Source organism: Andrographis paniculata, unplaced genomic scaffold, assembly GCF_009805555.1.
Source record: "Andrographis paniculata isolate CXL003 unplaced genomic scaffold, ASM980555v1 Contig62END, whole genome shotgun sequence".
In the NCBI taxonomy this organism is placed as follows: Eukaryota; Viridiplantae; Streptophyta; class Magnoliopsida; order Lamiales; family Acanthaceae; genus Andrographis; species Andrographis paniculata.
This window is the reverse complement of record NW_026137598.1, coordinates 3,600,257-3,672,345: the sequence shown is the minus strand read 5'-3', so window position 1 is coordinate 3,672,345 and position 72,089 is coordinate 3,600,257. Positions and strand designations below refer to the sequence as shown.

General features: G+C 31.1%; 5 protein-coding genes across 5 annotated transcripts; 2 read left to right on the top strand and 3 right to left on the bottom strand.

The window, feature by feature from the left end:
• Positions 1–5,921: 5,921 nt before the first annotated feature.
• On the bottom strand, positions 5,922–7,390 carry LOC127261153 (galactinol synthase 2-like). Its single transcript, XM_051289373.1, has 3 exons — positions 6,924–7,390; positions 6,509–6,829; positions 5,922–6,423 (listed from the first exon to the last, which is right to left on the bottom strand). The coding sequence occupies exons 1-3, from the start codon at positions 7,257–7,259 to the stop codon at positions 6,091–6,093; spliced, it is 990 nt and encodes a 329-aa protein (XP_051145330.1). The 5' UTR covers positions 7,260–7,390; the 3' UTR covers positions 5,922–6,090.
• Positions 7,391–25,182: 17,792 nt separating this feature from the next.
• On the bottom strand, positions 25,183–26,744 carry LOC127261277 (galactinol synthase 2-like). Its single transcript, XM_051289555.1, has 3 exons — positions 26,244–26,744; positions 25,833–26,153; positions 25,183–25,735 (listed from the first exon to the last, which is right to left on the bottom strand). Exons 1-3 carry the CDS (start codon positions 26,580–26,582, stop codon positions 25,403–25,405), a joined length of 993 nt encoding a protein of 330 aa, XP_051145512.1. The 5' UTR covers positions 26,583–26,744; the 3' UTR covers positions 25,183–25,402.
• A 9,776-nt stretch (positions 26,745–36,520) lies between these two features.
• LOC127260856 (alkaline/neutral invertase A, mitochondrial-like) lies at positions 36,521–49,595 on the top strand. The gene is made up of 6 exons (XM_051288840.1): positions 36,521–37,559; positions 47,688–47,847; positions 47,924–48,135; positions 48,228–48,721; positions 48,816–48,864; positions 48,941–49,595. The coding sequence occupies exons 1-6, from the start codon at positions 36,780–36,782 to the stop codon at positions 49,265–49,267; spliced, it is 2,022 nt and encodes a 673-aa protein (XP_051144797.1). The 5' UTR covers positions 36,521–36,779; the 3' UTR covers positions 49,268–49,595.
• Positions 49,596–51,571: 1,976 nt separating this feature from the next.
• On the bottom strand, positions 51,572–54,203 carry LOC127261357 (uncharacterized). Its single transcript, XM_051289679.1, has 3 exons — positions 53,870–54,203; positions 52,531–52,839; positions 51,572–52,107 (listed from the first exon to the last, which is right to left on the bottom strand). The coding sequence occupies exons 1-3, from the start codon at positions 54,101–54,103 to the stop codon at positions 51,871–51,873; spliced, it is 780 nt and encodes a 259-aa protein (XP_051145636.1). The 5' UTR covers positions 54,104–54,203; the 3' UTR covers positions 51,572–51,870.
• A 6,203-nt stretch (positions 54,204–60,406) lies between these two features.
• LOC127260910 (importin subunit alpha-4-like) lies at positions 60,407–65,303 on the top strand. Its single transcript, XM_051288959.1, has 10 exons — positions 60,407–60,759; positions 61,569–61,665; positions 61,748–61,839; positions 61,924–62,055; positions 62,215–62,400; positions 62,556–62,719; positions 62,899–62,977; positions 63,349–63,477; positions 64,349–64,476; positions 64,593–65,303. The coding sequence occupies exons 1-10, from the start codon at positions 60,526–60,528 to the stop codon at positions 64,969–64,971; spliced, it is 1,620 nt and encodes a 539-aa protein (XP_051144916.1). The 5' UTR covers positions 60,407–60,525; the 3' UTR covers positions 64,972–65,303.
• The last annotated feature ends 6,786 nt before the right edge of the window (positions 65,304–72,089 follow it).

Here is a 72,089-nt window from a genome sequence, read left to right as displayed (position 1 = left end):
ATGACATTTATATAACAACTCCCAAGAGAGATTTAAAGAGATAGAGTTGAACAAATTATTTTTGAATGTTGAGCCTATTTACAGCATTAAAGAACACGATATGGTAATGCAAGAAATTTGAAAAATTGACACACCTTGTGGGATCGAGGTCAAGGCATTCGCGTGATTGATTAAGGTTACCAAACATCATTGGTGTCGAGCCTATTTCCTAGTAAGGACAAAGAGAGATGTTTTGGTTAATAACATGTGTGAGTTGTTCAATCGGTACATAATGGATATGAGATACCGGTATGGTACAGATTATTGAGATGTTTGAGTGGATCTGTCACAAGTTAATGGTACAGATTCAAGTTAAGCGCGCTCGAATCATTAAGTTCGAGGAATGGTGTGTCCGAATATTTTGAAGAAAATTGAGAACCAAATGGTTGAAAGTCGCAATTGTTTTCCATTATGGAGCAGATGGGACAAATTTAAGGTGATGCATTTCACTCGCAATCATATTGTGTGGCTAGATAGTCGTAATTACATATGTGGGATGTTCCAGTTTGTAGGTTATCCATGTTGCCATGTCGTAGCAATGATGACGATGCAACCGGAAAGGCATCACGGCGTGGTTTGACTGGCACTTTCTCAAAGTGCCTGTAACACAGTCACAACAAAATGCATTGAAAGAATGTTATGTTTCCTGTGAATGTATAAAATATCTTTACCTATGGTTAATTGATTGACTTCAAATAAATTACAACATAATTTGTCGTCTAACATGTGACTGAAAGAATAGAAAAATACTAGATCGGCGGACAAAGGCAGAAAAGGACGCCTGACTCGGGTTGAAACATAACAGGTATGAATTCTCTTAGAAGGATCACAAATCGATGCACAACCGCCGAATACTGGGGATCAAGCTCAATCCACAATTGAAATTGGAACTAAACATACTCAGCCTTCTAGCTGCCTAACAACTGCTTCACTCTTAAAAAGTGTGTTCAATTTTTTATAGATCGAATTTACTGCAAAGAAAAAAAAAATCAACACTACATTAAGTCAAGCCCTAATGTACTGCGAAGGAAAAAATTCGACCAAGAACAAATTCGACCTTAATTCATCAGTTCATCCCACGGCATTTTTCGCAAAACAAATTTTTCCATAATTCGAGCAAAACCAATTCTTCGAATGTTCTCTAAGATGAGGTAAAAAATAGAAGCTAAACCTACTCATTTCAGCCATAAAAAGACGAATCCTAACACTTTTACCGAATGTCGAAAAGAACAGGATTTCGAAAAAAAAAAGTTCTTATATTCACACCTCGAAAAGTTCTAAAACATTAGAATTTGTTGCATATAAACCTAGATTACAAATGGGTGCTCCTCGATAGAATCAATTATCACTTTTTCATTTGTCTAAAGTGATTTTTCTATTTGAAGAAAATAAATATATCTCACATAATAAAAAGGTAAAATAAATTTTTTATTTGATTATCTCACACATTGCGTACACTATTAAGTGCTCTGTCTAGTGTAGATGACAACAAATTTACTACAATATTAGACTATCTCCAACTGATTCTTCTATTTTCTCTAAATTTTCCTCCAAAGTTTTGTCTAAATTTTAACTCCACTCCAACCCACTTTTTCTTTTTTTTTACTCTAAAAAGAATATTTCGCATTTATTTTTTATTTTTAAACAATTACATAACATTTATTCAACTTTTATATTTACATATTAACCCAAAATTCTCTTTTCAATAAATTCAAATTATCTTACTGAGATAATTTTTAAATAATAATAATAATATATTAAATTTAATTTTTTTTTATGTGAAAAAATAATAATTTACAAAATTAAATAAAATAAAAAAACTAAGGTGAAATTACAAATATATTAAGAATTAAACTAAAATATTATTCATTACAATCCTCTTGATTAACTTAGTCTTCCCATAAATGATCAATTAGTGCACTCCGCAATGCCACATGTTCATCTTTGTCTCTTATCCATCTATGTCGACTCAGAAATTGCTGAAATCAAGCATCTTCATCGACGACTCTTTCAACCATAGGAAGTGGTGTATTTGGACTGTCTATTATTGGTGCATTAAGATCATGTTCATCTTCGATAATCATATTGTGCATGATAATGCATGCAAACATTATGTTATGTAAACATTTTTATCCCCAAAACGACATGGCCTTGCGACAATTGCAAAATGTGATTGCAAAACTCCGAATGCACACTCTACATTTTTTCTACACGCTTCTTGTTTCATTGCGAAATATTGTTCCTTTCGGCCCCATAGCTCATGAATAGTTTTTATTGGGATTGACCACTTTGGGTATATACCATCAGCTAAATAATATCTCATGTCATACTCTTTACCTTAGATAACATAATTTTCAGGTGGAGTAATACCTTGTGTAAGATTGGAAAATCAATTTGATTAGCTTCTAGGGTGATTGTCGGTTTGCCTGAGTATCCGGTATACTGTCCGGAAAATGTTGTGGACAATTTTTCCACTTCCAATGCATACAATCTAAACTACCCAACATTTCGGGAAATCCACGACTTTTTCCAATATGCAGAAGCTTCGCAACATCATTCGCATTGCGTGAGCTTTGGTAAGTTCCTGCGAAAATTTCAACAACCGAACGGAAAAATCTCTTAAGACTTTTAATTGCAATTGGCTCACCGATTTTTACATATGCGTTTGTTGCATCTACTGGTACACTATATGTCAACATTCGGAAAAAAAAAAAAAAAACGGTTCCTTTTTTAGAGGTGATAATCCAAGCTTTCCTGCTCTATCACGCCGTTGCTTGGAATATCTATCATGAGATTTAACACTCTTAAGAATACTAAAAAAGAGGGATCGTGACATTTGCTACTAACGATGAAACATTTCATCGTCGTATCGTGAATTATTGCTGAAGTAATTTTTGAACAAATTGAAATCTGTAGATTTATGATCATGATTGATTACTCTATGACTGAGAGTAGAGCCACCTAGGGAATGATGGTTGAGCATATAAAGATTATCTTGTAATTTTTTGTTTTTATTTTGAAACATTTGAAGTAATTGTTCTTGTTCCGCTACAAAAAATCATCACCCGAAGAAGATGATGATGAATTATGAAGTGAAGAACCTATATTACTGTAATACATCTTAGATTGAGATGAATGATAATTTCATTCTTCACATATATTTATAGAAGGATTTAAAGAGATAATTTAATTACATTAAATTAAATTAAATGAATTAACTCAATTTAATTTTTCACATTGGATACTATTTAAATGGACCATAAAAAATGACACAATTTTATATTAGATTAAATTAAATGAATGGATTTAATTTAATTTAATTATTCATATTGGATACCATTTTAATGGCCCAAAAAAATAATACAATTTTAAATCAACTAAAAAAGAATGAACACAATTAGATATCTTTATTGGATATCAATATAATGGACCAAAAAATGATACAATTTTAAATCAAATAAAAAAAATAGACACAATTAAATATCTACATTGAATACCAATTTAATGGATAAAAAATGACACAATTTAAAATCAAATAAAATAAAAAATTGAATGGACATAAATGTTCACATTGCATACTAATTTTATGGACAAAATTGAAGATTCCAAAATTGGATACCACACAATATTTTGTCTATATATACTCATATTCCAAATAATTCATCCAACAACACTGTTTTTTAACCTCCCCTCTAAACAAAATTAAAATACTACATTTCTCAGCATTTCTCATTCAAACAAAATGAGTTCTTGAGCTTCTGGTTACATTTCCCATGTATATATTAATTTGTGTAGAGCTTATAAGAGTATTTTTCAAGATCTTGTAGTAGGTGTGTATCAGGTTAGGGAGCAAATTTTGGGTAATAGTTGAAGCAACCTATAGTGATCAAATGAAGTCTGACCGATAGATTCGTAATGTAAAATTATTATAATGTCGATGGCATAACATAGAGAAAGCCGTTTCCAAATTAATAACGTGTGCCCGGAAAATTGAAAATATGAATCCCAGTGGAGCATCAGAGCAAGATATTGTAAGTACATATAAATTATATGTTATAGTAGCAATTTGATATGTTTTAATGTATCTACTGAAATCCAACGTTATTTGCAGTTTGATCAAGCGAAGTTGTTAATTATTGAAGATCAAACGTTTTAAAAAAGTTTCAAGTTCCACCATGGTTGGAATTCACTAAAAAATTTCGAAAATTTTTGTGATAACGTGTCAAATGTGAGGAAAAAATTCTAATCACAAAGAGCCGGCTACGTCTCTTTTCGATCACAGTAATCCTATTCCTACTTCTGAATTTTGTTCTCCAAAGGACTTCCAAGTTTTTCTATCAATTTAAAATGAGGATCTGAATGGATCTTCGAGTTGAAGACCCCCTGGAGTAAAAAATGTGAAACTTAAAAAAAAAAAAAAAAAAAAAAATTGAAGAAGATAGTAATGCAATACAAAAACAAAATCAAGAAATTATTAAGTTGATGAAAACACACAAGAGAAAAGAGCAAATATAACAGCTTTCAAATAATCCCAAAAGGAGGATAAAATCTTAGGTTAGGGATTTAAATACCATAGCAGATTCTGATATTCGAGAGTATTTAAAAAATGGACAAAGACGGATTTAAAAAAAAAAAAAAAGAAAAAAGAACCGCGAAACAATAATAGTCCACGCATCCCTCATGTTCGGATCTGTTTGACTATGATTTTAATAATTTAGGTAGAAGTGGATCCGATCATCCACCATATTAATATGTATCTTTATTTATATTACAGTAATTTAGTTATTGTTGCTTTTAAATTTTAATCTTATATTGTAATATTTATGTGTAATATTATATTGTTTAATATTTATATTGTGTAATATTTATAATATTTATTATATAATGTAATATATTATATATTAGAAAAAGGTACACCAAATATACTTTTTGACCCACCGAATTAAAAGAGAATCTGAATAGACCTTTCGACTTAAAATAATAACAATAAATAAAAATAAAAATAAAAATTTTTAAAAAAAGAAAGAAAGTCCGAACAAACCCTCCTCCCGAATTAAAAGAGAATATGAACAGGCCTTCCGAGTGATAATAATAACGATAAAAAAAAATAACCCATCAAATGTAAAATAATACTTCATCCGTCCGCCAAATTTATTCACTTTCTTTTTAGTCCGTCTGCTAAATTTATCACGTTACTAATTTTGGCAAAGTCAATAAATCAACATTTAATTATTACCCTTAATTCAACACTTATTTATAATAAATACCACTAATTTTATTACATTATCTCTTTTCATTTACTTTCATTTATAACTAAATTTTTAAAAATATCCTCAACTATCTACCACTTTTTCAATAAAATATTTATTTTTCTTAAACTCTGTGTTAAATCTAAATGGACTATTTTTACTTGACCGGGGAGTAATAACAATAACTAATTAAATTAAAAATATTAAATATATAAAATTTAAAATTTTAAGGACCAATCTGCAAAAAAAACATATTCTCCATTTTCTAAGAAATGCTATAGTGTTCTTCAAAAAATTGAAAGAATACTATAGCCGGCTCTAAAATTGGAGCCAAAAATAAAGTCGTTAAATAATTTTTACTCTAGAAATCAATTATTCCAACATATAAGCTTTATGAAAAACAAACAAAAATGAATGTCACAATTTTTAAATAAGCGAATTTCAAACAACATGTTAATTGATAATTTCGCGGATTCTAAACTATATTTCGGTTGTACTTCATATTTACACTGCACAAATGAAATATAAACAAGCAATAGAAAATTATTACCAGTAGTGAATCTCTGCCACCAAATCCAAACAGTTCCCTTCCCAGTCCCTACCCACTTTTTAACCGAGGTACCACAAACCAAATACATTTACTTTTTTCTTTTTTTTATTTTAAGAGAAAAGAGTCATATCATAAAATTACAGGTGCTCACTACTCAAATCGTTATTGGGCTTTCTTTTGCCCTACTTTGGGCCACACTCTATTTAACAATATACAAACAAAAGATGCCCATTACATTTACGCCGGCGAAGCTTAAGCGGCGGACGGTGCGGTCACATAGGGAACCCTCGTCGGCGCCGGCAGTGCAGGCGGATGCGCGGCGGGGATGATGCCCTGATTGTAATTTAGAGTCTCGTCGTTGTAGATCTCCCGCCACCTCTTGACGAGGAGCTTGATGTCTTCCCTGTCCATGTTGGGTTCCTCGCCGGTGTAGCGCCATGGCTTGGAGCCGGCAGCGCAGTAGTGCACCACCTTCACCTCCTCCAAATTGACGTTCTCCGGGTGCCTCCACAGCATCGCCAGCACCAGATTGTAGACGTTGGGGATCGGCTTGTATATGTCGCGGAAGAACATATTCAGGAAATCCTGCACGCACGCGGAGGCAAGTTTAATTTAATTAAATTAAATTAGGGTTTCGATCGAAATTGGGCGTTTGATTTGATTTTATTACCTGCTCGGCGAATGGTGTGGGGGGAGTGATTTTGAGAGTATTGAGAAGATCATGGTAGATGGGGAGGCTGGGCTCGAAGACGAACATCCCTGCGTTGAAGTAGAGAGGGGGCTTGGGGCCGATGGTTCGGGGCCATTGGACACGGTCGGGGCACTGCTGGCAGTAGCCGATCTGGTACTGTGGGGTGTGGCTCCATGTCTTCTCGCAGAAGCAGTCCATCACGGCGTAGAAGTAGCCGTTGGGCAGATCAAAGAGGTGATCGATGTTGTCGAACACCTGGATGTCTCCGTCAAGGTAGATCATCTTGCTGTACTCCACAAACTGATCATACACAAAGTCAGTGAATACCTTCAATTCAATCAAGATATTATTGAGTAACAGAGTTGTGTTGTGTTGTACTACTACCACTACTGACCTCCCATATTCGGAGCTTCGAGTAATTGATGACGTAATACGCCATGGCGAACTGGGTCTGGTTCTCCGGCGGGTACACCGGCTCGATCTCCCGGACTATGCAGCCCTGCTCTACCAGCTGGCGGCGGTGGTCGGCGGGGACGTCAGGCAGCACCGCCACCACTAGAGGGTAGATGGTGCCGACCTTCCTGAGTCCCTTGGCCAGACCCACCACGCCCTTCACGTAGTCTCCATTGCCTGCCAAGAACGTCACATAGGCGCGGCTCGGGAGGCTGCCGGCTTTCGCTAGACCGGACGCCGCCCGGTTCAAGGCTGCGGTCGTGATTTCAGGGGCCATATTTATGTTCGGTAGTATTTTGCTCGACTCGGAAACGAAAGGACAGAAGAATCGCTCTGCTGCTGCTTGCAAATGGCTGACTCTGTAGAAACTGTTAGCTTAAAGAAGAAAGGGTGAGTTGGTGATTCTGGAGCATTCGGTTGTGGGGGTATATATAGAACCAAAGGGTTATAGTAAATTACGAAAATGAAGATTCAAATTTTGTTGGTATTGGTACACTTGTCCCACTCTTCCAGATTCGGACTCGGTGGGTAAATTGATGAGGATGGTGAATGCAAGTTGGAGTGAATCTGGACCGTCCATCACGGATCGGAGGGCTACGTGTTGTGCATGTAGAAAGTTCTGGGAGGACATGGACGGTGCCAAAATTTAATATCGGATGGGGCCCACGTCTATATATGCTGACACCAAGTTTGGGTCCCACAGAAAGTATTTGTTGAAAATGAATATTCTACTCTAAATTTACTATTTAATTAAAATGAAATGATTTCAAGAATACAAGTTTTAAGCATATTGTGTGTTTTGCTTAATCTAAATTTTTTCGAATTTTATTATTTAAATTCGGTAGTTTAAAAAAATTATTTAATTATAAAACATAAATTAAATTTTTTCAAATCAAATAAAAAAAAACACTGTAAATCCTTATCATTTAGATAGTCTTACTTTTATGTAGAACTATTTCACATAAGTAATTATTTTTATTTATAGTTTATATTATTTTTAATTTTTAATTTTATTATTAATTTATTCTACTTCACTTTTTTTTATCAAAATATTATCATATATTATACAACCTCCGTCCGACTTTAAGGATTCCCATTTATTTTTTGCGGGTTGATATTTGAATATTAATTATTATATGAAAATACTATACAAATTAAGAGAAAAAGATAAAAATACTACTATTAATTTCTTATAATACTATTATAATAATATTTGTGCAAAAAATTATATAAATATAAAGATATTTTAATGTTAAATAAATGACGTAAAAGTTAAATGAACCCTTACGGAGGGAATATAAAATTCCAAAAGTATTACTTTATCATTTTTCTAAAATTTTACATAAATTCGTCTACTAATATAATGTTATTATTTTTTAATTTATTATAAATTGTTTTAACTCTAATCAAGTGAGATTGAATTAGTTCATAAGTATTTTAATTTACTTTAATAATAATTATGTATTTTTTTTTTTTTTTTTATGATGAGAAGAATTCGAAGCACTCATTTTGTAGTTCACTGCTAAGAATACCACACTAACTGGCCTATTCCCTATGAGATAATAATAAAAGTAATTTTTTTTGTACTAATAAAGATTAAGAAAGAAATAATTTTAAATTATATTTCCAAAATTTTTCCTCCATTTCAAAACAGATGATGTGTTATTCATTTTAATTGGTTTATATTTTAGTCATAATTATCAATATTATTAAAAATTAAAGTTCATTTCATTTTTGTTTGAATTTCTATTTTTAATTTGAATTTTAATTTAAATATATTTTGATTCAATATTTTATAAGATAAATATTGTAATTTTTCTTATAAATTGTGAACCAACAGTTATTATCATTAGGGTGCACTCTTAATAAACTTTTGACCCATAGAACAAAATATTTAAAATAAAATATTTTACAATAGGATGATGAAGAAAGTAAAAAGAATAAAGGGGCATGAAAAAAAATGATACAAGACTATAGTAATAATAATATTTAGGATAAAATATTTTACTTTTTATATAACATATTTATAAATAAAGTATTATATATTATTATAGATTAAAATAATTTGCATTAAAGTTTATTGATTAAGGTTTGACGAATTATTAAATCTAAATCTAAATTGATGTTAAATTATGTTTATTTATATATTGAATTAATTATTATTTTAAAATATATATACAATATGTTTAAACTATTATATTTTTTATAACTTATTTTTCATCTCCCTGATCAACCTAAGTTATTACTCTTTGTTTTCATTATTTATTTATTTATTTTTTATGGTATTTGTTGTCATTATTTGATAACATTAGATGTGAGGTTTCTATTCACTTTGCAAACTGTAAACAAAAAAGAATATTGAAAAAATCAATATGAGAGCAATAAAGATCTTTATAAATTTCTGGTAAATATTACTACCTCCGTCTCACGTACCGTGTCTGCTACACTGTAGATACGGTATTTTAAGAGAGATATAATTAATAGATAATTAAAAATATATTAGTAAAAATAATTATCCTATAATATAAATAATTATAAATTAAGATTAAGATAACTAATTAATTTAATTAAAATTTTTAAAAAAATAAAATTAAAAATTTTAAAATGAGATTAAAGTGTGTAATCATTTTCCAAAAAAGGAAAGGGATATGGTACGTGAGACGGACAGAAACGGCAACATGGACATGGTATGTGGGACGGATGGAGTAGTTGGTAACTTGCACACTATAAAAAAATAATATATTTGTAACGGAATTCCGTTCCTAAAGTTCACGTAGCTAACGTAATTCAATTCCTATTTCCGTCTCTAATGTCATTAGTAACGGAAAAAGTAGATTTAGAGACAAAAAAATTTTGTTACAAAAATGAATTTTTCTTGTAGTGTTGTTTAAGCCTATTGTGAAGTAGAGGTGTACTTAGAGTTGTTAACGATCCGAGCCGAGCCAAATTTTAAGTGTTTGTTAACATTCGCGCAAACAAGGCTCGTGTTCGTTCGTTAAGCTTTCGAGTTCGTTCGTAGTGTTCGAGCTCGACTCATTAAGAATTTTTGTTGTTTGAGCTCGTGTTCGTGTTCGGCTCGTTTAGGCTCGATTAAGCTCGTTCGAGCTCGTTGGTCTTATTTTTTAAAATTTATATATAAATTATAAAGAAAATTTAAAATTATTTTATTTATATATTTTAAATTAATGTTTTATTTATTTATAAATTATAATTTTATATGTATATATAATCTTTATAATAAATATATTATTTAAACGAACGTTCGCGAACAAAGTTCGGACTCGTTCGTTAATCAAACGAGTCTGTTTATGCTATTCGACTCGGCTCGTTAATGTTCGTGAACGAGTTTTAATCGAACCGAATCGAGCCAAACCAAACTGAGTTCACGAACGGCTCGGTTCGTTTAACAGGTCTAGGTCTAGATGTACTACACTTCGTAAATCAAGAAATGTATGTATGCATATTGTTTTTTTTTCATATATTTTGCAACAATCTGTATATTCCTACCATTATCTATAGGTGAATGTATATACGAAGATTGTAAAGAACCTATCAATTTTTTTATTTTATATTCTCTAGTTTTCTCCGTATATATCTTGAGAGAATTTATATACATCTTTGTAATATTTAAACATACTTTGGTACTATTGACAAATACCCTTATTGTGTTTTCATTATCTATACTCCCTCGTCCAAGAACTATAGTTCTATTTGTATTTGTGTTGAGCACTGTGAGCGTATTAATGTAAAAAGTAGTGGTATTTGTATAATAATAATGAAAAAATATAGTAAATTTTATAGTTATATGAATATTTATAAAAATGAGACTATTATTTTTAGACAAAAAAAAATGATAAACAAGACTATTGTATTTGAACAGAAACGGTATAATTTGTGGATGCATATAATAAGGCCTACAAAAAATCTATCAACTCAATTTCAGTCACATGATACATTGTATTTTCTCTACATTGCCAATCTCAAATCAATCATCCACTTACATATTTTTTCTGTATTAGCAGCCTCAAATCAAACCTCATATTAGTTACTACTTAATATTTTATGCACCATCAAATTACACTTACATTACACCAATAATTTTGTTAGTCTATAAGGGTGTATATATATATAATATAAGTCCCTATAATTTGAATGATTCATATGTCTCTGGCAGCTACGAGTTTTCACCTAAAAAAATAAGAGATGCACAAAAAAAAAAAAAAAAAAATCATAAATTACATAAATTTGATAATTCAATTATAGTACTTCCTTCGTCTTGTATCATGTTATGCTTTCCATCGTATGTCACTTTTTTTTTAGAAAAATATTTTATATTTTAATTATATTTCAAAATTTATAATTTATAAATTTTTTAAAATTTTTATTAGACTAATTAATTATTTTAATCTTAATATATAATTATTTGTATTATATTATAATTAATTTTACTAATATATTTTTAATTATTTACTAATTATATATGTCATAAATTCTCCTCCCGTCTATAATAATTGTGACACTTGTATTAAGTACGGGGGAGTATAACCAAACATCACCAAACAAATTGGATAATATAAAACTCATTCTATACAAACAAGTTGAATTATTTACTAACAAAATTAGTAAAAATAACATAAAGTAAAAAAATTATTTTACAAAAATATCAACATCTACACTATGACAACCGAGACATATAGCCACGTATCAAATATTTGACTATGAAAAATGAGCAAGAAGAACCTAAGAACAATATAAGCTTATGCCAGACCAATAGAAGCATATAATAACAATATTAGGACTTATCCTCTTATCCAATATATAAAATAAAAAATTATTTATAAATAAAAACTCAAATTCAAACTTATTTTGAACGAGAGTATTATTTGATAGAATTTGAGAAAATAATAAAATTGTATTATTGATCATTAAAATAAAAATTTCTATATATAAAAAATATAAAATGGACTTGATACACTCAAATTTAAGTAGTCTAATTCATTAATAAGACAAAATCTAAATATAAATTTATTAAATAAACCAACTTGAGTTTGATAAAAAAAAAAAGTTGAATATAGACGCAAAAAACTCAAATAAAAATAACAGTTGACTCTCTACTGGAGTCGAAAACGACATGACTCTCCACCGGAGCCGAAAACGACATGACTCTCCACCGGAGCCGAAAACGACATGATTCTCTACCGGAGCCCAAACAGATAAATCGCAAATACCAAATAGACCGCACATAGGCAACAGACAAGCAGTAAACAGATGACAAATCGCAAACAAATTTCAGGCAACAGACAAGCAACTGACAAACAACAGACTGCAGACAAATTTCAGATCGCACGCAGGCAACAGACAGACAGTGGACAAATGACAAATAGATATCAGATCGGTGCGAAAGAAGTAGGCTCTTAGTCGGAGTTGAACGCAAGACAAGACTCTGAATGAAATCAGAGTCAAATGCAAACAGATTGCACACAAAACAAATCGCAGACATTGGATAGATTGTAGAACATATCGCAGACACTGGACATAATGCAGAATAGATCGCAAACATCGGACATAGAACATATCGCAGATAGATCACATCGCAAAAATTGAAAAGATCACTGAAAAGATCGCAGAACAAATCAAATAACTCAATCAATAGCAGTTGCAAAAACGAAATTAACTCTGACCACAAAACCAACCACACCACAGCGTAGAGAATTAAAGTAAGAGGCAGTGGGCAGAAACCGGCGGCCTGAGGTAGCCCCACGCGCCCGCACGTGCGGCCGGAAGAGCGACGGCGGAAAAACTCTTCCGCCGCAATTTGCATCGGCGGCGCATGGCGGCTCCACGCGCGGCGGTTGGCGGAGAATTTTCGGTGGCTGGCCGGAGACAACGAGACGCTTCCAATGACAGCGGCAGTGTCAACGGGTGAGTAACGGGTGAAGGCAAACAGTAATGGCAGCGATGAGGGTTTTTGTTTTGGAAAATCGGACTAGCAAAAAGATCTCGGACAAATTTGCAAAGACATGATCTCAAAATCATAAGACTTTCGGGTACAATCCAAGTTGAATGTACCCAATGAAACGCGGGTTGATAAGCTATATTTACGGCATAAGAAAAATAATATATGATACCATGTTAAAATTTGAGAGAAAATAATAAAATTGAATTATTCATCATTCAAACAAAGATAATTAATATAATATATAAATAAGATCAAATTTAAATATAAATCTATTAAATTTAAAATCGAATATCTAATATACGTAACACTAAGAATCAATACTTCTAACTTAAATATCAAAGGATTGAATTTTGCCACTAAACAACTACTTCATTCCCTAAATAAATATAATATTAAATATAAATAAAATTAATACTCATTATAATTTTTTAAAATTTATTTTTGAATTCTAAACAACTAAATATTTAAATAAAATAAGTAAATATTGTCATAAAAACTAAAAAATATTATGTTATTACACATTATTATTATTATTATTATTATTAACTAATTAATTTATAATATGTCAAATAATATGCCAAATAAAAATAGCATGTTTACTTTTAAAGTTTTAATTTTAAAATTTGATTATAAATTAAGTTGGTTGTACAGCTCTCTACATAATTCTGGAATTTTGCCATTTAAACGTTTCCTCCTTAGTCACATTGAATGGGCAGCTCAAGAAGATTTAGCATATGTCTAATATATTAATTGATTAATTAATTTAATTAATTAATAGAATAAGCTAATTTGTTGCCCTACCTATCAAGAAAAGAAAAAATTAATCAAAGTTATCGCAAAAGCAATGCTCACCTAAAAGCTAAAACAACTAACCTTTGCCGACAAATCCCAATCGGCCATGTGCATGTCTACCACGTGTCACTTAGCCATGCGTCACAGTTGGTGAACATGCCGAAGGACCACGAAACGCGCAGGATCTAATTTACGGACGGGATTCAGCCACGTGTCACGATATCAGGTTCCTAGAAGCTACCGTCCGTCACTGTACACCACTTTATTGCAAGAATATTAAAGAAAAAGGATATTCCGGCAGTTATCCGTTAGCCCGCCGTTGTCATCGGCTTTGAACTTTTGACTAGTTTATTTTATTTTTATTTTTAATATTTTTTTTTTTGAGGATAATAACGTGGGTGGAAATTACGGGCAGCGACCGACATTAAAGGATAGAGCGACGTCGTTTGGTCTAATACGTTGTTGCAATGTTTGTTGGACACACTTCTACTTTGCCGTTAATGTATGGTATTCATTAGAAGCATTAATAGTGGGTAGATATCCAGAGAGATCACGGATGTGTTCGAATATGGGGTCGATGATGACTTGAGTTTTTTTTTTTTTTTTTTTTGGAATTTAATTGGGAATTTGATTTCGCTTTTGTATTTAAATAATATTTGATGTTACGATTTTAAAAAGTAAATTAAATTATTCAGTCATTATCAATGTAATCATTTTATTATTTCAATATGTCCAATTCTAATATGTTCGTTTTATTTATTGGTAAAAATATTTATTGTTGTAATAAAAAAATAAGGAAAAAGTCAATAGTAGTCCTAATATAACTCAAATGTATTAGTTTTGATCTTATTATAATATATATATATATATCAATTTTAGTATCATTATACATAATATCAAATAATATGTCTTACCTTTCAAAAACTAATTAAAAGTGCTAACGTAGACGTAGTTTTATTGACGTGGCAACTGACATGTAAATAATACAGTCGTGGATAATTATACACCATTATGTTGTCACATAATCGTATTTAATTTTACATTGCCGTGTATCTTTATGTATTGATTTAAAATTTTATATATTTTTTTGTTATGTGTTTTTTTTTGAAAAAAATATATATTTAATTTATAATAGTTGATATGATCAAAAAATAAATTGTACCAATTTAAAAATATTGAAGTCCAATTCGATTTTGTTGTGTCCATGTAAGTGGTTCGGTCAATCTCGTTATATTTACACTACAAAATAATAGTATATTTGTAACAGAATTTTATCTCTAAAGTTCACGTAGCTAACGTAATTTCATCTCTAATTCCGTCTCTAATGTCATAAGTAACAGAAAAATTGGATTTAGAGACGAAAAAATCTTGTTAAAAAATAATATTTTCTTGTAATGTTACATCAACAATTTTCATTAGTTTTTTAACGGACATAAAAATTAATTAAAATTATTCGTAATGAAACTAAGGGTACGTGGATTAAGTAATTAAATTTGACGGCTTTGCATTTTCCGGAGCCGTTTTCATTGGCTTTATTTTTTTAATTAATTAAATTAATATATAAGACACCTTCGCAAATTTCGAAGCTCATCTTACTGTTTTGGAATAGCTTCTAAATATTCGGAGCTTTTCTAAATTTTTAAATTAATGGATATAAGAAAGCTTCGAAAATTTTGAGATTTTTTTATAATGTCTTGGAATGGCTTCGGAAACTTCTGAGCTTCTCTAATTCATAAAATTAATATATATATATATATATGTACAAGCTTCAAAAATTTTGAAACTTATTAGAAATGGACTTGGAATTTTTCAACGCTGAATTTTTCGTTGATTTCAAACAATATAAGATATATATTATAAATCTTCTGAAATTCTGAAGCCGTTTTCATAACTCATTTCCTACGGCCTCGGAATTTCCGAACTCATAAAATAAAATAATATATGTAAAATTGTCCATAATTTCCCTGTGATTTCGAAACTCGGCGTACACTTTCAATTTTTTAAAAAATTGCATAGCACTCATTTATACTTTAAAAAATATTGCATGAAATCCCTTCTCATCTATATTTTTTAGATGGCGGGGGGAGTTTCATAACGTTTTTTAAAATATAAGATGGTGTCATGCAATTTTTAAACTACAAGGGGGATTTACGGTGAGTTTCGAAATCATAGGGGAATTATGAGCAATTTTACCAATAATATAAAAATAGTAAAATTTCAAAATTTCCGAAGCCCATATTTTAAAAATATTATATATAATATAGATTTGGATATTCCTAGTCACATTGGTGGCTTTTATATATTAAAAATATTATGTATAATATAATATCGAACATTCAGAGACTTATACCAGTGCCCACAGAATGGATTCGGACATTTTGTACTTGTTAATGTAAAAAAATATTATATGTTATATAGACTCTGAATATACGAAACTAATAAAAAAATATAGACTCGTGTCACAATATAGACGTGTATAATTTTACACGATCGTATTGTATCCAAATCAGCTGTCACATCAGCAATTTCCATTAGTTTTTTAAGAGAAGAACTAAAATTGATTGAAATTGTTTATACGAAACTATAATAGATGAATTTTTTATATTGAGACCAAAATTTATACATTTAGTTATATTGGTACTACCATTGATGATTTTTTCCTATAAAAAAAATACTTCTACACTTTACACAATATTACAAACAATATCATTAACAAGTAAATAGATTTAACGGAAAAATTATCTTTTTTTTTAATTGCATTTACCAATATATAAAATAACAATATACTAAAATCTACTTGTAAAAAATAAATAATTATATTTTAGACTGGGTAGAAGAAGTATTTATTTTTTGGGAAAAATTCAAATAGTAAGTTTTAGAGTTAATCTCAAAGAAATAGAATGTATTAAGTATGAAGAAATAAAAATATATTTATTTTTCTTGTTTGGTTGAATCGTACAATTAAAAATTGAAAGTTGGATGAATTTTTATTTTTTAATATTATTTCTCTTTTGTATACAATTAAACAGATAGAACTGAAAATTGAGAATTAAATAAATGCATTCTATAATTAAAAATTGAAAGTTAGATGAATTTTTATTTTCTAATATTATTTCTCTTTTATATACAATTAAATAGATAGAATTGAAATTGAGAATTAAATAAATGCATTCTATAATTTCATTTATCCCTTATACACAGAGAAATATAAAAAAAATTTGAAAATTGATAATTTTTTAATTTATATATGTTTTTTACTATTTAATTGCTACACATTTTATAAATTTTTTTTTTTTTTTTTCGAAAACATAGCATTTAGATCATTATTCAAGTTTAAAAAAAAAAAAAAAAATCAAAACTGCAATTAAATAAAATAAATAAAAATCACCTATCAAATATACCAATATTTATTTGATCAAACCTAAGATTCTTATTTGATTCACATCTTTCTTTTTGTCAATTATTTTCTCATATATCGTCTATGTTATATTTTTTTTTTGGTAAAATTTCTATTTTATCAAATAAAATAATTAATTCAAAATTTTTTGCTATTTTTTTTTTCAATAGTTTCATTCATTCTTATTATTTTTATGCAATTTGATTCCTTTTATCAACTTGATATTAAGAATAGTAAAATTTTGATGTAATATTTTGTGTAAAAATTTAAGTTCTAAATAATATAAAAATAATTATTAAATATAATTTTTTTATAAAAAAAATTATAAATAATGAGAGCTTGAGCCAACCCATCGTCTAAACACAATTAAGGAGCAAAACTGTACGTTTACAAAATTTTATGCCATATCATATACTATACCGAAATATAGATGTGGCAATTTTCATACCAAGACCATATTATATCATTCGGTATACTGAAAACTATAATATACTTTCTTTTTTTTTTTGTATATATTATACCGATTTATTTACATATTATAGTTATTTTTTAATATATCAATATATTGTACCGAAAGTTAATATATTTACGAAATGAATGTCATATCACAAAATTTTGAATACTAAAATATTTATTTTTCTATCTCGGGCCTCTAGGATTGGGATTGTACAATATAAAGTGAATTTATGTTATACCATATTTTGGATCGAAAATATTTATATAAAAAAGGTCATACATATATCGTCCTATACTATTTGGATGTCAAAAATTACTAATACATTTTATACCGGTATTGTATTAATTTTTCAGTATACCGTACTGACTTCTTGGTATATCAAAGGTACCGAACCAAAATTTATTATACCGAAATTAATGGCACACATAAATATTATCAATATATTGAAAATATCAAAATACATAAAAATACAAAAAAAAATGGTCAAAATAAAAACAACAATATAAATAAATTAAATTTTTTATGTATCTTTATTAATTATTTTATTTTATTTGGTATACCTTATATACCATAATATATACCAACATTATATATATCGGTACTACAGTATATACCGAACTTTTCGTATCTACCAATCTCGGTAAGGTAATGTATACCGTTGAACACAATTTTATTATACCGTTGAACACAATTTTATATTATAACCGTAGCAAATTTTACGATACGATATGATAGCGTATCGAAAATTACGGTATATAAAAAATGCGATATATATATATTTTTTTTTTGATAAGATGAAGACTGTATTTTGGTATATTTTTCTATATATATTTTAGTTTTTATTTTATTTATTAAATAATTTTTTGAAAAGAAATTCTTTTTCTTTTTATTAATAACAAATACTTTAAATAGGTTTAATTATAATTGTTAATATACTTAGAATCAATAAATTTTATTAAATATAGAAACATGTCAAGTTAGATATATATGAGAAATTAAAATCGAAAATATGACAAATATTTTTTAGATGAAAGCAATATAATATAAAAATATGCTCCATTTGTTTTTTAAAATTATGTGAATTTTTTTTATCTTTCTCTTATAAATATAATTATTTTCTTATTTAGTAAAATATTAGGCAAATTTGTATGAAATTTACTTATGGTCTCAGATAATTAGGTTAAACACCATATACTTCATAAATTGTACCAAACACTCTCGTAGTTTTAAAAAAAAAAATCTTTCTTGTTAATCTCATTCAATTCGCTTTGATTCGCTTGCATAGAAGATCTTAGAAGTTGGTTCGAAATTCTTCTCTTGGATTGTATAAATTGTTTCGTTCGTCGGTGGGGTAGGTTCGATTTGTCCAGAAATTCTATTTATATCCATTTAATTTTTAGGATAATGGATACGGAAAAATCTAATAGGGTTAAAATTTAACCAGATTTGACATTATTTGTGATTTTTTTTCATATTGTTTGCATTCATTTTTTTTTGGGTATTGTTGGTATTTTTTATGTTTTTCCCATTATTATTTTTAAGAAACTATGTCAAAAGCATTTAAGATTAGATTTTTTTTTTTTTTTTTTTTCAAGTCAAACTAGTTTATTCTTGTAAAATTGGTTAATTGTTCCAAGATATTCATATTTGTAGTACGCACGGTGATTTTCAGGAAATCCCACAATCCACTTTGGTTCTTAAGATTGTATAAACACTCCAATTTTGTATATCATTTGCATCCAAAATAATTTCATTATTTTGATTATGACTGAATGCAATGTCAAGATATTTGAGATGTTTTCATAAGAGCAAAATATTTTAGGACTTTACAACACCATCCAAACATCACCAGACAGGAAATCTTTCTATATGGTATCTTGAATGGTTCCCTCAAAGCACGAGTAGATATGTCAATAGAAGCATACATGAAATCCTTTCAAAATTAGAATTATTAACTTGCATTTTCAATTTTGCGAATGTGCTTCAAACTTTTGGTTTGTCAATTACTAGTTTAATATTATTATTGCAGATGTCCTCTAGTAAAGGCAAGTCTAGGTCAAGAGGCAAAGGAGATTTGGATATAAGGTCAAGTGTCCACGGTGCAAGTATGGGGTAGTAGCGGCAATTCGGTTTGTCGAACCTTTGAAAGAGACCGAAGGTAAATTATTTTGTAATTTTCGAATGAGAGCGTGCAATTTTTCTGTTGGTTGAATCCTTTGAGCAACACTTATGGGGAGTGAAATGAACATATTAACAACATGAACGACTTTGAAGTTAATTCGTCACTATTGACATTCAAGCGTTGAATGAAATTAAAGTCCACAACAAAGAAAGTAGAGATGAAGGAATTGAATCAAAGATTTAAGACATTCGAGTTTGTAGTGTTTGCAGTAGTTGTACTTTCAATTCTAAAATTAATTTGTATGTAGGTGTATCGTGTACTATAGTAGCGAGAAGTAGTTAAATGTATCTGAAGTTATAACTTGCTAATTGTATTATGCACTGATGGATTTATATATCAACATGTTAAATACTATTGCCTTCATGGACTGTAATAGACAAATAATTTTCGAAAGGAAGAAATTTCCAGAGGAATTGTTTTTACACCTTGTGTCCAATAGCATCTGCAAATTTCAACATACAAACAAAAATTGAAATAGAGGGCTTACAAATGCAATTTGTGACATGTTAAACTCTTGATGACCACTTGTTTTCCAATAAAGTCACCTCACACACGTATCTTGTGATCCTATTTTTTATATATGTTTTCCTTTGAATATATTGAAACGTGCAATCTGACTAAAGAACAAGGCAAAACATTGATGATAATAATTGATACTAATTTTCCAAGCCATTACCCACAATTTCCAAATAATTGATTTCACTTCTTATCAATCTCCAACCATCACCCACAATTCCCAAACTCATCTAATTTTCCAAGTCAAGTAACAATTAATCCAAAAGACAACTTTAAATTGTTACTCATAGTAGCTTACAGAATTTTTCAATTAAACAAAATCTAACATATAGTATGCATCCATATTCAAAAAAGAAGTTTCCGAACTTGTGTTTCAACTACTTCAAAAAGGCATAATCACTAGCAAAAACAAACTACGTGCCAAAAAAATATAACCACTTAGAAAAACCAATTACGTTTCGAATTATAATCCCACAAACCAACGAAAAATGCAATAATAATTCACTTCTAGATAGTGATGAAAACTAGAAGCTACCACTGCATGTCATTTATTTCGATGCCCTCCTTTATCTCAACCCCAGCATTAAACAGATGTGAATTGTGCATTACATAGTAGTGACAAGAGAGAGGCCATTCTTTGTGGTGGGACTATGCTTTCGGATGCAATAGTAGATGTCCCTCCTTGGTTAGACAACGCAACATCACGTGTTCCGCAGGCAGGAGTAGGAGCCTAAAAGGAAAAGATACGATTTTATCAACTTAAAATAACCATTCTTAAGCATTTGTATTCTCTAGTTGATGTGCGTAGTTATGAGAACCTTTCAGAGTCTTAATTTGAAATGTAGGGCTATTCATAATACAGGAATCTTGCAGACCGCTGAAATCTTATTTTGCTCATTCTTGATGTAGAGCAAATCCCAACCTCTTTAGACAGTCCAATCCTTAAGAGCTTCCTTAAATTTCTCCCGTTTCATAAATTTTAATCATTCTTTCAAGTCCACTTGTCCTAGATCTATGGAGTCATCCTATTCATTGTAGGATAGACCACGCCTTTCATCTGAATCTGCAGGACTCTATAGTCCTCCTTCCTCTTAATTACAACTATCATTGTTTCAGTCATGAACATTAGTTTCGGTATGGTGACCCTCCAGCATCTCTTCTCCTTTGAACTTCCTCTTGAACATCGACAGACATGTCACAGTATGTGTCATCCACGCTATCAAAATCAAAATCCTTATAGAATTCATCTTTCTCGCTAGTTGTATCGTCTACCAATGCAAAATACAAATATTTTAGTAACAAATCTAGGACAGCAAATTTAGCCATTTCTTATGTCTAAAAAACACACATTTGTTCATTTCTCTAGGGGCCTCAAAATCATTCCCATGAGTGAACACAAAGGCAAAATCAGCCTCATCAGCTACACATTCCTCCTCCATTCGGTCTCCATCAATGCCCGACGTGGCAATACCCTTTTCTTTTCTTTAGGCCATCTTCTCATTAATTCTAACTTCACCTTCCGCATATAAATTAGTATACATTGCATCATGTTGTCTTATAGTCACGTGTGTCCTTGTATCCAATTGCAGGGAACCACACCTATAGAACATAATAATAATAATAATAATAATAATAAAAACTATTAGTTAACACCTAAATTCAAATTTTTTTATGCAGCATATAATTCTAATTTCATCCACATAGTTTACAATAACACACATTGGTATGCTCAGTTCAATGATATATATATTATATAATCAAACTCTGAGGAAGAAAACATATATGATTGAATCCTAAAATCCATGATCAAATTTATATAATCCTTTCACTGCAAAAATATAATCAATTATATTTTCACACTTCCCCTACATCACCAATAAATGGGGACTGATACACCAAAGAGAGAACAATAATAGCAAAACTAGTTTCAAAGCCCAAGTATCCAAAATGTAGAATGTCATATTCCATAGTTCATGTACTACTTCTAATTATATATAAATAAGTAAACAACATAAGTTGGACCATACAATAACCCATCCTAGGTCACTGTCAGTTTAAAAACCGACAACAACTTCGTCAATTTATCTCAATAATAGTGAAAGTTTTGGTCCAAACACTTAATTAGATAATGAATTTTGGTTAAAACACCAAATTGAACAAAATATAGAAAGTTTAAAATCATAGACCGAGAAAAATTAACACTCTACAAAATCAATCCAACACTACTATATTGAATTAAATCTGCAAAATTACTCGGAAATTACAAACCTTACACGATATCTCGGTGGAAAAATTATGATTCTGAATATCCTTTCTTCTTCGTCGAAAATCCCGGCGGGGTCGTGTTCGTCTCTGAAATCGCTCCAACCGTACAATATAACAATTAACAAAACACCTAAAACGACGGGGAGATCTGCTTCTCCTTTTTCAGACGTGTTCATCGTCGGGTGAGTAACGCGAGCGATAAGAGTTTCTAAAATCTTGGATGAAATAAAATATAAAAATAAAATAAAATTTATAGCTTCAGTTAAAACATTCAAGGGCATATTGAAAAATTTATATTTAAAATTGACACTGTTAGGTGCGAATATACAGGTTTTTTGAAACTACAGAAGTATTTGATACAGTTTATGACCTATGGGGTGTTTCGCACAATTACCTGAACCACATGTAAGTTTCATGCATTTTTGCCAAAAAGTCATAATATTTCTGTAATGAATATAGGATCGAAATCGAAAACTGAAAACAAGTAAGAGAACTAAATAAATATTTTTTGTGTTTGTTTGGGGGTTTGGATTTTGAGTTGGAATTTGAATAGTAAAAATTTTAAATTTGAATAGTTGTATGATGTGATATAAATATGTGTTGATGTGATATTTTGAATGTAAAATTAATTTTTAGTATAATATAAAAAATAAAAAATAGGTGTTTGATTTGATATTTTTGGGGGGAAAAAAGGATGAATAGTGGATTGAAAATCCAATCCCCCAAACAAACACACCCTTATTTGATTTGAAAAAACAATCCAAAAAGAACCAACAACCACAAGAAATTTTGTAACTCGGAGTTTATCAACCAATTATAGAAGAATAAATAATCTATCACAGTAACACGTAACCGACAATGCTCAGCAACACCTACTAGCAACCAAGGACGGCTCTAGGCTCAGGCGATAGGGGCGTCCGTCCAAGGCCCAATGTAAATAGAGGGCCGTTATATATTTATGTTATGATGATGTGTTGAACAACATACAATGTGCTAACAAACAACACATGGTATTACTATTGGCAACACAATACTAATATTAATTTAATACAAATACAAATACAATACATGAACTAATAATATATGATATATCTCACGCAACACATGACACAATTGATTTTAACACTTGACATACTTTTATACAACACACGTTGTAATTATGAACAAACAACATATGTTTTTATTACAAATAACACATGTTGTATTTAATAAAGACATGTATTATTTATATATTTTACGCATGTTGATTTTTCCAAACCTGCACCGTAACCCTCCCCTTATGTTATATATGTATAATTTTTATACATATAATTTATTTGATGTGTGTAAATACTGTGTTATTAGATTAGTTATAGCTTTAAGTTAATATTTGGAATATTTTACCTTAATTTGAATTGAAATCATTTTTTAGTATCTTATATTTATTTAATATTATATTGATGTAATATTAGTACAAGGTATAAAATTTTTATAGTACCATATTCTTCTATATGAAAAGCGCTAGAAGTCAACCAATTAGTGTAAAATTTGTAACACGAACAAACAAATAGATCATTTAAATAACAAAATAGTTCATCTCATTTGTTAATAATTTATAGTTGCAGGCTTATAATTCGATCTTGTTCATTAAATTTTATGATTGTGAATGTGTTGAAAATTTTAAAATTGATTTGGATTTTGAATTGGGATTTGAATAGTAAAAATTTTGAATTTGAATAGTTATATGATGGGATATAAATAGGTATTGATGTGATGTTTTTGAATGTAAAATTGATTTTTAGTATAATATAAAAAATAAAAAATAGGTGTTTAATTTGATATTTTTAAGGAGAAAAAATTGAATGAATAGTGTAAATCCAATCCAATCTCCAAACAAACACACCAATTACTCAAGATCAAAATTAATAAGTAAAAACTTATTCTAAATTTGTATTTTAATACACATTTTTTAGGTAAGATTTATTTATAACTAGCTTTTTGAGTTAAGATTTATTTATAACTAGTGTTCAAATCCGTGTTAGGTATGAAATTATTAATTAAGTTTAATCATTATACTTTTTCCGTCTCATTGAAATATTGTTATTTTTTATTTTCATCCGTCTCAAAATAAAATTATCATTTTCTAATTTAGTAATTGTACCTGCATAATATAATAAATACTCTTCAAACTTACACTATATTATACAAATGTTATTACTTTTATATGACACAATACTATTTTCGTTATTTTCACTACAACTCAGTATAATACTAATATTAAAAAATTTGCGTGCAAAAAATAAATGGCAATTTTTCTACGGACGGAGAGAGTATTATTTTTATTTAATTTTATAAATAATTCATTTATGAAATTACATATGTAGCAGGTTTTTATCTTCGTGAATTTTGATTTTAAAAAATTGACTCTAATCTTTTTAAAAATATATATATATACCTTCTGAATTTAAGTTGCAACTGAAATAATATTTTATAAAATCAAATAATATATTTCAAAAAAAAGTTATAATAATTAAATAATAAAAGAATTGTACAAAACAAATGATATATACTTTTTAATGGTTAAATTTCGAAAAGTAAATATAATATGTTTTATCTTTTAATCTCTTTATTACTGAATATTTGTTACAGTAACTAAAGGAAAATATATGTATTACTATATGATATTTACAACGCAGAAATTACATTCAGAGGAGAATTTCTGATAGTAAATTACAAAAAAGAAGAAAAGGTATTGGGGAAACACAAAAACTACAATCCCCTAAAAATTACACGCTTTTTTGTATATCGTAATGGGCCTAATTAATATCTAAGGTCCATTATGTAAGCATAAAATACACCGCTGCAGCCGACGCTTAAGCGGCGGACGGTGCGGTGACGTAGGGAACCCTCGTTGGCGCCGGCAGTGCAGACGGATGCGCGGCGGGGATGATGCCCTGATTGTAATTTAGAGTTTCGTCGTTGTAGATCTCCCGCCACCTCTTGACGAGGAGCTTGATGTCTTCCCTGTCCATGTTGGGTTCCTCGCCGGTGTAGCGCCATGGCTTGGAGCCGGCAGCGCAGTAGTGCACCACCTTCACCTCCTCCAAATTGACGTTCTCCGGGTGCCTCCACAGCATCGCCAGCACCAGATTGTAGACGTTGGGGATCGGCTTGTATATGTCGCGGAAGAACATATTCAGGAAATCCTGCACGCACGCGGAGGCAAGTTTAATTTAATTAAATTAAATTAGGGTTTCGATCGAAATTGGGCGTTTGATTTGATTTTGATTTTGATTTTATTACCTGCTCGGCGAATGGCGTGGGGGGAGTGATTTTGAGAGTATTGAGAAGATCATGGTAGATGGGGAGGCTGGGCTCGAAGACGAACATCCCTGCGTTGAAGTAGAGAGGGGGCTTGGGGCCGATGGTTCGGGGCCATTGGACACGGTCGGGGCACTGCTGGCAGTAGCCGATCTGGTACTGTGGGGTGTGGCTCCATGTCTTCTCGCAGAAGCAGTCCATCACGGCGTAGAAGTAGCCGTTGGGCAGATCAAAGAGGTGATCGATGTTGTCGAACACCTGGATGTCTCCGTCCAGGTAGATCATCTTGCTGTACTCCACAAACTGATCATACACAAAGTCAGTGAATACCTTCAATTCAATCAAGATATTATTAACAGAGTTGTGTTGTGTACTACTACTACCACTACTGACCTCCCATATTCGGAGCTTCGAGTAATTGATGACGTAATACGCCATGGCGAACTGGGTCTGGTTCTCCGGCGGGTACACCGGCTCGATCTCCCGGACGATGCAGCCCTGCTCCACCAGCTGGCGGCGGTGGTCGGCGGGGACGTCAGGCAGCACCGCCACCACTAGAGGGTAGATGGTGCCGACCTTCCTGAGTCCCTTGGCCAGACCCACCACGCCCTTCACGTAGTCTCCATTGCCTGCCAAGAACGTCACGTAGGCGCGGCTCGGCAGGCTGCCGGCTTTCGCTAAACCGGACGCCGCCCGGTTCAAGGCTGCGGTCGTGATTTCAGGAGGAGCCATATTTATGTTTGGTAGTATTTTGCTCGAGTCGGTTAGGAAAGGAGAATAGGGGAGTGAGGGACTCACTAACAGTTAGTTTAAGAAGAAGAACAAACACCTGAGGAAAGCTGAGTGACAACAATGAGTGCGTTTGGTGATTTCGGATCAAGGGGCTTGCGGGGTTTATATAGAATCTTGGGATTATCATAAATCTTTTTTTAAAAAATGGTGTGTGTACAAGAAATGGAATTTGATTGGTACAACGTTGGCTGGGGCTGTCTAGTTTTTACTTACATGGTGGGGAATTAGCATGTGTCTATGAGACTGAAATCTCAGCCGTCCGTGTGGAATCGTACGGTTACATGTGGCGATAAGAGAAATTTCTGGGAGGATTTGGACGGTGCCAGTCATTTAATTATTTAATTTATCGCGGGGTCCACTTAACTATTTTGCTGACCGCTGAGCCAAGGATGCAATACCGAAGCGAATCGAAAATAGAGCTCGATACCGACATTGTACTGAATTTTTCGGTATAATTAAAATATATATTGGTATCATACTGAAAGCTTCAATATACCGAATTTTAGTATATCGAAATTTTCGGTATGGTACCGGTATATATTGTTTATACCGATAATTTTAATTTCGATACGATACCGATATATACTGCTTATACCGAAAATTTTGATTTCAATGGATACCGATATAATTTTAAATTTCAAAATAATTAAAAAAATTAATAAATATCATTATTCTCCACCACAAAAATATTATGAAAAAATCAATAAATTTTCAATAGTTTACATAATTTTTTTGTTATAATTTAAAAAAATATTAATAATTATTATTTATATTAATAATTAAATTATTTAATAAAAATAATATCGATACAGTATTATACCGAAATACCGAACTTTCTGAAAATTCATATCAATACGGTACCGAAAACTGGTACGATATCCATACCGTACCGAAATTTTCGGTATTTTCGACACGATACGGTACGATAAGTCGGTATTTCGGTATGTTCGATAAATTTATCCATCCCTAGCTGAGCCGATCTTCGGGTCCCACACCGGGGTGTTTTAAAATATTTGTCCTACTTAGACCATCCAAAATATCTCCACTACTTTTTCTTATCGACGTCACTTTCTCTTTCCGCCACGTCAGCTGAGATATTCTCTTCTATTTTATATTCGCAACAAAAATATTCATCCTAATTTTTTAATAAATTTTTTATTTTTATATTATATAAATATACTAGCAGAATCAACAAAAAAATTATAATTATATTTTTTTTATTTAATAGTAGTTTCTTTATATATTATATATATATTTTTAATCAATATAAAAAAAAAATAAAATGAAATCAATGAATTATACTATCTTTGTAAATATTAAATTTTGTAGCATTTTATTTTTATTTCTTAATTAAATATAAGATATAATAGTATTATTTAAAATAATTTTGAATGCAAAATAAATTATATTTTAAAAATTTAATATATTTTTTTTATATCTTCTTTATTAATTACAAATAAAAATTATTTATCAATATATACGTTATAATTCTAGAATAAATTTAAAACATAAGTCTATACTTTTTTTTAAACATATATATGTGTTTATATAATTATTTTAAAAATTAGTAAAATATATGCATTTAACTTTGGATAGTACTATTCATTTATTTTAAATACAAAATATTCACTACATCCATAGCCGGATTTTCTGCAAACTCGAACTAAAAACATCATCATCTACCATCAGCCACTAATTCTCGGCCAAACACATGCACCAAATAGAGCCGGCATCAGTCCACATCTGCATAAACTTTTCCCGAAAGAAATATGTAATATAAATTATGATTTACGTTATATATTTGGAATAAAATATGCAATATAACTACAATAATTTAATGTTAAAATAACAATTTAATTCATTATAATCAAAATCAATTAAAAAATATATAAAAACTATAAATATATTTGGATGTATTTATAACTTAATTGATTATGAAAATAAAATTATTATTCATATACATATTACAATTTATGTTTTTTACAACTTAAAAAATAAAACCAATTCCCCAATAACTTAATATAAATTATGATCAATTGCTAATAAGAATTTAAATTACACTTAAATGTATAATAAAATTATTTTTATATATTACAAATTAAAAAATCACCAAACCTATCGCTAACAACTTCTGATATAAACAATTTAGAAAAAATCAAAAAAAATCTAAAAATTATAAAAAATATATATATATATATAAAATATTATCAATAAAAAAAATTATCAAAAAATTATTTGAGATTCCAACTTTATGGCTACGCAGAAAAAATACAACAAAATAAACAATTTTAAAAAACAAAAAAATCTAAAAATTATAAAAAAATATATATAAATCAATAAAGAAGAATAGCAAAACAACTTAATATTATCAATAAAAACAATATTATCAATAAAAAAATTTATCAAAAGAGTATTTGGGATTCCAATTTTATGGATGCGCAGAAAAAACACAACGAAATAAACAATTTAGAAAAAACAAAAAAATATTATTAATAAAGAAGAATAGCATATTGATAAAAAAAAATTATCAATAAAAAAAATTATCAAAAAAGTATCTGCAGAAAAAATACAACAAAATAAACAATTTAGAAAAAATCTAAAAAATCTATAAATTATAAAAATATATATATATAATATTATCAATAAAGAAGAATAGCAAAATAACTCAATATTATCAATAAAAAAAAATTATCAATAAAAAAATTATCAAAAAAGTATTTGAAATTTATGACTGCTCAGAAAAAATACATTAGAAAAAACCAAAAGAATCTAAAAATTATAAAAATATATATAAAAAAAAAATTATCAAGAAGAATAACAAAACAATTCAGTATTATTAATAAAAAAATATTATCAATAAAATTTTTTTATAAAAAAGCAACAATTTATTGTAAATGTATCAATGATAATAAATTTTCACCCTTTAGTCGTATTACCCTTCCTCACATGTCCATATATATAAGAAAAAAAAAATCAGTTTTCCTCCATTAAATATTTTTTATTTAATAGTAATTTCTTTATATTATATATATTTTTTAAATCATATAAAAAAATAAAATAATATCAATGAATTATACTATCTCCATAAATATTAAATTTTGTAGCATTTTATTTTTATTTCTTAATTGAACATAAAATTATAATAGAATAGTTACTTTTTATATTTTCTTTATAATCGTAATTACAAATAAAAATTATTTATCAATATATACATTGTAATTCTAGAATAAATTTATAACCTAAGTCTATGTTTTTTTTTAAACATATATATATATGTTTATATAATTATTTAAAAAATTAGTAAAATATATGCATTTACCTTTGGATAGTACTATGCATTTATTTTAAATTTATTTTATAATTTTTAAATACAAATATATTAAATATTAATTAATAAATTATTATCAATTTCTGATTTTTTTTCCTTCTTTAACATTCATCTCTTTCTGAAGAAATTAAATACAAAATAAAAAAATAAAAATTATAACTCTTGCTCTGCGCCACATCAAAATAAAAAATTTAAAGAATAACAAAAAAAAACTATAATCAATAAAAAAGTATCAGAACAATTGTAAAAAATTGAGAGAATATGAAAAGAAAATAAGAAAATAGTTAAAAAATAAAATGAAAATTTTAGAAAATTGTGATTACTCAACTCATTTATAAAAAATATGAAAAACGGTAATTTTCTCATTAACACAATTAAAAAACTATTTAAAACCAAATTTTGAGAAAACCGTAAAACCACCCCATTTATTGATAAAGAGTTAAAACGATAAAACAAAATTAAAAAAATAAAAAATAATAATAAAAATAACATATAACTTAATACAAATTATGATCAATTTCTGATTTTTTTTTCCTTCTTTAACATTCATCTCTTTACGAAGAAATTAAATATAAAATAAAAAAAAATAACCATAAATAAATTCAAATTTTCAATTTCAATATTAATAAAGAAGAATAGCAAAATAATTCAATATTATCAATAAAAAAATATTTATTACCAAATTGGATAACTTATCATATTAAATATAGATAAAATATTTTATTAAATATAGATAAAATATTTTTTAAAAAAATTCCTACCGTGGATTGTAAAAGAACAACAACATATAAATTCAAAAACTTACTTCAAGAAGACGGACTTCTATACGTAGTAGAAAATTTTTGTCAAAATGGCTCAAAATTTATATAAAAATTCTAAAAAATTTAATTAATACAAATGAATATGAATCAAATAATATGAAAATATAACAACTTGAAAAGTAAAAATTTCAAAGAACAACACCCTCTTGTGAAAAAAAAAAAAAACTCACCCTGTAAAACTTGCCTGAAGAAATAAAAAGAGAACATCCCGTAAAACTTGGCTGAAGAATTTCTGTAAAACTTGCCTGAAGAAATAAAGGGAGAATACCCTGTAAAATTTGAAAAAAAAAAAAAGAAAAGAAAAACACCCGGAAGAAATTTTCTTCTCCGAATGGCAATCTTCTCCAATAAAAAAAATAAAAGTTTTTGTTGCCCGAAAAACAACACCCTTGCCTTGCCTGAAGAAAAAAAAAGAAAGAACACAACTGTAAAAATTTGCCTGAAGAAATAAAAGGAGAACACACGGTAAAACTTGCCTGAAGAAATAAAAGAAGGACACCCGTAAAACTTGCCTGAAGAAAAAAAAGTCCTGAAGAAAAAAAAACAAGAAACTTGCCTGAAAAAATTTTCTTCTCCGGATTGGCGATCTTCTCCAATAAAAGAAATAAAATTTCTGTTGCGAACAACACCCTGCCTGAAGAAAAAAAATAAACTTGCCTAGGAGAACACACACTGTAAAACTTGCCTGAAGAAATAAAAAGAGGACACCTGTAAAACTTAACTTGCCTGAAGAAAAAAAAGAACTTGCTTGAAGAAATTTTCTTCTCCGGATGACAATCTTCTCCAATAAAAAAAATAAAGTTTCTGTTGGCTGAAGAATGGTGCTGAACGGATTGTATATCTATATATATATATATATATAAATCAGTTTTATCCACTAACATTGAAACCACCGTACCACTATTTTCAAAACCTCATACACTATTTCAAAACCGTCATTCACATCATTTATCATTTATGTTGATAATTAAAAAAAAAAACAATAAACTCTAAATCTAAGAATAAAAATTAAAAAATTGTAATTAAAAAAACCAAAAAACTCTCAAAATTCTGAGATTGTAGGATGGCATAAATTTCCAAAAAATGAGGTCCATCTTTTGAGCTGTTTTAACCTATTATTTGTCTTTTAAACAACTATTTTCTTTTTATTTGATAGCATATTGACAAGTAAGTAATGAACTATATATTTAAGCTCTCTATTCTAATTGATGCCAAGCCCAATATAAATTGCAACGTAATCGCTTTCATTTCAGAGGTTAAAAAGGTGGAGTAGTGCAATTCGTAATAGTTTTTTTTTTTTTCGGCGAAAATAATAGTTACCAACAGTTTTTAAATTGACGGTTAAAACTTTTTTTAAAATTACAATAGTTTGGTACAGATGAAGCCTTTTCAACAGTATCATTTTTCTTTCTCTAAACAGATTTTTGTTCTCTGAGGAAATATTCCTCCAACATTTGCCATTGACATGCTCATCTGTCACTTCTACCACCGTTGATGTGCTCGTCATGTTTATAAAAATAAGAATGTATTTGTGTTCACATAAATGTAAAACAAATTTACTAAACTGTGAGTTAGTTTTGTTATCCTTCTATGTTTTTCATTAATATGTGAAATTTATATATCAGCTGTGTGCTCTTAAGCTCTTAGAGTTAATTGTAACATTTATTATTTGTTTTTTAATTTTCGAATCGTTGTTATTACTATTCTTATTATTATTATTATTATTATTATTATTATTATTATTATTATTATTATTATTATTATTTTGTATTTTTAGGGGTGAATTTAGATTTTTGTTCAAATGTTGGAATCAATTCGAAAATTTAAAATTTTACGAAAAGATCACTTAGAATCGAATTGAAATATTCAAATTTTTTGAAATTCAAATAGTCAAATTTGAATCAATTCAAAAATTCAAAATTAAAATAATAATAATAATTTCAAGTTGAAATGTAAAATTCAAAATTTTTGAAATCCGAGTTATAAAATTCAAACAAAATCAAAAAATTAAAAATCTGAATATTCAAAATATGAACTAAATCGAAAATTTTGAAATTACATAACATATTTAAAAATCGAAATTTTGAAAATTTTAATTCCTTTTATATTTTTATTAAAATATTAAATATATTATAATAAATATATTAATATCATGTAACATCTAACAATATGATATAATAATATATAAACATAAATATAATATATATTTATATGGATGGATAGAAAAAAGAAATATGCATATATTAATATATAAAGTATAGACAAATCATGTGTAGCTAGTAAGATTGAGAGACGTCGAGAGTTTATATCTATAATTTCACAGTCACGATTTATTCAATACTATGAGATCATCTCATAATGGATAATGTCTAGATAAATTTGGTATGGATATATATACAAGCACTAAGCTGCGTAGGTTCAAATATCTACATAAAATTGTTCTAATTGCACAAATTGATTATGCGTTGAGTTTTTAGAGGATCTCTGGCGGTTAGGGTAGAGTCTCACACTTTACACCATACGTTAGTATCTTTTATTTAAATAATTAAAATAAACAATAAGTTTAAGCATTTATTATTATTTTCAATTGGAGAAACATTATGTAATAATATTTATTTATTTTTTAAATATTTTATATTATTAAAATAAAATAATAAATATTTAATTAACTAATAATATAAAATATAGTGAATGATATAAAATTTAAATTGATAAAAATAAATATGTAATATGAATGGTGAGATCCATATGATATGATTGTCGGTTGAATAAAGAGTTTAAAACAACAACGGTTTTCTTAAAAAAGTCTTTGTTTGGTGTAAAAATATTGTATTTCAATGATGTATCAAGATCAATTTAAAGATTAAAGCACATTATTCTTAAACTATATACCGTGGCTCAAAATTTTTTTTTAATATTGTTATCAATAGATCCATTTCAACTGCTTCATCTCTCACTTCGGTAACTTCATTCGAGATTCACATCTTCTCCAAAATAGAATTTGAGATCACCTATGTTGGACCTCCCACCTATTCTCGCCTTCCTTCATCTCGAGATTGGTTTTGCAATTTGGGTAAGTATTTTTGTTTCAAATATTTAATAGTAAACATATATTGGAGGAAATGGAGGAAAAGTCTACGGTTGATGTGGTTTACATGAATGTGTTTCGATTAGATTTCAATGGGAATTTCTTCTAATATTTTTTTGACTTTTATGTTCAATTATTGAGGAGAAATGTTCCAATTTGATGGGTATGATCGATTATCAGATTTAGTTCATTTGTTGGATTTCAAATTTTATATGATTTTTTTTTTTTACCATTCCTCTTTATTATATAACTATAATATTTTAAGCTATGAGTTCAATAGAGAAAATAGACTCCCTTAAAATATATGAATTCTAATTTTTATTTCGGTAGTTTGCTTGCATACAATATTGTATATTGGTTTGAAAGTCTATATTTTAGCATCCTTCCTGAAGGTAAGTTATTTATTCATGTTCCAAATATGAGATCAAAAACAAAAGAACAAGTTTAGTGCTTTCAGAATTGGTTTCTATGCACAATAGTCAATCAATCTCATAATAGTGGAAAAAAATTTTACCCAACCAAGCACATAGTTCTATCTGTGCTCTTCACCTAAAGTTTGCGGATACGTAGCTTACATTTTGCTTAATTTAAAAGAATATGTTCAGAGCACATTGTAGATTGTGTAATCCATTTTTAATAGTATTTACTTTTAAAAATCTGAGACATATCAAACTATCATTATTGGAAAAATGTATGAATGAGATTATTTGCAATAACCAAGGTTGAGAAAGCTTTTATCTTCTAGTTATCTTCAGTTAAGCATTTAGGATAAACAATTTTTTTTGCAATACTTTGATGCATCCAACTCACATATTTACTTACATTTCTCAAATGTCAGGCCTTCAAGATTGAATTGCCACCATTCAAATTACTCAAATATGTTCATGTGGAAAATGTGTTCGAAAAATATCGAGAAGCGAAAACAATCTTAAAAGGTTGTCTTATAAGTGTGAGTAATGTAAAAGAATGTTACGCTGAGAAAATGATGTCACTGAGAAAATGTATTGTGCTTCTGATATGAAAAAAGAAAAACCTTTTATAGAGGTAAATTAAGTGTTACGTCAAGGTACCCATGTAAGAGTAATGACATTCTATGTCCGTGCTCTAATGAGAAACATGAAAAAAGTGAGAATAATTACATGTTGCATTATTTGACTGTCTTTAATATTTTTATTTCAATATTAATTTTTATTTGTGTGTTTTCTTTACGATTGTGAGGTCTAGATTTCTATGATGCTATATGTCTATTAGCAATTGTACTATCATTATAGTATTATTTTTATTTGTTGTTACGATTATTTATTATCACCGAAAAAATTACTATTACCAAAACTTATTATTTCTAAAATTATAAGATGAAATTTTATTAGAAGATAAATTTTTCATTACTAGAATTGTTTATTACTACTAAATAATTTAATTTATTAAAAAATATAAGTATAAAATAAATTTATTAATCATTATAAAATTTAAATAATAATTTAAAATTATCAATAACATCATCGATGTAAAAATACATAATTTAATATTATCAATTACTATAATTAATATATTAAATCCCATTAAAATCAACTATGTTATATTTCTTTCGTCCCTTAATAATTTATCAATTTTTTTATTTGGTCCGTCCCATAACAAAATATCAATTTCATTTTTTTAGTAATTGTACTATCTACTTAACATTACGAAATATATTAAACAATTGTCATTACCTTTATATCATACAATACTAATAAAGTTAGTTTAGTCTTTTTATTTTATTTCTCCTACACTATAATATAATATTAATATTTCTAAAACTCCGTATAAAAAGTAAATTAATATATAGATATGAAACGTAGGGAGTATAAATAACCACAAATATCAATTATATTAGAATAGAGTAGTAATTATTTATAAATTTATATTTGGTTTTATAAAATTCATTTTACACATAAATGACCATTTATTTTTTTTATAAATATAAAATATTATTAATTATTATTTATAAATTAATATATAGATAGGAAACATAGGGAGTATAAATAACCACAAATATCAATTATATTAGAATAGAGTAGTAATTATTTATAAATTTATATTTAGTTATATAAAATTCATTTTACACATAAATGATCAATTATTTTTTTTTATAAATATAAAATATTATTAATTATTATTAAATTTTAATATTCGTTGGACTACGAGGGAAAAAAAATAAACAAATGATATATAATATAATTTTGTATTTTTAATATATTTTATTTTTTATATTAAATACTCCCTCGATCCCATTGAAATGTTACTATTTTCTATTTTCTTTCGTCCTAAAACAAGATTAACATTTCCTAATTTAGTAATTTCCTAATTTAGTAATTGTACTACCTACCTAACATAATAAATATTCTTTCAACTTACATTATATTATACAAATGCCATTACTTTTATATTACATCATGCTAATAGTGGTATTTTTTCTTTTTTACTGTAATCTAATATAATACTAATATTAAAAACCTTCCATGAAAAAAAACAAATACTACATTTCTATAGGGGGAGTATAAAAATATCATATAAAAAATAATATTTTTGATAAACCATTAATTTTTGCCCCTATATTAACGGTGTTGAGCAGGAGCGTCAGTCGCCTATATAAATTCAAGAACGCAGTTCCGTCCAAACTTCGTCTTCCCTAACCAGAAAATCTTTCAGCTTGGCTTTGTCTTCCGCCTTTTGCTTGGAAACCTAATCTCGAGTCATCTTTCTCTTGGAGACCAAAGAATTCATGTAAGAATAACGGGCAACAAATCTTCCGTGCGTGCGTGGATTAGATTTCTTGCCCACCAAGTTTAACCAACTACATATCCTCGATCCCGTTAGTTTGTTTTGTGTTTTGCGACAATTCTCTAATTCGTGATCAAATGAAATCCATCCGGGTTGCGAACATGAAGCCCTGCTGCAAGATCTTGTTGCCTTGCAGAAACCCCCCTTTCTCGAGTGCAATTTCTCCCAAATTTTCGTTTTACTCATTCTGCACTGGTAATTCGTATAACTTCCAGTTCAGAAATTCCATTCCTAATCACATTTCTGCACCTCGTCTTTCTTGGTTTACAACCGTTTTCAGCCGATCGGATAAGCCTTCGTATGCCAGGGTCCCAATTGGGGAACAATCTAGGGTTTTCTCGAACTCTAATTTGTGGAGCCATAGATTCCGTTATTTGGTCCCCGGCGCTACAACGGATGCCGAGACATATTCGACGTCAGTAGATTCTCGGGTGAATGACAAGAATTTCGAGAGAATTTATGTGCAAGGAGGGTTCAATGTGAAACCTGCTGCAGTGGATCAAATCGGTCTGGATGAAAATGTAGCAGCAAGGGTGAAGGAAGATAAGATAGGATATGACAAGGATGGAAATAATGCTGAAAATGAGAGGTTGAATGCCTATTCAGCTGAGGGTGTGAATGTTGAAAGAGAAGAGTCAAAGGTCGAAGAGGAGGCGTGGAGGCTGTTGAGGAATGCGGTGGTGACTTATTGCGGGAACCCCGTCGGCACTCTGGCTGCCAATGATCCGAATGACAAGTTGCCCCTGAACTATGATCAAGTGTTTATCAGGGATTTTATCCCATCAGCCTTTGCGTTTTTGTTGAAGGGTGAGGGGGAGATTGTGAGGAATTTTCTGCTGCATACCCTGCAGCTGCAGGTAAATTTGATTTCAATCCTATTGATCTATATCAGTGTTTTCTGCATTATATGTGCTTAACAAATACACTGAATTTTGAGCCGTTAAGCTTTTGTTTCTTCTTGATTAAATTGTTCTATAACAATTCTGTGATAGGCACAGCAACTTGGTTATTGAAGAAGTAAATATTTCAATGAGTTAATTTGATTGAGGATTTTGTTTTTTTTTTACACTGTTGGGCGAATGATAGGGAATAGAGAGATCTTACCATGAGAATTATTGGTCATGTAAAACCAAATATTGTGTGCCCTAAGACCTAAGTACAGTTGCTTTCTTCCAATTCCTAATTATTCTGCAGTAATGATTCAACAGAGGTTAAATATGTAAGGTTACTTATAAACTATCATGTGAAGAATGGTGAGCTAAGGAACTCCTGTTGGCTTGAGCATTCAGCATATCAATCTTTCTGTAGCAAGCCAAGCTTGAGTTGGCTGCTGCAATACTCCTTGGACATTGAGCGCTTGAAGGATACTATTGTATACCTATTACCTGTCTACCTTTAATATATATCATATGCAGTAAATCAACTAAAAGTGACCGTTATGATGCAGCCTAAAATGCTTTTATCTTGGTAAAAAAATCTGAGTTGTACTAGCTTTAGTTTTCTGAGTTGTTAGATGTTTTGTATTATGTCATCATGTCCAAACAACTAAGTAAACAAAGGATTGAACAAACAAGGAAAAAAATCTGAGCATGTCATCAAAAAAAAAAAAAAAAGAATTTGAGCATAACAAATAAGATAGAAGAAAAAAAAAAAAAATCCAAGAATATCTTGATCAAATCCAAGCTAAATAGATTTGATCTGATCTAAAACAATTTATAAATAGGCATAACACAGTAAATAAAGGCTGGCCGAAATTGAGAAACAATGAGAGTAACAGCAGCCCATGCGTTGCTGTTCTTGATCAACGTGGAGTGCAAAATTGTGAAGTTCAGTCATCACACACGTAAATATATTGATGGATAAAGGCTGCATGAGCACTATATGAAGATCATCTTGCAACTCATGAGAGTTGAGTGTTAGGCTAAGATCTCGTGTTGGTTGTCTTTGGGACTAAAGACTAAAAACATAGACTAGTTGGCTGAGGTGTGCGCTCATTTTGATGTATGTTTTACATTACTGATAGTGATTAATTACTATGGACAGAAGTCTCCCTAATGTAGATTAAATAATGATTGAAGGAGGTTACCATATTGTGTGTTATGTGCCTACTTTTTCTCTTATCTTTCAATCTTGAGAACGCATACCAGACTCATCATCAATCAGAGGCCAGTCCTTAAAAATTCTAGCAAGTGTTATTAGAGTGGGTTTCTTGGAAGTATTTTGCTAACATAAGACAGAGACAAATCTAATTGATGATGACAAGAGAAGGGGTTTCAGTTTCAAAACCACTGTTATTGGATAGAAGTAATTACCTCATTGGAAGACTTGTAGAAGATTTTCATAGAATTATTAGATGAGATGCATGGAAATCAATTGAATATTGATGATAGCGTCCTACAATTATTATCAAGGAAGGTAGTGTGGAAATCAAGCCAAAAGATAAGTGGGCAGTTGCCGAAAAAGCTAGTGCACAAGCAAATTCACAAGCAATGAATGCTATATTTTTTGGAGTAGATAACAATTAGTTCAAACTCATATCAAACTGTGAAGTTGCTCATGAACCTTAGATTTTGTTGATAACCCAATGCTAGATATTAAAGATGAATGGGGATGAGAATGTTGGAGAATACCACAGTAGATTGAGAGAACTCGTGAATAAAGCACATATGCTTGAAAGAATCCACTTTAATGAATAATCAATAAAAAAACGTTTTGACCTTCAATAAGAATCTACCCTTTTCACACTCAATATGCTTAGTCCGTTTGTGGAACACAAGGTTCGATGCTATGTGAAGGGGTGCCAGATTATCACACAATAATCGAGTTGGAGTCAAGATTTGGAATGATGGAATCCCAACTCTATCAAGAAACGATGAATCCAAATAATCTTACAAACATTCGCCATTGCTCAATAGTCATATTCAACACTTGATCTAGATACCACATTATGCTTCTTGCTTCTAAAGTTGCCACCCGCAAATACACAAATATTTTTAGGTTGACCTATGATCAACTTTAGAACTTGCCCAATCATCACCAACATAACACTCAATTTGATCGTACTTGTAGTCCTTATATAACAACCCCAGTCCTGGAGTACCCTTCAAATACTCCCAAATTTGTTCTAAAGCCTCCTAATGTTGTACTCTCGGTGCACTCATGAATTGACTCACCACACTAATAGGGTATGCTATGTTTGGTTGGGTTACAATGAGATAATATAGTTTGCCTACTAATCTTCGATATCTTTCAGGCTCTCCAATAGTTGCCCATTCCTTTGTAAAGATTTGGTTTGGTGTCATTGGAGCATAGGATGGTTTAGCTCCGATCTTTCCAATTTCAAATCAAGAATATATTTTTGCTCAGAGGACAAATACCATTCTTCTTCCTAAACACCTCAATTCCTAAGAAATATTGCAGCTCATTGAGATCTTTGGCTTGAAATTGAGAGTGTGAATTCCTTCAAAGACAAAATCTCATTTCATCACTGCCGATGATAATAATGTCATCCACGTATACCACAAGAAGGGTAATGCCAAAATCTATACGGCGGTAATATGGAATGATCTAATCTGCATTTCATCATCCCAAAGTCTCAATTGCGTGACCAAACTTTCCAAACCATGCTCGAGGACTTTGTTTCAAGCCATTTAAGGCCTCAGAGAGAGACTTAGGAATAAATATAAAGTAAAGAGTAGACACAAACAAGCAAGAGCTATGGGACAAACAATCACTAGAAATAACAGAGACAATAGGATAGGGACACTGGCGTTTACCTTTGCGAAGAGCAATAGGAAGATCCTCAGTATCGTCAAGAGGTGCAAATAGAGAATTAATAGACTTAACCAACAAAGCAAGAACTGCAGATGAAGAAGAGATTGGTGCAGAATGCAGCAGAGGGGGTCTAGGACGGCGGCAGTACACGTGAGGAAAGTGAATAATCTTATATAGAAACGGGGGCTGGCAACTAGTATACGGAGCTTGAGGCTAAGACCCAGTATAAACTAACCTGTTATCATCTGAAAGGGAAGTGGGAGCCCTAGATCAATGGAAAATGAGTAGATTCAAAGAAGACTAAGTCCGAAGAGATAAGAGAGCGGTTAAGATCCGGAAAATAACATTCATAACCTTTCTAAACACGGGAGTACCCAAGAAAGATACACTTGAGGGACTTGGGATCGCATTTAGTGATATGTAGCCGAACATCCCGAACGTAGCATAGACACTCAAAGACTCTAGGAGGTATAGGAAACAAAGGCTTTAATAGAAAAAAAGTTTGATAAGGCGTTGTACCCCAAGCTCCCCAAAACTAATGATGACAAATGATTAATCAAGAAATATGTTGTTAAGATAGCATCCGCCCAAAACATTTTAAGAACCTTAATTTGAAACAAAAAGCACAGGCAGTCTTAAGGAGATTCTGGTTCTCGTGTTCAGCTACTCCATTCAGAGAAGGTGTATCAACACACGAAGACCGGTGAAGTATACTATGCTGACATATATATTGATTGAATTGTTTAGAGAAATATTCTTTTGCATTATCAGTACGTGGGCAACAAACTTGAACATTAAACTGATTTTTTCTTTCAGCACAAAAGGCAAAAAAGTGAGGAAAGACTTCAGAACAAGATTTCGTAAAATATATCCATGTCATTTGAGAAAAATCATCCACAAAAGTAACAAAATACCGGAAGTGTGATTTTGACACTATAGGACAAGGACCCCAAACATCTGAGTGTACTAACTCCAACAGACTACTTGATCTTTTATTTGACCAAGGAACAAATGCTAGCCGATGGAGCTTAGCAAATTGGCATGATTCACAATATAAAAGACTTAACATGATGAAATTCAGGGTGTAACTGTTTCAGCAATGGCTGGGAAGGTGACCAAGTCAACAATGAACTTTTAAAGGAATGTGGGTACCAGAACATGCAACACAGGAATCAAACTCAGCAGGTGCAGGGATATCAAGGATATAGAGCCCCTATGGCGCATGTCCACTACCATTGTTCTGAAATAGACTGAAGAATATCATTGTATATTTTTTCTTATATTTTGATCAAAAGGAAGAATGATTTTACAATATATAAAACCCTAATATATTAAAACTATACAAAATACCTAAACTGCCCTCGTACTATTATAAATGCAAAAAATACCCCTATGCATAATATATCTAACACTCCCCCTCAAACTGGAGAATACAAATCGTATGATCCAAGTTTGTCACATAAAAATTTAATTCGAGGACCTTTAAGAGATTTGGTAATATATCTAACACTCACCCTTAAATAGATGTTGCTTTAAGAAATGCATTCTTAATATCAAGCTGATGAAGAGGTCCAATAAAAGACAGAATGGTCTAATGCGCTTCGGATCATGCCAAACTCCTGTATAACACTGCTAAATCAACCAAACCAAGCACGCGGAGATTGTTTCAATCCATAAAGCGAACGGCGTAGTTTTCAAACAAAAGCAAACTCCCCCTGAGCAAAAAATCCAGGTGGTTGCTCCATATAAATTTCCTCCTAAAGTTCGCCATGTAGAAATGCATTCTTAATATCAAGCTGGCGAAGAGGCCAGGAATGCATAGCAGCCAAAGCAAGAAAAAGACGGATCGAAGACATTTTGGCAACAGGTGAGAAGGTTTCAGTATAATCCTCACCAAAGACCTGTGTGAAGCCCTTAGCCACCAAACGGGCCTTGAGACGAGCAACTTGACCATCTGCATCAACCTTAACTGCATAAACCCAACGACAAGCCACAGGAGACTTACTTAAAGGCAAAGGTACCAAGTCCCAAGTACCATTAGCATGCAAAGCAGCCATTTCATCTATTATTGCCTGTCGCCAACCTGGGTGAGAAAGAGCTTCACGAAGGGATTTAGGAAGGGAGATGAAAGATAAGTTTAACACAAAGGTATAGTATGTAGGGGAGAAACGATGAAAACTAAGAAAATTGTAAATGGGATGAAGATTACGAGAAGAACGAGTACCTCGTCGTAACGGGGCAGGATCCGGTAGGATAGGAGCCGTAGGAGAAGAAGACAATGGCAAGTCTTGAGAGCCAGGACACTCGATAGACTGGAGGAACATGAGCGGTAGAACCATCGGAAGGGAGCACTTGTGAGCAAGGACAACGACTATAAACCTGAAGAGGTGGACGCGAAAGAAAAGGAGAAGAGAAAGGAATAGGTAACACGTAGCTGACAGACGGGATCAAAGATGATGGAGAGAAATAAGGTGTGGACTCAAAAAAGGTAACATCAGCTGAAAAGTAATACCTACGAGTATCAGGAGAGAAACACTTATAATCCTTTTGAACTCTAGAATAGCCAAGGAAAACACACTTCAACGCACGTGGAGCTAACTTATCCCGACCCAATGAGTGATCATGCACAAATGCAGTACACCCAAAGACACGAAAGAGTAAATGATATAAAGGATCTTGAGGGAACAATATCTGGTGGGGAATTTTATTCTGGAGAACCGAGGACGGCATGCAGTTGATAAGATAGCAGGGAGTAAGAACAACATCAGCCCAAGATCGGAAAGGAACATGATGATGAACAAGCAAAGTACGAGCAGTCTCAATTAGGTGGCGATTTTTGGGTTCAACCAACCCATTTTGCTGAGGAGTATAAGCACAAGAAGACTGATGTAAAATACCATAAGATGACATAAACTAACTCATAGGAGTAGAGAAGTATTCAGTAGCATTATCCGTCCGAAGTATTTTAAGGGAAACACCAAACTGATTTTGACTTTTAGCATAAAATGTTTCAAAGACAGAAAATAGTTCGGAACGAGCTTTCATCAAATAAAGCCAAGTACATCTTGAGAAATCATCAACAAAGGTAACAAAGTACTGAAACCCAAATACAGAAGTAGTTCGACACGGACCCTATATATCAGAGTGGACTAAAGCAAAAGGCATATCAACCCTATTATTAACCTGCCGGGGAAATGAAACGCGAGTTTGTTTTTCTAGCTGACACGACTCACAGGACAATGAAGATAAACTAGAAAGACTTGGAACAAGCCGATGCAACTTAAAGAGACTCGGATGACCCAGCTGTTGGTGTAGAAGTTGAGGAGAATTGGCAGTGGAACATGCAATTGGGAGTGAATGTGGTGGAGGGTGGTCAAGGTGGTACAATTCATGGATCTAAAGTCCTTTGCCAATCGTCCTCCCCGTTCTGTGGTCCTGAATAGAGAATGAATCAGAGTCAAATGTTATTGAGCAGTGCAAAGTTTTAGTTACTTGACTAACAGAAACAAAATTAAATGGACAATAAGGAACAAAAAGAACGGAGGATAAGGGAACACATGGCAATGGTTGAGCATCACCGACAGCCTTAACAGAAACTCGTGACCTATCAGCTAAAGTAACATCAGGTAATGAGGTAGACTTATGAAATTCGGAAAACAATTTTGGATTACCAGATAGGTGATGAGAAGCACTAGAATCAAGGACCCATGGTCCAAAAGAGGTATCAGTGTGAGCGACAGAGGCAAGATACTCCTCGTAGTTTGAACCAGTTAAAGTGACAGAATTACCCGATAACTGAGGAGTTTCAACCTGCGCAACATCAGCCCGAGGTGGCCGGCCATGCAATTTAAAACATTTATCACGAGTATGGCCCCACCTGTTGCAATAAGTGCAGCGTGGACTAGAGGTCCCACGAGAGCTCCCATGAGGACTAGGATCACCTCGCATATGCGATGAAGGTGAAGCTAGTAGAGCATACTTGTCTCCAGAATCAATAATCGGATGTTCCATAGAGGAGACACGTAATAAGCGAGAATAAACATCATCAAGAGTCGGAACTGTTGAGCTGAAAAGGAGTTGATCACAAACCGGACTCAAATCTAGACCAAGACCAACTAGTGCACACACCATATAGAATATATCACGCTGAGCAAGCTCCTCCGCAGCCGTTTTTCCCTGGAGGTAAAACTGAATTGAGTTCAGCTTTGATGGATGAAAGTTTACCGGGATACTCTAGAATTGTCAATCCGGGTTGACGAAGATTGACCAAATTAGATACCACGCTGTAGAGGCGCTGAATATCATTGGTATATAAAGTCTTCGCATGTTTCCAGAGATCGTAACAGTTTTTAAAATTGGTAAAAATTGGATGAAGGCTTGGATCAATAGATTACCAAAACAAACTGCATAATAAAGCATCAGCCTTAAGCCATGTAGCTTTCTCAGTGTCAGCAATCTGAGCGGACGAAATAACAAGGTGATTTGCCAAACCTTGACCCATATACCACATTTGGACAGCTTTAGACCAAGAGCCATAGTTAGAACCCCCAACCAATCGTTCTGTAACAATAGCCGGGGTTGGAGAAAGAACACCCGTAAAAGAAGCAGACATGGTTGGGCCACATTTGAATTGAAGAGAAATCTAAGCCACAACTTAATGACAATCCAACCTAGGAGGAGAAATAAGAACAGCCTTGACAGACAGCAGACCGAAGGAAAGAAGAGAGGACAGCGCAGCGGGCGGCGCGGCGGGGTTAGGGTGGATGACGGGATCACGGTGGCTCTGATGCCATGTAGAATATCGATGTATATTTTTTATTATATTTTCATCAAAAGGAAGAATGATTTTACAATGTGTAAAACCTTGATATATTAAAACTATACAAAATACCTAAACTACCCTCATACTATTATAAATACAAAAAATACCCCTATGCATAATATATCTAACAAAGACAATGGTCACGGAAGAATGAGACACAACAATTTAAGGCATGAGTTATTTTGCTAATAGAGAGATCAAATTAAATGCAAGGTCAGAAATATGTAACACAGAGCATAATTGATGGTATGGTGTAAGGTTAGCAACCCTAACCCCAGTAACTTGTGTACTAGAACCATCCCTGATGGTAAGAGATGAATGACTAGAAGAAATAGAGGATAAAAGGTTCTGGCTACCTTTCATATAGTGTCAAGGTTCTGGCTACCTTTCATATAGTGTCATTGATCCACTTAGAAGCAAGAAACAAGACTTACCTAACTCAGTTGTGCTAATTGACTTAGATGAATTCACCAAACTGTCCTGGGACACAATAAGCCAGGCATACTCATTTGCAAGTATAGTAACCATTTGAGACTTATTGTTGGCACGTAGTTACATTTTCTATATGAACTCTTTGATTCCGATTCTTCAACTTCTTGCAAAACCTCTTAGCAGACAATACCCCCACCAATAAAAGTGCCATGAGTAACAAATTAGTTGCCTCTAGGTTGACGTGATGAAGTGCCGTCACATGGCTAACCAGTGCATGTACAAGAGTAGAAGGAGTGGTCCCAATATCCATACGGCTCAAGCGCTGGAATACCGTAGATAATTGGGGAACATCAGAAGTGGTAAGTAATTGAGACCTCACATTATCAAAGCGAGAATGTAGGCCTGCCAAGAAATTCATCATTGCCATCTTTTGTTGTTGTTGAATGCACACACCAGGACTAACGGAATCAACATATTTAGCTCCTTGTGAGTTCTTTTGAAACTAATGAAATATGTTTGAAGAGACTAATCTTGCTATTCGGCTCGATAAACGCTCTGACAAACATCATAGATACGAGAAACATTCCCTTCCCCTGAGTATAAAAAGCCTAGGTATTCTAACAACTCCTTGACAGGGTCACAGTTTTTGCATCGGCCTCAATTGAGTTTTTAATTTGGAGGAATAATCTAGAATCATCTCGCATTCATGGGTCTGCAGCTAAGGGTGGGTCCTTGTCTAGATGATTAGCTATACTACTACTTCGAAGATACACCATGATAGTCTTAGACCAATCAAGATCGTTTGATCCATTCAACTTGTATTCTGTGATCTTAGGAATAAGTGGTACACCATCAAGGACAATCTTTTCGGTTCCTAATCCGACTTCCTCTCGCCAATTATGGAAACACCAAAATTGCACCAGAATAATCTCGTATCCATCCAGATGGTTCTACTGTACCTATTACATGCCAGAAACTCTGACTGGGAACAAATCTTTCTCCATACTGCATCACTCCATGCGTGATCAGGGGCAGCAGTCAGATGGACGGGCGGCTGACGGCGACTCCGGCGAGGATGGTGGCTCTGGCGATAGGCGGCTCCAGTGAAGTGACGGCCTCCAAACATCTTATCTCAAAACCCGCTCTGATGCCATGTATGATCGAATCATTTGATTATATTCTCACTAAAACTGAGTAATTAAGATTTACAATTAGTCTTACAAATATGTATAAATACATTGCGCTAGACCTATAATATACAGTAAGATACAATTAACTATATATATATTTAACAATATATAACACTACAAATGCATCGTACTCAACATTGATCAGAGGCTGATCCTTAAAAACTCTGACGTAGTAGGATGCTCAAACTAGTGTATCATAACTCACAAGTCGTTTCAAACTCAAATAACTTTTCTTGGCCTGCTTGTGAAATATGTGGTGCTTGGATTGCAAGAAGAGGCTGATAGGAAAGTACATAACTAATCTAACTTCAATGTGTGTTGTGCATGTGACACAATACTCAAATAATTACTCTGCTCTTTTCTAGCCATTCAAAAATAATATGTATATATATATAAGGAAGTGCAGCAGTTTTCTGATTTATATGCTGACGGGAGGGGATCGTCGACCCCCTTGCTTCCCAGCCCCCGACGCCCCCTCTAATACAACTGTGTATATATACACAGTGTGTATGTATATGTGATATATAAATATATGAAATATATGTATATATATGTCACATATACATACAAATAGTATATATACGTATCACTTTTGGTGAGAGGTGTGAAGGGAGCACAGTATATGGGGGGCTGAGGATCCCATCCCATATGTTGACATAGTATTTCACTGTGACAATGGCCATGTTAATGGGTAGATGGCATCTTTTGCCCATGATTATAATGCTTCTGCCATTTAATGTGTTTTGTTTATTCTTTTCAATTCCTAGAGCTGGGAGAAAACCGTGGATTGCTACAGTCCAGGACAGGGATTGATGCCAGCTAGCTTCAAAGTTAGAACGGTGGCTCTAGATGATAATAAATCTGAAGAAGTTCTTGATCCGGATTTTGGGGAATCAGCTATCGGCCGTGTAGCACCTGTGGACTCAGGTATTGGTGATTCCTTTTCTGTCGGAGACTTAGTCAAAAATTAGTTCACTAATCTTCTGGGGTATTATCTGTTTAGGACTCTGGTGGATCATCTTACTAAGAGCTTACGGGAAGCTCACAGGTGACTATGCATTACAGGAAAGAGTTGACGTCCAAACAGGAATTAAACTTATTCTAAACCTCTGCTTGTCGGATGGTTTCGACATGTTTCCCACTCTACTCGTAACTGATGGGTCCTGCATGATTGATCGACGGATGGGCATTCATGGCCATCCCCTGGAAATTCAGGTAATTCGTGGCTTAAGTGTTGTTATATCTTGTCTGTTTTGAAAATGATTTGTTTCAACAATAGAAAATAAATGGATTCAATTTAAAATTAGGCCTTGTTTTACTCGGCCCTTCGATGCTCGCGCGAGATGCTTGCAGTAGTTGATGGCTCCAAGAATCTGATCCAAGCCATAAATAATAGGCTCAGTGCATTATCGTTTCACATCAGAGAATACTACTGGGTCGATCTGAAGAAGATCAATGAAATTTACCGGTACAAGACAGAGGAGTATTCCACTGAAGCCACAAACAAGTTTAATATATACCCCGAACAAATTCCTGATTGGCTGATGCATTGGATTCCCGAGGAAGGTGGTTATCTCATCGGAAATCTGCAGCCGGCTCATATGGATTTCAGGTTCTTCATGCTCGGAAATCTCTGGTCTATTGTGTCGTCTCTTGGCACACCCAAACAGAATGAGGCTATACTAGCTCTAATCGAAGCTAAATGGAGTGACCTAATCGCTCAGATGCCACTTAAAATATGTTTCCCAGCTTTGGAGGCAGAGGAGTGGCGGATAATCACTGGATCGGATCCAAAGAACACGTGAGTTCTAACAGCAGCCCGTGACACTTTCTGTTCGAAAAAAACAAATAATTGACTGTCATTTTAATTTTTATACATATCTTGACTTTTGCAGACCTTGGTCATATCATAATGGTGGATCTTGGCCGACGCTTTTGTGGCAGGTAAGAATTCCTTATCAATAACTGCTGTGTCTGTTTTTTTCTCAGTTTGGTGATTCATGGTTCGACTCTCGTTTAGTTCACGCTGGCGTGCATGAAGATGGGTCGAATTGATCTTGCAAAGAAGGCAATAGATTTAGCCGAAAAGAGACTTCCTGCAGATCGGTGGCCAGAATATTACGACACGCGAAGTGGTAAGTTCATAGGTAAGCAAGCTCGACTATACCAAACTTGGTCTATTGCTGGATTGTTAACATCGAAGATGCTTCTGAAGCATCCAGAAATGGCTTCTGCCCTTTACTGGCAAGAAGACTACGATCTTCTTGATATTTGCATCTGCGCTATGAGTAATTCCTCCCGTAAAAAATGCTCCCGCTGGCTTGCTAAGTCTCAGATTCTTGTCTGATGATAGATGATGATTTATGGGAAAGAAATTCGACGTATGAAATACCCATTTTTATTTTTTTTGTACAGATAACAAAATTTAGGTGTGTTGAGCTGAGGCTCGATCGACTTATAGTTGAATGTTGTCACGTATTTGTTAAGTTTATAGGTAGTCGACCTCGGGAGCCATCGGTTTTATGGATGAGCTTCGAGTCGAGATGTAATTGAGCCTCGGTCTCGTCTCTTATGTATGTATGCAAAAATAAGCAGATTTGAATGGTATAATATATATGTAAAAGAAAGTGACAGTGTTTTGACAAATATGTTGTTAAAATTCTTACATTTCGTCCTGGGGCATATCTTGTGTGTTTTGGTAGTTTTGATAAGAGAGTTTGGAGAGTTTTGAAATTTTAAAAATAGTAAAATACTCTCTCCGTTTCAGATACCATGTCCACGTTGTCGTTTCTGTCTGTCCTACATACCATGTCATTTTTCTTTTTTTAAAAATGATTATACACTTTAATCTCATTTTAATTTTTTTTATTTTTTTTTTAATTTTAATTAAACTAATTAGTTATCTTAATCTTAATTTATAATTATTTATATTATAGGATAATTATTTTCACTAATACATTCTTAATTATCTACTAATTACATCCATTCTAAAATACCGTGTCTACAGTGTAGCTGATACGGTATCTGGGACGGAAGGAGTATTATATTTGATGTTCTGATTTTGTGTGTTTGAAGGACTGCAAATCTGTCGTTGCCAAAATCACACCTCAATGAATATGAATGAAGCCTGAGCATACAAATAATCTGATTAGTTGCCAATAGTGCTTTCGGTTCAATTTTATAGAAGTGAGCATTTGAATTTTCGTATCAAATTTTGTCAAATTCAAACAATTCGAAAATTCAAATTTTTTGGAAAAAGAAAATCAATCTGGATCGAATCAAATTGTCCAAGCTTCGGAATCCGAAATCTGAATTATAAAATTCGAACCATACTAAAAAAATTCAAAGTTAAATTCAAAATCCGAATCATAAAATTCGAATCAAATCGAAAAATTCGAAATTGCATAATATATTTAGAAATCTAAATGTTGTTTCTTTTTCTACTTGTTATTAAAATGTTATACTAATACAAAGTTATCAAATATATATTAAATAAAGATTCAATTTTAAAAGATTCAATTTTGAATTTTAAATTGGTTCAAATTTTTATTATGTCCATATGAATAGTTTAAAAAATTCAATTTCTTTTTTTAAAAAAAGTCTGAACTAATTCAAAAAATTCGAATTAGTTGAATTTCGGATACATTATTGTTCATCTGTATTTGATTCTATCCAAATTGTACAACAATATTTTGTACATATTTAGAACATGTACATTGGCTTATATATCGAGGTGCTCCACGCTTTTTTCATCAAGACCAACAAAATAATAATAATAATAATAATAATAATAATAATAATAATTAAAATGACACAAATACCTAATTTTAAAGGCAACAAAGTAATGACAATTTGGCTTTTGCCTGGTGGAGCCATGGCATCTCCAAGCCAAGAGAGAAAGTGGCATTTTTCATAAGCCATTATGTTTTTTTTTTTTTATTGCAAATGCTTGAGTAAGATAAATAATGGAAGCATTGTTTACAATAATAAACCATTGTACATTCTTGTGAAGTGTGTTAAAAGGATAATGCCTGTACGGATACTGATGTCCACTATTTCAGTAATTTGGGCTACCAGTCGAACATTAGAAAACTAGGAGAAAACACACAATATTTAATAGCTTAAATTATATAACTCTATTGCATTTTAGTAAAACTGTATAAAATACCATGTGTTTTATTTATGGCGTGAAAAATTTGCATGAAACACCCTCTTAATTCAAAATTAATATTCGGTTCTAAATAAATTCTTAAATTACATAAATTTTATACAAATAAAAAACGTAAAATATTTTAAATAATTTTGTTGAATAAAATAAATAAATAAATAATTGATCAATCATTTATTTGTACAGTTTTTTTAAAAATCAAATAACAATTTGTTTTAAAAAATTGTAAAATAAATGACTAATCAATTATTTATTTATTTATTTTGTGCAAAAAAAAAAAAAAAAATTATGTTTTTTATTTGTATAAAATTTGCATAATTTAACTCTTTATTTAGAATCAAATATCACTCTTGAACAAAGAAGGTGTTTCGACAAAGACGTTTCACGTAATAAATAGAACACCGAGTGTTTTGTAAATTTCTACTAAAACCATAAGGGAGTATTATATAATTTATCCTATTTAATATCCAGCACATATTAAGGTCAGTAGAAATTAGGAAATATTTAAAAAGATTCAACAGCAATTCAAATGAAAGTTGTTGAAGCTACAAAATACTAAAATAGTATCATCCTAGTCAGACAATTGAGCTGTCTTTGTGAATATTAAAAAGATCAACAATCCAATCTTCCTTAACATTGTGCACTTAGATAGATAATACAAGAAAGAGTTCTAACAAATTCAAGACCTTAGGCTTAAAGTTAGTAACAAGCAAATGGATGGATCACAATTTTGCTATGCTGACCTGAAGAGATCAGATTTTCAAGGGCGGTTACAGTTACGGTTACCGCTTGGAGGGTCTCACATCATCTTCTCCACCGTCGTCATCTGAATCATCTTTGCCCGATCGCTTCCTCTTTGATGATGGAGCCTCATCTTCATCACCATTGTCATTGTCATCGTCATCTTCCTCTCCCTCATCAATTTCTTCCTCGCCATTCTCTTGCGGTTCGAAGTCACTGGCATCTTCCTCGTCCTCGGCAGCAGCAACTGGTCTGACAAGATATTCTGTGCCTAGATCCTATTGAATTACCATACAAAGATAAATATCATAGATGAAATAGTTCAAACTATCGATGAATCAACTGATCAAATTAAAATAAAGCACGCTGGATTTTCGCTGATTTACTTGACCACAAGAAATTACTGTTATCTTGGTTCAATGTGTAATCTATGCAAACACATATAAACCAAAAGATGTTACGAAAAAGTTCTACTCATTTGAAGTTAGGCTAGAAAGGCGAACAGACTCAAATTCTATGATTTGTAAAAATGAAGTGTATATCCAAAATAAAAACAAAGTATTAACTACTTAAGCAATATAGCATCAAATATTATTGCAAATAAAACTACACCAATAGTATGAATATTTAGCACCAGTGTAGATCTGAAACCCGATAAAATTTAAATAGCATAACAGAAAAAGAAAAGAAAATTGCAGTACCTCTTCCTCCTCCCCATCCTCTTCATCATCGTCATCATCATCTTCATCATCATCGTCGTCATCATCATCACCATTGTCATCATCATCGCCGTTGTCATCATTGTCATCATCACCTTCATCATCTTCATCCTCATCACTATCAGCAGACCTAAGTGGTGCCCTAGCACCACTGCTATTCAACACTTCCTCCACCTCCTCGTCCTCCTCATCTTCCTCATCCTCTTGATCATCTTCGTCTTCATCACCATTATCATTACCATCAATTTCCTGCTCAAATACTCCCTCCTCTGCTGCCATCACCATCAGTTTCTGCTAAATCAGGAGTTTAAGTACATTAACTCAATTTTAAATAACAAAAGTACAAGGGTTAGTCATTATTTTCAAGCTAATCTCAAGGTTGTTACAGAGAGGTTTTAGGCATGGCCCCCGACATACAGCGACCTATCTATTGTAAATTCCTAATATTTAATTATACAATATATAATTATAACATCAAAACACTAAATTTATTAAATTTCAAATAAAATATCAAAATACTATTATAGGAAAAATAATGTCAAATATGAGATTCACTACAAGCAAATAGTTCGTGAGAGTCAAGTCCCCCGAAGCCGCATTTACTTGTGAAAACAAGAATGAAATATCTTGAAAGATCATTCCTAACATTTCTACCAATGAAATTCACTCTGAATGAAAACAAAAATGAAAATTGAAATGCTATTAAAAGTTAAAAATGACAACAAGAAGCTTTTCTAACAGCAGGTTGAAACCAAGTACCCAGTGTTCCATGGATCAGATCAAAAGTTGATTTCCTCTATCACAGACCATACCAGAAAAATCTAAATATTAAAAGATGCAGACTAAGTATAATAAGCCCAAATGCATCCCAAATGCATCGACAACAAGAATTAGTTATTGAATCTATCACTACTTGAAGTATGTTTGCTCAGCTAATCACAGTCCAAATTTCAAGCAACCAAACAACATAGAATGACTTTGTCTCATATATTTAGAATAACATATAATCATTTGACCCCTCACAACAGCAACAGCAGTTCATTAAATCAACTTAAATCAATTCCAATAAAATGGACATGGAAATATCAGCTTAATGTTCACAGACAGAATAAATGCATCGATTGAATTAAAATAAACTCGTATACAACCATAGATAATAGTATATTGCACGCAAACATTCAAGTAGCATCTCAATGGCCCCCAAACAGAAATAACAAGACATCTCCACAATCAATCTCACGTTCCAAACAAGAAGAAATACAGATCACATCTCGATAGAGAAATCCACGTTCAACAAACAGTGGGAAGGAAATAGAGCTACCTTTATCTCAATGGCGGCAGGTGATTGAACTGGATCGGCAGGGAAGTGCTGCGGCTGCTGCGGAAATCCAATGAAAATACCCTCGCGCCGCTTCTTCAACAGATAGGCCTCGCGCTTGTTCTTCCTGATCTCAACCAAATTGTCCTCCCTCCGCCGCCGCGCCTCCTCCCCATCGACGCCTATCTTGTAGCCCTTCTTCCTGGCCTCCGTCCTGCTAACCAGACGCAGTGACATCTCTGCCTGCCTGAATCCCTACTTCTCCTCCTCGACCGCTCGACGAATTGCCGGAGAGAGACGCGAGAGAGAGGGAGTTGAAAAGTGAAACGCGAAATAGGATGGAAAATTTTGGGGTTTCGGGAAGGCGTCACATTACAATAGTGAAGTGGTCCGACCCGACCCGACCCGACCCGGCCCAATACACACCCTCCTGAACCTCTTTTTTATTATTTATTTATTTTTTATTAGTTGGATCAATTTTAAGACCAATGTTGAAATTTCGGATCGTGTCATCGTGTGTCCATGCTGGTCTTATTATTTTAAATTATTTTAGTCTCTCTTTAGTGAAGAGTGTGCTTTTTTTAGGCGGATTCGAGAAAATTTGAGTTTGGTTTTTATTTGAATTTTGAGGTAGATTTGAATTTATAGGTTTATTTTGTGTCTAGATTTAGGTTGGATTTGGAGACTTTTAAAATATATTGATTAGTGGTAATTAATATAATAAGATAAATGTGCATTAATTTGTATAATTTGATTATAAATTTATATTATATCTAAGTATATATTTCTAAATTTTTATTTATTTGTATTATAAAAATTTTATTATCTACAAAATAATATATATATATTGTATATATTTTATTAAATTATATTTTTTATAATTCTTTTTGTATTTATAATTCTTTTTACATTGTTATTCTTTTGTTATTTGATTATAACTTTTTTTTTTTTTGTACAATTTTTATAATTTTGCATAAAAGTATACTCATTTTATTTATGTTATCGCAAAAAATTTGCATAGCTGCCCACTCAACTTGGACTTGTTAAAATCGATATTAAATTGGATTTTTGATCCACTTAAGAAAATGTTGGGCTTGTCTCGCAAATCTACAATGAAAATGTAATGAATTCATAATCGAAAATATTGTGGAATTGAAAATTTAAATTAAAGTAGATAAAAAAAATAAAAATACACTAAAATGGATGATAATAAATTAAATAATAATTTAGGAATTAAAACCAATATCAATGTAGCAATAAGAACAAAAACAAAATATGAAGGAAAAAAAAAATTGTTTTTTTACGAAATTGGATCTAGACTTATGTTTTTTTTTTTTTTTGGCTGATGTCTCCTCTCTTTTTATCTTTCTTTTTTGTTTTCTCTCTTTACCAATTTTCATTTTCTTCATCGTTGTCCTCTTTCTTCAACGTAGTTCATGTCGATGTCAATTTCTCCAACATTCTAGTTCATCTTTTATTTTCTCCACCATTTAATATAATCGACTTCCTATACATGGTGATCAACTTTCAATTTGAATATATTTGAAACGGCAAGTCACTTTTAATGTCAAATTCCTGTCAAATTGCCAAGTGTCATCACACACCATCACCAATTATATTTAAATGCCAAGGCAGACACAACGATGACCAACGATAAGTGAGGGTAAAAGGCAACAAAGGCGTATTGTATGTGACACATGTAGGAGAGAAAAAATACCCCGGCCGGCCTTGAGAACAGGTCTAAGAAACAATGAGTTTTAGGGCTAGGTTTCTATTTTAGAACTGGATTTCTTGGCCCGCTATTTGGGTAGACTAGTTGTTTGGCGTTTATTTGGCAGGATGGCGTGGCCTTGGCGATGCCTAGACGCCAAGCCTCGCAAAATGGCGAGACGAACTATTATGGCGGTACCAATACACCGCCAGGACGTCTAAGCGATGATGTAACAACACTGCCTACGATGCTCATTGAAATTTTATGCTAACATGGTCAAATTACTTTAACTACAAGCAAATTCATATATCTCTACATTCATTGATCATGAATAGTTAGAGAAAATAAATAAACAAACAAATATACCATACACAAAGATAGGCAAAAGCTACTGGAACTATACACAAGTATTTTTTTACTTGAGATAAATATTATACTTAAGGTAGAATTGACCTAAGACATAAAAGATTTTACATAATAAAACAAAAAATTTAATAGCAACTCTTAAGTTAACACATAATCATATCTTTACTGATTCATTATGTTTGGTTTGATACTTATTTCACACAAAAATTATTTGTTTCATGTTAGTAGCCACTAAACCAAATAAATTCAATTTTATAGAAATACAAAAAGTAACCAAGGATTACATTAACTTTTACACAACGAGGAAAGGAACAGACACGGAACAGGGGGAGGTAAAGGCACAGACACCATCTGAATGGAAGAAAACGATTGAGGTTTAGAGATTTGTTGTCATGATGTGGCTCAAGCACAAAACCTCGCCGCAGTCGCCTACTTCATCCACCATTTGCAATTTGAAAGCATTGCCCGCCATTGGTGTCAGGGTACGGATGTAAAAACCCTAGAAGATGATTGGGGATTTAGATAAAAGAGAAATTGAGAGGGTAAAATGCGCTGAAACTAGAAATCTTTAGAACATCTAAAGTCATGTTATTTGTTGTGACAAATATAATAAAGACAATCAAGAACAGAAAGAATCGGAAAACAGAATAACAAGGTTCACCAACAGGGACGTTGGCTACGTTTACGGTAGAAGAAAAATTATCTTATTAGGGTTTTAGAATGTGGCACGTATAGCGAGACGTACGGCTCAGTGAAGTGGAAAATAAACGTAAAACATACCAAATTCAAGACATCCCAACAAATAACTAGTATTAGAGTGGCCTTGACGGTGGTGTCGATCAAAGCAAACGAGAGCACAACTGACGATACCTCACGGGTGAGCATGTCCAAATGAGGGGTGAACATTTTGCAAAGAGTGCTCCTTGGGAGAAGGAGTATGCTCGATGGTATCGTAGCGCCAAAGTGGAATAGTTTTGTTGGTGGAGAGAAACCATGTTAAGGGTGATCTTCAGGCTAAAAGCGCAAGCCACAATAGGTTGTGTTCCAAATGATGTGTGAAGATGAGCGGCATAATGGGGTATATGTGGTCGGTTGTGAGAAACCTCACTTAGATAATATTTTTATTTTTAACATATATGTATTTGTTAATATATATTTATAAAAATATTTATTTAATATATTTAATCTATTAAATCAAGTCGGGCTAGGCACGGCCCGACTTAGTGCGCTCAGGCACGGCCTAATTTATTGGCATGTTGGGTTAAACAGGGTCTAAAAATTTTTGAGCCCATATTTTTAGGCTCAAGTACGATTTTTTTGTATTGGGTTCATATCGAATTTTTGGGTTGTGTTTATTTTCGTTAGCTCTAGTTTCGGTGCAAGTATGTTTTCACATATATCGTCTATATTACATGATATTCTAGGTTTATAGCATGGCCCTAGAGCAACAGGACTTAGGCGCAGGGCATGTTAGTTGTTGGACACATTACATGCTGTATCAGAACTTTGGTTCCACTTGGGTTGTTAGATAGTGCAATATTTGATTTTGGATTCTTTTGACTGCTATGGAAGCAAAATTCAAAATTAAAACATTTAATAACAAGAATGATTTTGAATTATGGCGCATTGACATGCGTGTTTTATTGGTTTGAGGGATGACATATCGTATTGTACTAAAAATATTGATCTATACCGCATATCGGACCGAATATTTCAGGATGACAAAAATATATTTCGGTATACCAAAATTTTTTATATATATTGTTTACACCGAAATTTTTGGTACATTTCAGTATACCAAAAATTTTGGTACGATATCACTATATACCAGATTTACCAAAAATAAAATTTTGAATTACAATAATATTAAAATAAAATTAACCAACACATGGGCAAATGACTAATGAACCACAACCTTTATGCAATTCAATTTATCAATCACTAATATATAATCAAGTTTCTTGCGCAATTAGCTCCTTGTTGTATCTCCACTACAAAAATATTAAGAAAAATCATTTTTTCAGTCCACAAAACAAAAGCATGTTACATACATGATAATATTAAACAAACACTCACCAATGTCATCTTTAGTAAGCTATACAAATAAAATCTTCCTCTTTTCCGAATCATTCAAGCAACCATCTAAATATACACCTACAACCAACATCAAAAAATAAAAAATAACAATCGACACAATATAAAAAGTTTTTTTTTACCACCAATACATACTTACAGCAAATATCCTTAGTCTTTTGCCCGCTGGAAATCCAAGTCCATCACCCACACCTATCAACAATATGTAAAGTTTTTTCACAACCAAAGATTAAAGTATTTTAATAGGCTTAATATATAAAAATTACAAGACTTACAAGAGACAAATTTTCCTTAACCAAAGTCAAGTTAGAGAATAATCTTGAATTTTTTTTGTACTTATAGAGACGTAAAATTTTATTAATATATTGTATAAACATAAATAAATAAAAAATATATTACTTAAACATGATGATGATGATAATAATAATAATAATAATAAGAATAATAATAATAAAAAAAACATCTTACACATTTCGATTTCTTTGTAAATTTCTAAATGATCATCACCATCAATCAAACCATCTTCACTATTGCACTCCATCTCTATATTATGTTCTTCCGTAATTGAATCTTCATTCATTCCCTTATACTATATCCACAAAATTATTAAATTTATTTTATCCTTTTCAATATTTTTTTGAATATTTGGAGAAGGTCCTCTCAATATTTTTCATAGTCGCTTTGATCACCTGAAGCTTGTTTCTTGGGTAAAAAATATTAGCACTAAAGATCAATGGATTCATGGTATCCCAACTCCCCAAACATTCATTGCACTTACAACTTTTTTAAACGTTGTATTTGAAAAATCATTGCATTTTTTTTTTTCAATTTTAATTTGTAGTGCAACCAATAATTGATAATCAATTAAGAAGTAAGAGTTTTTTATGCATACAATTCTAAAGTAGCATCGTAAAATTTCTTCAGAAAATGTATAAATGCATTTGCATTCTCCAAAATCTTCTTGGTGGTTCTACTTTTTTTTTTTTTTTTTTTACCTTTTTTTTCATTTTTTTTAGATTAATAATTCATAAAAGATACTTATTCTTCCGTTATTCTATCAAACATACTTCGATGCTTCAATGCAACATTAAGTATTTTACAAGTGACATTCCATCTAGTTTTGACATACATAGGGATTGTGATGTGTTAGAAAATTTAGCTTAAATTGCAAACTTCCTAAATTTATTCAATCTTGAAAGGTGAAGAATGAATGAAATTAATTGTATTCCCGATGGATTTAATCGATGCATCATCTCTTCAAACAATCCAAAACAATTAAGTTCAGAGTAGGACCAATTAAGTTCAGAGTATGACCTGAATATCTCAAATGCAAATATTTTCCTTCAAACATAAACATATAAAAAAGAAGAAGCTAAAAACAGTATATAATTTTTTTGGTTTGTTTGCTTTTATTTGAAATTGGACCTTTGATTTCACTATAAGTTTAATTAGTATTTTAATGTGATATTTTGTAAGAAAAAATAATACTATTTTTATAAGAAAAATGTAACATATGAATAGTACTCCCTGTGTCTCAAATAATTTGTCCACTATTTCTATTTTCGTTTGTCGGACATATTTTTTTTTTAGAAATATAATTATACACTTTAATCATATTTTAAAATTCATGATTTATAATTTCTATTTACTATTTACACAATATCTAAATCTCTTTACTCAACTGAAATGAACAAATTAGCTAAGATGGAGAGAGTACTATATTTCAAATAAAAAACAAACTAACCAAAAAATTCAAAAAATAGTATTCATCAATCCTAATTCAAAGTACATTTTTACTTTTTTGTTTTTCCCATTCAAAATTTTTTTTTTTAAAAAAAATTAATTATAAACAAATTCAAAAATATCATTAACTTTTATTTAAATTACAAATATAATTACTTTATAAATAAAGTAAAATTAAGATAATAATATCAAAATCTATTACATATTTTTAATAATCAATAAAATATTATTATTTTTTAATTTATTATGAAATTCTAAATGACAATGTGACGAAGGAAGTATTACATATATCATCTATCAAATTTCCTTTTTTTATTATTTTTTTATTTTTTCAAAATTTCATAAAAATTCTTATTTCACTAAAATAAGTTGAAATAATAAGACCAGTATGGACACACGAACACGTTTAATAAAAATTCTTATTTCAAGAGAGACTAAAATAAGTTAAAATAATAAGACCAGTATGGACACACACGGTCCAAAATTTTCAACAGTGGTCTTAAAATTGATCCAACTAATAAAATAAATAAATAATAAAAAAAAAGGTTCAAAAACGGTGTGGATCGGACCGGCTCGAGAGCGCCGGGTCGGGCCACTTCACTGCTGTAATGTCACGCCTTCTCGAAACCCCAAAATTTCCATCCTATTTAGCGTCGCACTTTTCAACTCCCCCTCTCTCTCTCGTCTCTCTCCGGCAATTCGTCGAACGGTCGAGGAGGAGAAGTAGGGATTCAGACAGACAGAGATGTCACTGCGTCCGGGTAGCAGGACCGAGGCCCGGAAGAAGGGCTACAAGATAGGCGTCGATGGGGAGGAGGCGCGGCGGCGGAGGGAGGACAATTTGGTTGAGATCAGGAAGAACAAGCGCGAGGACAATCTGCTGAAGAAGCGGCGCGAGGGTATTCTCAATGGATTTCCGCAGCAGTCGCAGCACTTCCCTCCCGATCCAGCTCAATCACCTGCCGCCATTGAGAAAAAGGTAGCTCTATTACCTCCCGACTGTTTGTTGAACGTGGATTTCTCTATCGAGATGTGATCTGTATTTCTCCTTGTTTGGAACGTGAGATTGATTGTGGAAATGTCTTGTTATTTCTGTTTGGAGCCCATTGAGATGCTACTTTAATGTTTGTGTTCAATATACTATGATCTATTATTGTACCTGGGTTTATTTTAATTCAATCGATGCATTTATTCTTTCTGTGGACATTAAGCTGATACTTCCATGTCCATTTTATTGGAATTGATTTAAGTTGATTTAATGAACTGCTGTTGCTGCTGTGAGGGGTCAAACAAATGGTTATATGTTATTCTAATATAAGAGACAAAGTCATTCTCTTATTTTGTTTGGTTGCTTGAATTTTGGACTGTGATTTAACTGAACAATATACTTCAAGTAGTGCTAGATTCAACAACTGCTGCTTGTTGTATATGCATTCGGGCTTATACTAACTTTGCATCATTACTCGGTGGATTTTTCTGGTATGGTCTGTGATAGAGGAAATCATGTTTTGATCTGATCCATGGAACACTGGGTACTTGGTTTCAACCTATTGTTAGTAAAGCTGCTTCTTGTCATTTTTAACTTTTAATAGCATTTCAATTTCATTTTCGTTTTCATCTAGAGTGAATTTCATTGGTAGAAATGTTAGGAATGATCTTTCAAGATTTTTCATTCTTGTTTTAACAAGTAAATGCAGCTTAGGGGGACTTGACTCTTATGAATGATTTTCTTGTAGTGAATCTCATATTTGACATTATTTTTCCTATAAAATCAATTTCCATTGACAGTTAGAGAGTATCCCTTCAATGGTGCAAGGTGTATGGTCCAATGATCCTAATGCACAAGTGGAGGCAACCACTCAATTTAGAAAGCTTTTATCAATTGGTATTGTTTTGTAAGACTTCAAGCTCTTAACATTGTGATGATAAAGTGGCAACATATGTTTTGTAACTTTCAATTATTGCAGAACGAAGCCCACCAATTGATGAAGTGATTAAAGCTGGAGTAATTCCTCGATTTGTTGAGTTCCTTGGAAGGCAAGATCTGCCTCAACTGCAAGTATGTTCCCCCATATAGCTGTTTCCTTGTAACATTTGATTGGAATAGATAATCAAATCTCCTTTTTTTTTTCCTTGGTTGCAGTTTGAAGCTGCATGGGCTTTGACAAATGTTGCTTCTGGGACATCTGAGCATACTAGAGTTGTAATTGAACATGGTGCTGTTCCGATGTTTGTGCAACTGCTTAGTTCTGCCAGTGATGATGTTCGTGAGCAGGTATTCATATTTTCTCTGTTACTGAGACTTAAAAGAGTGTCTGCTTCGTACTAACGATATGTGGTTAATAATCTTTCTTAAATTTTATCTTCTAAGAGTGTCTGTTTCGTACAAGTATATGTGCTTAATAACCATTCTTAAATTTTATCTGCTAAGCAGGCTGTTTGGGCTCTTGGTAATGTTGCTGGTGACTCTCCAAGTTGTAGGGACCTTGTCCTTGGAAACGGTGCCCTTATACCACTTCTAGCTCAGTTGAATGACAAATCAAAGCTGTCGATGCTGAGAAATGCTACATGGACTTTGTCTAATTTCTGTCGTGGGAAGCCACCTACTCCCTTTGAGCAGGTGTGGACCTTTGTGGAGTTTAATATATAATTTACTTTATAATATTGATAGTGAGTTGTTACTTACATGTAATGTTTATTCTGCTGTTTAAACCTACTAGGATGGATAAACAATTTAGTAATAGATTGTGTTAATATCTATGTTCATTTTGTCAGGTGAGGTCTGCATTGCCTGTTCTTCGGCAGCTTATCCATTTGAATGATGAGGAGGTGCTGACTGATGCTTGCTGGGCGCTTTCTTATCTTTCTGATGGAACAAATGACAAAATCCAAGCTGTGATTGAGGCAGGTGTCTGCCAACGACTTGTGGAACTGCTTCTGTATGTCCCTATGCTCATACAATAGTTTGAATACTGAATTTCATTTCCCATGCCTGCCATCTTTTTTTTTTTTTTTTTTTTTTATGAAATTTACTGGGATTGTTAGTTATGGTCATCTTTCAAAACTTTTGTTTGGCCTGGACAAACTTTATGGTGACAACATTTTGTTTCTCATGAAGCCACCCGTCACCTAGCGTTCTTGTACCTGCTCTTCGCACAGTAGGGAACATTGTCACTGGTGATGATGCTCAGACACAGGTATTCCATGGCAGTTTATAATTATTATTACACTTATTACGCCGATTCATTACTCTGTTTTCACAAATAGGGCCGTGTCCCTTTTCTAGCTATCTCTCACAGCTTAAGAGTTTAGGGTCTAAAATCTTGTTGAACTTTCATGTGCATAGATACTATTGTGGAATATTCTTCTAACTTCATTCTTTCATATTTTGAAGAGATTCATGAAGCCTTTCATGAAATAATTCCAGTTTCCAATTTTTGCAAATGTTTATATATATATGTATATATAAATTTTTTGGTATTACCGATGGGAAAATTACTATCATTTCCTTTTCTAGATCATCTCTATAGCAGTTACACTTAATCTACACTGCATGTTTGTGTGTCAGTTTGTAATTGACAACCGTGCGCTCCCTTGCCTCCAACAACTTCTTACTGGGAATTACAAGAAAAGTATTAAAAAGGAAGCTTGTTGGACAATCTCCAACATAACTGCTGGAAATAGAGCTCAAATCCAGGTACTTGTCTCCCTTATTTTCTTGATTCAATGAATCCAGGTATTTCTAACTGCATAAAAATAATCCATTTCATAAAAGCAATCTGATGTAATATATAGTTCACATTAGATATAAAGATCAACATTAACTCAAATGTTTATTACTCTATTCAATTCATACATTCTCTGGTCTTTAGTGATGAATCCCATTAATTTGTAAGAAAGGATTCTCCATGACTTTTATTAGACTGTTAATATTTGAAGATTTGTTTCAACATTGAGAAGTCCCATCGATGCAGTTTGGTTGAGAAAATAAAACATGGATTTTTGGTTAATCAAGAAGTTTGTAAAAATTGTAATGAACATAGTATTTGGTAATTCATTAATTCAGCTAAAATTGTAAATTGATTTAGACTGGCAAGATCTTAACGAGTAGTTGTAAGATGTGTAGTGTTAAGCCCAGATGAAGAGGCTGGATTAAATAATGGGTGACGATTAAATTGGTTGGAATCTCTATGGAGTAGCTTGAGTTTCTTCCATTTTTGCTGGCACAATCGGGATTCTATATGAATTGACTTAAATAATGTCATCAGTTTAATTCAGTAAGTCATAATATAAACTTTTCAATTTTTTGTATAATGTGCTCTGCAAGTTCTATGTAAGTAAGCCATTGCTTGTTGAAAGAACAGATATATGCTACGATATTGACCCCATACTATGCAATCATCATGTAACATTTCCTTCTCAAAACTGGGAAGAGGCAGTGTAGAAAAAATGGCTTTTGTTTTCTCTTTCTTCATTGACAGAAAGCAAGGGTTGCAGGATTTGCTCGTCTGTCAGCCTTATTTTGTCGGGATTCTTTGACTTTGTTGTGATTGAATTTCATGGAACAGGCTGTCATTCAGGCAGAAATCTTTCATCCTTTGGTGCAACTTCTTCAACACGCCGAGTTTGATATAAAGAAAGAGGCTGCATGGGCCATCTCGAATGCCACATCAGGTGGATCACCTGAGCAGATCAGGTATACAAGGTTTTTCATTTTATTTTTTTTATTTTTATGGTGTGACAGTCCAGTGGCACATATTCATAAGATTTGATCTTAACAGTAAATACACAAACCACTCCCTACTCGTGCAGATTCTTGGCGACTCAAGGCTGCATTAAGCCGTTATGCGACCTCCTAATCTGTCCAGACCCGAGAATCGTTACTGTATGTCTAGAGGGACTTGAAAACATTCTGAAAGTCGGCGAAGCAGACAAAGAAAACGGGTTGAACAATGGAATCAACATATATGCACAGATGATAGATGACTGTGAAGGCCTGGACAAAATAGAAAATCTCCAAAGCCACGACAACAACGAAATATACGAGAAGGCTGTGAAGATACTCGAAAAATACTGGGTGGAGGAAGATGAGGACCAGAATCTCCCAGATGGCAGCGACGGAAATCCACACGGTTTCAGCTTCGGAAACACCCAACCGAACGTCCCTGCTGGCGGCTTCAACTTCGGTTGATTGCCAGATCCTGGTTTTTTTCGAGCTTTAAACTCGGTTCGCAATGCCTGTTTGTGTCTTTGTCTTGTTGTTATGTTTCTTTTGTTTCAACTGTCATAGTTTTGTTGTTCTTTTCTTTGTTTTTTTAAAAAGAATAGGCTCTATTTGTGTGTGAAGTGGTGGGGATGAATTTGCATGCCGCAGATTCATTTGTGTTTGTCTGTCTGTCAGTCATGTTGTGTTCGATACATGGAATTGTTGTCTCTTGTGTTATTGCTATATGTATTTAGGTTGTAGAGTCTTACACTCAATGGATTCATTTTTTATTTCTAAGTTCATTTTATCTTGTTTTACTTTTATGTTTGATATTACAGCATAACATCTCTCTTAAGAAATTGCATTTTCTTATATCTCTGCCTATATTCACTCACTATTCAACTATCAAACAAGTTTAGTTCAACAGTTTATCAGGGGTTGAGGTTGAGGTTGAGGTAGAGGATCTTCAATCTGTACATATCAACCTAATCAAACTAAGAAAACTATAGATTAATTTTATTTTTATTTCATTAATTAATATACATATAAATATATTAAATTTCAAATATGAATATTAGTGAACCAGGCTGCCCAGACACAGCCCTACTTTTATGGCTCCAGCACTGTCCGATTCATTAGCGTGCCGGGCCAAATAAAGCCCAAAAAATTTCAGATTTATTTATAATTTTTTTTTTTTTGCCAAGTCGGATCGATTTTTTAAGTCATGCCTATTTTTTACTTTCTCTGCATGGAATGTAAGTGAAAAGAAAAAAAAAACATTTGATAGAAAAAATTAAATATGGTATTATAGGGTTTTTATGTAAATAGAGTGAAAAAAAAATTATACTCCCTTCGTCATTCAAATCTATTCTCATTTTTTTTGTCATCCAAATTTATTCCCGTTTCCTTTTTTAGTAAAAAAAAACCATTTTTCTTTATAAAAAAAAAATAAAAATTTCTATTTTTATTTATTTTTCTTAAAATCTGTGTCCGGTCAAATGAGCATACAATTGAATGACGGAGGGAGTATATTTGTAATTAAGAAGTAAAGAAGAGATGAAATTAATGTACAGAGAGTGAAAGAAGAAATTGGATATAGAATTATAAAGTTATGTATAAATTGCCCTATTTATAACTTTTAATAAATTTAATATACTTTATTTATTTTTAAAATAAAATTTATATAATAAAAATTTATAAAAAATAAATTAATTTATGTTTTCTATGATTTAATTTATATATTTTATAAATAAATTAAATTAAAGAGTTTGTGTTTTTCAAAGCACACTTGTCAATAATATTACTAAAAAATAGTGTAATAACTGGACCCTTATTATTTTAATCTTGTAAATGGAGCATATCGCAAACTAGTCCCATAAGTAAAAAATTTTTTTCGCTGTTTTAGTCCTCCGGTGCCGGAGCGTGGCTCGCCGGAGGTGACGTGTCCGCCAGGTGTAGCTGACCTGGCAGATACGTGGATTTATTTATTTATTTTTTTAAATTTTTTTATTTTTTTTAATTGGACTAAATAAAAAAATACAAATAAAATTTAAAATAAATTAAAAATAAGTTTTAAAAAAATTAAAAAAATGAAAAAAGAAAATAAAAAAATTCACGTGTCCGCCAGGTCAGCGACACCTGGCGGACACGTCACCTCCGGCGAGCCACGCAGGCATCTCCGGCGCCGAAGGACTAAAACAGCGAAAATTTTTCACTTATGGGACTAGTTTGTGACAGGCTCCACTTACAAGACGAAAATAATAAAGGGTCAGTTACGGGACTAAAAAAACAGTTTACCCTAAAAAATATAGTATTATATACAATATTAACACAATATACTCCCTCCGTCCTGCGAGGGATTTTTATTAGGGACACCGTTTTTTAGGTAGGGTAAATTAGTAAGTTATTAATAATAAGTTATGATATTAATTTATTATTTTTATATGAATAATATTATTGGTATTTTAAAAAAATTTAAGATTATATCTCAAAAAAATATATGCAATATGGATATCATTTTGTATAGATAATAAAATTTTGTATAATACAAATAAATAAAAAATACTTTTATTCAGAAATAAAGAGATTTTGAGTGGATCCTACAAATAAGATGTTAGAAGTTTAATTAAATTAATTTATATTTGTTAAGTATGTTTAAAATTCATAAAGTTAACAAAAATATAAATAGGTCATCTTTTATGAAATGTATTAAAAAAGAAAATAAATCATCTATGGCGAGATCGAGGGAGTATATTATATACAATTTTATTAATTAATAAAAAATTAATAATTTAATACAAAATATTATTTTTTATAACTTGTTACACCTAATATAAAAATCAATTAACACAAAATAAACACACCAAACAACTATTAAAAAATATTTCCCAAACACCTTCAAAATGAAAACGTAAGCAGCGCGTGTTTTACCTACCAACCACAAAAAGCTGTCGGTGAAGAACCGCATGTTCATAATTTGGCGAAAAATGAGAAACATGCCAAACATGTCGTGCTTTGTTTCTGATAACTCAGCGGAGGTTTACTTATATTTATATACTATATCCCTTCAATAACAATAGTTATATTTATTTATTTTTTATTTTAATATTTAAATATTAATTATTATATTAAAATATAATACAATTAAGAGAATTAAAAAAAAAAAGATAAAAATATTTTTATTATTATTTTATAATATAAATATAATGACATTAAATTATACAAATATAGATATTTTAATGTCAAGTATAATGACATAAAAAAATAAATGCAATTATTGTTATGGACGGAGTGAGTATTATTTAATTTAGAAATCAACATTTTCAGATTTTAGCAGATTTTAATTGATTCAAAATTTTGAATTTTCAAAAAATCAATCCGAAGCAAATTGAAATAATCGAAATCCGAGTTACAAAATTTGAATCAAACCAAAAAACTTGAAAAAATTATTTTTAAAACAAATTCTTTATTTTATTTTTTATAATTTTTTTTATAATATTAAATATATAGTCTCCCTGTCTCATAAAAATATTCTATTTTTGTTTATCTCAAAATAAAATACAATTTTTTTAATTTAGTAATTGATACCTAACGTAATAAATACTTTTATAAATTATAATATATTATAAAAATATAATTACTTTTATATTACTAAGAGATATTTTTTTAAATATAAATTAATATAATACTAATATTAAAAAATTTACTTATTATTTTTTTTACGAGAGACAAAGATAGTACAATAAATACAAATAAGTATATCAATATATAATTAATATTAATAACTTTATGCTTTTTATTTTTATTAAAATATTAAATATATTAATATATTGTATTTTGGATTTCATATTGGAGTAGGTTGGATATTTAGTATACCAATCCAAACCAATTTGAAGATCCAAGATTTATGGAACTATTCAATTCGAGCTAATTTGAAAATTCAAAAAAGTTTGAATTAAATTTTAAATTTCAATTTGATTCGGATCAAATATTTAGCTTTCAGATATGTATTAAACTTTTTTTTTGGTTAAATTTATACTTATTTTTATTTTAAGTATGTTCATCAAAATGGATAATTATACTAGTTTGACTCAATAAATATGTACAATAAAAAGATACAACATATATTTTTATATGACATATTATATATAATACCTTCGAAGTTGGACCGGTGTTAGGCCAACTTCCGTGGATGAGCCCGTGTCGGGCCATTCAAGGTTGAATATAGGTTAAATAGATTGAACAGACTATTCAGATCAACAATGTGCATATTCTTTTTCGGAAACTCTACTGAAAGAATTCTAAAGTTAAGCGTGTTTGTTTTATAGTAATTTGAAAATTGATGACCCCTGGAAAGTCTCCTAGAGTGTGCGTGAGTGAGGACAGAAGATGAAAGGACTCGTGTTGACCTGTAGGACCAATTTACGACACAACATGTTCGGCTTTGCGTGGCTTGCGAGCCGGGATATCACATTATATATTGTATTATAACAAAAACACATATTATATTGTAAATATATTATACTGATTTTTATTACATATGTTGATTGATCAACAGAGGATTTAACGCCATATTATAAATAATAATAATTTTTTCTATAAATTTAAATTTTACCCTATTATTTTTAACACATATTAATAACTTCTTAAACACTTTGACATCAAATATGCACTATCAATTAAGCATATTATCAACTGAAATTTTTACAATACATTTGGCCAGATATTTATTTAAGGTGCACTTAATAATTACTATGAAGTCAGAATTTACTAAAATAAAATTCTTAAAATATCATAAAATAACTTTTATCTTAATATTAAAATATTATTTCATATGTTCAATAAGTAAACTTTTAATTTTATCATTTAAATTTTTATAAACAAAACTTCTAATTTTTTTATAAGAAAAACTAAGTATTAACTAAAGGTCAAAAATTACTCTTTCATTACTTTTACTTTAATATCAAGAATAAAATATATATTACATTACTTTGTTACATTATACATCTATAAATATTAATTTACTTTAATTTGCGTTCAAAAATTTAATAAAAAACGAAGGGAGTATTATTTTTGTAATTTCTATAGTCATCAAGCAAATGCATTTTTTATCTAATAAAAAAAGAGTACTTTTAAGTATTTATTTTTGTTCAAAAGATAAACACAAAATATAAACTAAATACAAATAAACACACCCAATGTGCTAAAAATGATTCGATTTTGATTTGAATTTGGAGTAATATTTTGAATTTTGATAAATCGAGTGTGTTTTTGTAGTTTGTATTTTTGTAGTTTGTTCTATTATTATTTTATAATTTTTTACATAAATAATACTCTCTCCGTCCCAAACATCCTGCAACGTTTCTATTTTTGTTTGTCCCAAAATCACTGCAATATTTTTAAATTTTAAAATAATTAATAATATTTATATACATATATTAATATATATTTCACTTTATCCCATCACATCACTCAAATAAATAATTTGATAATCATTTCTCTCTCAAATCACATCACTTAATATCCAAATTATCTCAAATTACCATACTTAATACTCCCCACCTAAATTCATGTGTCAAACACAAATGCTACACAGTGTTCTTCCTCAATCCCTAAAAATATATAGTTTTATTGGAGCCAACATATAAATTTTAAAAATAAATATTTTATTGAAAAAATAAAAAAAAAATAGTTAAGTATGTTTCTGAAAAATTAAATTAGTAAACTAAAAAATATAAAATGGTAAAAAAAAAAAAATATAGAGACTAATAGTTAAATATGAATTTTTTACTTTGTTCAAATTAATTAGTTATAGGATAACTTTAATATATTAAAAAAAAAAAGAGAAAAAAAAAAAGAGAGAGTATATTATACTCCTCGATTCGCTAAAATTGTATTCATTTCCTTTGTAAGAAAACGGGTATAATTTTGAAAAACAAATAGATATAATTTTGGCGGACTGAAAAAATATTTAAAAATCATTTAACTATCCAACTGTCTTTTCATAATTTTGGCACATATTTTAATGTAAGTATAAATTTTTTTTACCGATAAAATGAAATACAATCAATAAAAATTATTAAATTTCTTTCTAGTAAAAATAGATAAATAGATAGTGGACAGGGGAATAATATTTTACCATCTTACACTATAATTTTTAATTGTTATGTTATAAAAATTTACACAATGGTTATTATTATATTAGAGGAAAAGAAATGGCTTGAGCTGTCCATCGTTTGCACAATTCCTGTTGAAGCTTTTATCTGACAAAAGAATTAATGGTCGGTAAATTTTATCGGTGTATATGCTCTCACTAATATTCAATTTTGAAAAAAAATGATTATTTTTTTTTAGTAACTATAAACCCATTTTTTTAGTTTACCATAAGATCGTTATTTTTATACTAAAAAATAAAAGTAAAATTATTTTTACACTAATTTTAACTATTAACTATAATTAAAATATTATTTCTTAAATCATGCTTCAAAAATGAATTTTACCTTTCAAAATGGACGGACGAAGTATTTGATTAGTAAAAATATTATTATATTTTTCCATAAATATATGATTTATCTCGAATTATGCAAATCATATCTACTTAATTTTTTTTATTAATTTTAAAATTTAAAATTTATATATTGTACAATAGTTTTACATTAAATGTTTATGAATCAAATATATTTTTTATGGAATAAAAGAAATAATAATAATAAGAATAATAATAAGAATAAATAGAAAAAAATAGTAAATGAGATATATACATTTATATAATAAGCTCGATTCTATAGACGCTTGCATGTTACTACCTTTTTTGTGAGTAGGTTTACCATTCTAAGAGCATATATAATGATTTTGTAAATGAATTGCTTTAATGGGTTGATGTGTCACTTGATACACTATGATCATCGGAATAAATTGTTAAAAATAAATACACAATGATTTTCAAAACATCACATGAAATCAAGTTTGGATGATGTCTTACCTATCGCATCGAAAGAATCATGTTATAAATTATTAAATTTTTTATTGAAATATTATTTGATAGAATATACAGTGATGCTTGCCGTAATATTTTAAGTACAAATAAAAGCTTTTTTTGGTAGAATATTTGTGACACTCGGGCTCGCAAGCCATGCAAAGTCGGGTATATCAGGATCGTAGACTGGCCTCACGGGTCAACACGAGTTCTTGCAGGACGCTTCTGTCCTCACCCACGCACACCCTGAGAGTTATTTAGTAGGCTTCGGAAAAAGAATGTACACATTGTTGACATTTAATCAATTTAATTTATATTCAATCTTGGATGGCTTGACACCGGCTCATCCACGAGAGTTGGCCAAACAACTGCCCAAATCCGGGGGTATTACAATATTAAACGGTAAATATTACGGGTTTGATTATTTGTGGGGTTTTGGGTGAAGTTTTACTATTTGTAAAAAATTTTGTACAAATATAGACCAATTTGTTTCAAGATCGCAAAGTGTATTAGCGAAGAGATATCTATTGTGTTCACTCTCACGCATCACTCTAACGCACGAAGTGTATACATATAACATATTCATTCTCATCCACTTGGCAGACACCTCCCATTCCTACGCACTATT

Excerpts from the sequence above, each read along its gene's own strand:
- LOC127261277 (XM_051289555.1), bottom strand. The coding sequence starts at position 26,582 with ATGGCTCCTCCTGAAATCACGACCGCAGCCTTGAACCGGGCGGCGTCC. Across the intron at positions 26,154-26,243 it reads CGAAGCTCCGAATATGGGAG|TTTGTGGAGTACAGCAAGAT; the intron begins GTCAGTAGTGGT and ends GTGTATGATCAG. Across the intron at positions 25,736-25,832 it reads CCACGCCATTCGCCGAGCAG|GATTTCCTGAATATGTTCTT; the intron begins GTAATAAAATCA and ends GCGTGCGTGCAG.
- LOC127260856 (XM_051288840.1), top strand. The coding sequence starts at position 36,780 with ATGAAATCCATCCGGGTTGCGAACATGAAGCCCTGCTGCAAGATCTTG. Across the intron at positions 47,848-47,923 it reads TGTAGCACCTGTGGACTCAG|GACTCTGGTGGATCATCTTA; the intron begins GTATTGGTGATT and ends TTATCTGTTTAG. Across the intron at positions 48,722-48,815 it reads GGATCGGATCCAAAGAACAC|ACCTTGGTCATATCATAATG; the intron begins GTGAGTTCTAAC and ends TGACTTTTGCAG.
- LOC127261153 (XM_051289373.1), bottom strand. The coding sequence starts at position 7,259 with ATGGCCCCTGAAATCACGACCGCAGCCTTGAACCGGGCGGCGTCCGGT. Across the intron at positions 6,830-6,923 it reads CGAAGCTCCGAATATGGGAG|TTTGTGGAGTACAGCAAGAT; the intron begins GTCAGTAGTGGT and ends GTGTATGATCAG. Across the intron at positions 6,424-6,508 it reads CCACACCATTCGCCGAGCAG|GATTTCCTGAATATGTTCTT; the intron begins GTAATAAAATCA and ends GCGTGCGTGCAG.
- LOC127260910 (XM_051288959.1), top strand. The coding sequence starts at position 60,526 with ATGTCACTGCGTCCGGGTAGCAGGACCGAGGCCCGGAAGAAGGGCTAC. Across the intron at positions 62,056-62,214 it reads GTGATGATGTTCGTGAGCAG|GCTGTTTGGGCTCTTGGTAA; the intron begins GTATTCATATTT and ends TCTGCTAAGCAG. Across the intron at positions 63,478-64,348 it reads GAAATAGAGCTCAAATCCAG|GCTGTCATTCAGGCAGAAAT; the intron begins GTACTTGTCTCC and ends TTCATGGAACAG.
- LOC127261357 (XM_051289679.1), bottom strand. The coding sequence starts at position 54,103 with ATGTCACTGCGTCTGGTTAGCAGGACGGAGGCCAGGAAGAAGGGCTAC. Across the intron at positions 52,840-53,869 it reads CTGCCGCCATTGAGATAAAG|AAACTGATGGTGATGGCAGC; the intron begins GTAGCTCTATTT and ends CTGATTTAGCAG. Across the intron at positions 52,108-52,530 it reads AGGATGGGGAGGAGGAAGAG|GATCTAGGCACAGAATATCT; the intron begins GTACTGCAATTT and ends GTAATTCAATAG.